General features: G+C 41.0%; 2 protein-coding genes across 3 annotated transcripts; one reads left to right on the top strand and one right to left on the bottom strand.

Annotated features, from left to right (window-relative positions):
* The first annotated feature begins 10,784 nt into the window (after positions 1-10,784).
* LOC307255574 (kinesin-associated protein 3-like) lies at positions 10,785-40,912 on the top strand. Its single transcript, XM_080034266.1, has 20 exons — positions 10,785-10,919; positions 12,741-12,872; positions 13,087-13,244; positions 14,495-14,556; positions 14,681-14,822; positions 15,895-15,994; positions 16,104-16,228; positions 16,555-16,653; positions 17,162-17,340; positions 17,758-17,920; positions 18,511-18,611; positions 18,698-18,806; positions 19,571-19,683; positions 19,835-20,000; positions 22,330-22,455; positions 24,969-25,067; positions 25,618-25,703; positions 37,298-37,454; positions 37,946-38,030; positions 38,482-40,912. The coding sequence occupies exons 1-20, from the start codon at positions 10,891-10,893 to the stop codon at positions 38,582-38,584; spliced, it is 2,334 nt and encodes a 777-aa protein (XP_079890392.1). The 5' UTR covers positions 10,785-10,890; the 3' UTR covers positions 38,585-40,912.
* A 7,272-nt stretch (positions 40,913-48,184) lies between these two features.
* Positions 48,185-57,120, bottom strand: LOC307255575 (hydroperoxide isomerase ALOXE3-like). Of its 2 annotated transcripts, XM_080034268.1 has the most exons (15): positions 56,976-57,120; positions 56,718-56,880; positions 54,972-55,176; positions 54,788-54,869; positions 54,566-54,688; positions 54,309-54,412; positions 51,536-51,708; positions 51,201-51,344; positions 50,844-51,047; positions 50,428-50,514; positions 50,123-50,289; positions 49,839-49,960; positions 49,635-49,735; positions 49,208-49,378; positions 48,185-49,049 (listed from the first exon to the last, which is right to left on the bottom strand). In XM_080034268.1, exons 2-15 carry the CDS (start codon positions 56,862-56,864, stop codon positions 48,870-48,872), a joined length of 2,010 nt encoding a protein of 669 aa, XP_079890394.1. In that variant the 5' UTR covers positions 56,865-56,880; positions 56,976-57,120; the 3' UTR covers positions 48,185-48,869. The 2 variants fall into 2 exon arrangements, with proteins under 2 accessions (XP_079890394.1, XP_079890393.1); XM_080034267.1 differs by having other exon boundaries at positions 56,718-57,095.
* Positions 57,121-71,048: the final 13,928 nt, after the last annotated feature.

Genomic DNA, 71,048 nt, shown 5'->3' with positions numbered 1-71,048 from the left:
GCTGTGAGCAGTATTGCCTTTGATGTTTGATCTTTCTACCTCCTAATTGATCAAAATGAAAGCTTTTTTTCAACTTCAAAAAAAGCTTACAGCACCTGGTATTCCCAGGCGGTCTCCCATCCAAGTACTAACCAGGCCCGACCCTGCTTAGCTTCCGAGATCGGACGAGATCGGGCGTGTTCAGGGTGGTATGGCCGTAAGCGAAGGAACAGGGGACAAGTGGGCCTTTTATAGCTGGCTGCTGTGAGCAGTATTGCCTTTGATGTTTGATCTTTCTACCTCCTAATTGATCAAAATGAAAGCTTTTTTTCAACTTCAAAAAAAGCTTACAGCACCTGGTATTCCCAGGCGGTCTCCCATCCAAGTACTAACCAGGCCCGACCCTGCTTAGCTTCCGAGATCGGACGAGATCGGGCGTGTTCAGGGTGGTATGGCCGTAAGCGAAGGAACAGGGGACAAGTGGGCCTTTTATAGCTGGCTGCTGTGAGCAGTATTGCCTTTGATGTTTGATCTTTCTACCTCCTAATTGATCAAAATGAAAGCTTTTTTTCAACTTCAAAAAAAGCTTACAGCACCTGGTATTCCCAGGCGGTCTCCCATCCAAGTACTAACCAGGCCCGACCCTGCTTAGCTTCCGAGATCGGACGAGATCGGGCGTGTTCAGGGTGGTATGGCCGTAAGCGAAGGAACAGGGGACAAGTGGGCCTTTTATAGCTGGCTGCTGTGAGCAGTATTGCCTTTGATGTTTGATCTTTCTACCTCCTAATTGATCAAAATGAAAGCTTTTTTTCAACTTCAAAAAAAGCTTACAGCACCTGGTATTCCCAGGCGGTCTCCCATCCAAGTACTAACCAGGCCCGACCCTGCTTAGCTTCCGAGATCGGACGAGATCGGGCGTGTTCAGGGTGGTATGGCCGTAAGCGAAGGAACAGGGGACAAGTGGGCCTTTTATAGCTGGCTGCTGTGAGCAGTATTGCCTTTGATGTTTGATCTTTCTACCTCCTAATTGATCAAAATGAAAGCTTTTTTTCAACTTCAAAAAAAGCTTACAGCACCTGGTATTCCCAGGCGGTCTCCCATCCAAGTACTAACCAGGCCCGACCCTGCTTAGCTTCCGAGATCGGACGAGATCGGGCGTGTTCAGGGTGGTATGGCCGTAAGCGAAGGAACAGGGGACAAGTGGGCCTTTTATAGCTGGCTGCTGTGAGCAGTATTGCCTTTGATGTTTGATCTTTCTACCTCCTAATTGATCAAAATGAAAGCTTTTTTTCAACTTCAAAAAAAGCTTACAGCACCTGGTATTCCCAGGCGGTCTCCCATCCAAGTACTAACCAGGCCCGACCCTGCTTAGCTTCCGAGATCGGACGAGATCGGGCGTGTTCAGGGTGGTATGGCCGTAAGCGAAGGAACAGGGGACAAGTGGGCCTTTTATAGCTGGCTGCTGTGAGCAGTATTGCCTTTGATGTTTGATCTTTCTACCTCCTAATTGATCAAAATGAAAGCTTTTTTTCAACTTCAAAAAAAGCTTACAGCACCTGGTATTCCCAGGCGGTCTCCCATCCAAGTACTAACCAGGCCCGACCCTGCTTAGCTTCCGAGATCGGACGAGATCGGGCGTGTTCAGGGTGGTATGGCCGTAAGCGAAGGAACAGGGGACAAGTGGGCCTTTTATAGCTGGCTGCTGTGAGCAGTATTGCCTTTGATGTTTGATCTTTCTACCTCCTAATTGATCAAAATGAAAGCTTTTTTTCAACTTCAAAAAAAGCTTACAGCACCTGGTATTCCCAGGCGGTCTCCCATCCAAGTACTAACCAGGCCCGACCCTGCTTAGCTTCCGAGATCGGACGAGATCGGGCGTGTTCAGGGTGGTATGGCCGTAAGCGAAGGAACAGGGGACAAGTGGGCCTTTTATAGCTGGCTGCTGTGAGCAGTATTGCCTTTGATGTTTGATCTTTCTACCTCCTAATTGATCAAAATGAAAGCTTTTTTTCAACTTCAAAAAAAGCTTACAGCACCTGGTATTCCCAGGCGGTCTCCCATCCAAGTACTAACCAGGCCCGACCCTGCTTAGCTTCCGAGATCGGACGAGATCGGGCGTGTTCAGGGTGGTATGGCCGTAAGCGAAGGAACAGGGGACAAGTGGGCCTTTTATAGCTGGCTGCTGTGAGCAGTATTGCCTTTGATGTTTGATCTTTCTACCTCCTAATTGATCAAAATGAAAGCTTTTTTTCAACTTCAAAAAAAGCTTACAGCACCTGGTATTCCCAGGCGGTCTCCCATCCAAGTACTAACCAGGCCCGACCCTGCTTAGCTTCCGAGATCGGACGAGATCGGGCGTGTTCAGGGTGGTATGGCCGTAAGCGAAGGAACAGGGGACAAGTGGGCCTTTTATAGCTGGCTGCTGTGAGCAGTATTGCCTTTGATGTTTGATCTTTCTACCTCCTAATTGATCAAAATGAAAGCTTTTTTTCAACTTCAAAAAAAGCTTACAGCACCTGGTATTCCCAGGCGGTCTCCCATCCAAGTACTAACCAGGCCCGACCCTGCTTAGCTTCCGAGATCGGACGAGATCGGGCGTGTTCAGGGTGGTATGGCCGTAAGCGAAGGAACAGGGGACAAGTGGGCCTTTTATAGCTGGCTGCTGTGAGCAGTATTGCCTTTGATGTTTGATCTTTCTACCTCCTAATTGATCAAAATGAAAGCTTTTTTTCAACTTCAAAAAAAGCTTACAGCACCTGGTATTCCCAGGCGGTCTCCCATCCAAGTACTAACCAGGCCCGACCCTGCTTAGCTTCCGAGATCGGACGAGATCGGGCGTGTTCAGGGTGGTATGGCCGTAAGCGAAGGAACAGGGGACAAGTGGGCCTTTTATAGCTGGCTGCTGTGAGCAGTATTGCCTTTGATGTTTGATCTTTCTACCTCCTAATTGATCAAAATGAAAGCTTTTTTTCAACTTCAAAAAAAGCTTACAGCACCTGGTATTCCCAGGCGGTCTCCCATCCAAGTACTAACCAGGCCCGACCCTGCTTAGCTTCCGAGATCGGACGAGATCGGGCGTGTTCAGGGTGGTATGGCCGTAAGCGAAGGAACAGGGGACAAGTGGGCCTTTTATAGCTGGCTGCTGTGAGCAGTATTGCCTTTGATGTTTGATCTTTCTACCTCCTAATTGATCAAAATGAAAGCTTTTTTTCAACTTCAAAAAAAGCTTACAGCACCTGGTATTCCCAGGCGGTCTCCCATCCAAGTACTAACCAGGCCCGACCCTGCTTAGCTTCCGAGATCGGACGAGATCGGGCGTGTTCAGGGTGGTATGGCCGTAAGCGAAGGAACAGGGGACAAGTGGGCCTTTTATAGCTGGCTGCTGTGAGCAGTATTGCCTTTGATGTTTGATCTTTCTACCTCCTAATTGATCAAAATGAAAGCTTTTTTTCAACTTCAAAAAAAGCTTACAGCACCTGGTATTCCCAGGCGGTCTCCCATCCAAGTACTAACCAGGCCCGACCCTGCTTAGCTTCCGAGATCGGACGAGATCGGGCGTGTTCAGGGTGGTATGGCCGTAAGCGAAGGAACAGGGGACAAGTGGGCCTTTTATAGCTGGCTGCTGTGAGCAGTATTGCCTTTGATGTTTGATCTTTCTACCTCCTAATTGATCAAAATGAAAGCTTTTTTTCAACTTCAAAAAAAGCTTACAGCACCTGGTATTCCCAGGCGGTCTCCCATCCAAGTACTAACCAGGCCCGACCCTGCTTAGCTTCCGAGATCGGACGAGATCGGGCGTGTTCAGGGTGGTATGGCCGTAAGCGAAGGAACAGGGGACAAGTGGGCCTTTTATAGCTGGCTGCTGTGAGCAGTATTGCCTTTGATGTTTGATCTTTCTACCTCCTAATTGATCAAAATGAAAGCTTTTTTTCAACTTCAAAAAAAGCTTACAGCACCTGGTATTCCCAGGCGGTCTCCCATCCAAGTACTAACCAGGCCCGACCCTGCTTAGCTTCCGAGATCGGACGAGATCGGGCGTGTTCAGGGTGGTATGGCCGTAAGCGAAGGAACAGGGGACAAGTGGGCCTTTTATAGCTGGCTGCTGTGAGCAGTATTGCCTTTGATGTTTGATCTTTCTACCTCCTAATTGATCAAAATGAAAGCTTTTTTTCAACTTCAAAAAAAGCTTACAGCACCTGGTATTCCCAGGCGGTCTCCCATCCAAGTACTAACCAGGCCCGACCCTGCTTAGCTTCCGAGATCGGACGAGATCGGGCGTGTTCAGGGTGGTATGGCCGTAAGCGAAGGAACAGGGGACAAGTGGGCCTTTTATAGCTGGCTGCTGTGAGCAGTATTGCCTTTGATGTTTGATCTTTCTACCTCCTAATTGATCAAAATGAAAGCTTTTTTTCAACTTCAAAAAAAGCTTACAGCACCTGGTATTCCCAGGCGGTCTCCCATCCAAGTACTAACCAGGCCCGACCCTGCTTAGCTTCCGAGATCGGACGAGATCGGGCGTGTTCAGGGTGGTATGGCCGTAAGCGAAGGAACAGGGGACAAGTGGGCCTTTTATAGCTGGCTGCTGTGAGCAGTATTGCCTTTGATGTTTGATCTTTCTACCTCCTAATTGATCAAAATGAAAGCTTTTTTTCAACTTCAAAAAAAGCTTACAGCACCTGGTATTCCCAGGCGGTCTCCCATCCAAGTACTAACCAGGCCCGACCCTGCTTAGCTTCCGAGATCGGACGAGATCGGGCGTGTTCAGGGTGGTATGGCCGTAAGCGAAGGAACAGGGGACAAGTGGGCCTTTTATAGCTGGCTGCTGTGAGCAGTATTGCCTTTGATGTTTGATCTTTCTACCTCCTAATTGATCAAAATGAAAGCTTTTTTTCAACTTCAAAAAAAGCTTACAGCACCTGGTATTCCCAGGCGGTCTCCCATCCAAGTACTAACCAGGCCCGACCCTGCTTAGCTTCCGAGATCGGACGAGATCGGGCGTGTTCAGGGTGGTATGGCCGTAAGCGAAGGAACAGGGGACAAGTGGGCCTTTTATAGCTGGCTGCTGTGAGCAGTATTGCCTTTGATGTTTGATCTTTCTACCTCCTAATTGATCAAAATGAAAGCTTTTTTTCAACTTCAAAAAAAGCTTACAGCACCTGGTATTCCCAGGCGGTCTCCCATCCAAGTACTAACCAGGCCCGACCCTGCTTAGCTTCCGAGATCGGACGAGATCGGGCGTGTTCAGGGTGGTATGGCCGTAAGCGAAGGAACAGGGGACAAGTGGGCCTTTTATAGCTGGCTGCTGTGAGCAGTATTGCCTTTGATGTTTGATCTTTCTACCTCCTAATTGATCAAAATGAAAGCTTTTTTTCAACTTCAAAAAAAGCTTACAGCACCTGGTATTCCCAGGCGGTCTCCCATCCAAGTACTAACCAGGCCCGACCCTGCTTAGCTTCCGAGATCGGACGAGATCGGGCGTGTTCAGGGTGGTATGGCCGTAAGCGAAGGAACAGGGGACAAGTGGGCCTTTTATAGCTGGCTGCTGTGAGCAGTATTGCCTTTGATGTTTGATCTTTCTACCTCCTAATTGATCAAAATGAAAGCTTTTTTTCAACTTCAAAAAAAGCTTACAGCACCTGGTATTCCCAGGCGGTCTCCCATCCAAGTACTAACCAGGCCCGACCCTGCTTAGCTTCCGAGATCGGACGAGATCGGGCGTGTTCAGGGTGGTATGGCCGTAAGCGAAGGAACAGGGGACAAGTGGGCCTTTTATAGCTGGCTGCTGTGAGCAGTATTGCCTTTGATGTTTGATCTTTCTACCTCCTAATTGATCAAAATGAAAGCTTTTTTTCAACTTCAAAAAAAGCTTACAGCACCTGGTATTCCCAGGCGGTCTCCCATCCAAGTACTAACCAGGCCCGACCCTGCTTAGCTTCCGAGATCGGACGAGATCGGGCGTGTTCAGGGTGGTATGGCCGTAAGCGAAGGAACAGGGGACAAGTGGGCCTTTTATAGCTGGCTGCTGTGAGCAGTATTGCCTTTGATGTTTGATCTTTCTACCTCCTAATTGATCAAAATGAAAGCTTTTTTTCAACTTCAAAAAAAGCTTACAGCACCTGGTATTCCCAGGCGGTCTCCCATCCAAGTACTAACCAGGCCCGACCCTGCTTAGCTTCCGAGATCGGACGAGATCGGGCGTGTTCAGGGTGGTATGGCCGTAAGCGAAGGAACAGGGGACAAGTGGGCCTTTTATAGCTGGCTGCTGTGAGCAGTATTGCCTTTGATGTTTGATCTTTCTACCTCCTAATTGATCAAAATGAAAGCTTTTTTTCAACTTCAAAAAAAGCTTACAGCACCTGGTATTCCCAGGCGGTCTCCCATCCAAGTACTAACCAGGCCCGACCCTGCTTAGCTTCCGAGATCGGACGAGATCGGGCGTGTTCAGGGTGGTATGGCCGTAAGCGAAGGAACAGGGGACAAGTGGGCCTTTTATAGCTGGCTGCTGTGAGCAGTATTGCCTTTGATGTTTGATCTTTCTACCTCCTAATTGATCAAAATGAAAGCTTTTTTTCAACTTCAAAAAAAGCTTACAGCACCTGGTATTCCCAGGCGGTCTCCCATCCAAGTACTAACCAGGCCCGACCCTGCTTAGCTTCCGAGATCGGACGAGATCGGGCGTGTTCAGGGTGGTATGGCCGTAAGCGAAGGAACAGGGGACAAGTGGGCCTTTTATAGCTGGCTGCTGTGAGCAGTATTGCCTTTGATGTTTGATCTTTCTACCTCCTAATTGATCAAAATGAAAGCTTTTTTTCAACTTCAAAAAAAGCTTACAGCACCTGGTATTCCCAGGCGGTCTCCCATCCAAGTACTAACCAGGCCCGACCCTGCTTAGCTTCCGAGATCGGACGAGATCGGGCGTGTTCAGGGTGGTATGGCCGTAAGCGAAGGAACAGGGGACAAGTGGGCCTTTTATAGCTGGCTGCTGTGAGCAGTATTGCCTTTGATGTTTGATCTTTCTACCTCCTAATTGATCAAAATGAAAGCTTTTTTTCAACTTCAAAAAAAGCTTACAGCACCTGGTATTCCCAGGCGGTCTCCCATCCAAGTACTAACCAGGCCCGACCCTGCTTAGCTTCCGAGATCGGACGAGATCGGGCGTGTTCAGGGTGGTATGGCCGTAAGCGAAGGAACAGGGGACAAGTGGGCCTTTTATAGCTGGCTGCTGTGAGCAGTATTGCCTTTGATGTTTGATCTTTCTACCTCCTAATTGATCAAAATGAAAGCTTTTTTTCAACTTCAAAAAAAGCTTACAGCACCTGGTATTCCCAGGCGGTCTCCCATCCAAGTACTAACCAGGCCCGACCCTGCTTAGCTTCCGAGATCGGACGAGATCGGGCGTGTTCAGGGTGGTATGGCCGTAAGCGAAGGAACAGGGGACAAGTGGGCCTTTTATAGCTGGCTGCTGTGAGCAGTATTGCCTTTGATGTTTGATCTTTCTACCTCCTAATTGATCAAAATGAAAGCTTTTTTTCAACTTCAAAAAAAGCTTACAGCACCTGGTATTCCCAGGCGGTCTCCCATCCAAGTACTAACCAGGCCCGACCCTGCTTAGCTTCCGAGATCGGACGAGATCGGGCGTGTTCAGGGTGGTATGGCCGTAAGCGAAGGAACAGGGGACAAGTGGGCCTTTTATAGCTGGCTGCTGTGAGCAGTATTGCCTTTGATGTTTGATCTTTCTACCTCCTAATTGATCAAAATGAAAGCTTTTTTTCAACTTCAAAAAAAGCTTACAGCACCTGGTATTCCCAGGCGGTCTCCCATCCAAGTACTAACCAGGCCCGACCCTGCTTAGCTTCCGAGATCGGACGAGATCGGGCGTGTTCAGGGTGGTATGGCCGTAAGCGAAGGAACAGGGGACAAGTGGGCCTTTTATAGCTGGCTGCTGTGAGCAGTATTGCCTTTGATGTTTGATCTTTCTACCTCCTAATTGATCAAAATGAAAGCTTTTTTTCAACTTCAAAAAAAGCTTACAGCACCTGGTATTCCCAGGCGGTCTCCCATCCAAGTACTAACCAGGCCCGACCCTGCTTAGCTTCCGAGATCGGACGAGATCGGGCGTGTTCAGGGTGGTATGGCCGTAAGCGAAGGAACAGGGGACAAGTGGGCCTTTTATAGCTGGCTGCTGTGAGCAGTATTGCCTTTGATGTTTGATCTTTCTACCTCCTAATTGATCAAAATGAAAGCTTTTTTTCAACTTCAAAAAAAGCTTACAGCACCTGGTATTCCCAGGCGGTCTCCCATCCAAGTACTAACCAGGCCCGACCCTGCTTAGCTTCCGAGATCGGACGAGATCGGGCGTGTTCAGGGTGGTATGGCCGTAAGCGAAGGAACAGGGGACAAGTGGGCCTTTTATAGCTGGCTGCTGTGAGCAGTATTGCCTTTGATGTTTGATCTTTCTACCTCCTAATTGATCAAAATGAAAGCTTTTTTTCAACTTCAAAAAAAGCTTACAGCACCTGGTATTCCCAGGCGGTCTCCCATCCAAGTACTAACCAGGCCCGACCCTGCTTAGCTTCCGAGATCGGACGAGATCGGGCGTGTTCAGGGTGGTATGGCCGTAAGCGAAGGAACAGGGGACAAGTGGGCCTTTTATAGCTGGCTGCTGTGAGCAGTATTGCCTTTGATGTTTGATCTTTCTACCTCCTAATTGATCAAAATGAAAGCTTTTTTTCAACTTCAAAAAAAGCTTACAGCACCTGGTATTCCCAGGCGGTCTCCCATCCAAGTACTAACCAGGCCCGACCCTGCTTAGCTTCCGAGATCGGACGAGATCGGGCGTGTTCAGGGTGGTATGGCCGTAAGCGAAGGAACAGGGGACAAGTGGGCCTTTTATAGCTGGCTGCTGTGAGCAGTATTGCCTTTGATGTTTGATCTTTCTACCTCCTAATTGATCAAAATGAAAGCTTTTTTTCAACTTCAAAAAAAGCTTACAGCACCTGGTATTCCCAGGCGGTCTCCCATCCAAGTACTAACCAGGCCCGACCCTGCTTAGCTTCCGAGATCGGACGAGATCGGGCGTGTTCAGGGTGGTATGGCCGTAAGCGAAGGAACAGGGGACAAGTGGGCCTTTTATAGCTGGCTGCTGTGAGCAGTATTGCCTTTGATGTTTGATCTTTCTACCTCCTAATTGATCAAAATGAAAGCTTTTTTTCAACTTCAAAAAAAGCTTACAGCACCTGGTATTCCCAGGCGGTCTCCCATCCAAGTACTAACCAGGCCCGACCCTGCTTAGCTTCCGAGATCGGACGAGATCGGGCGTGTTCAGGGTGGTATGGCCGTAAGCGAAGGAACAGGGGACAAGTGGGCCTTTTATAGCTGGCTGCTGTGAGCAGTATTGCCTTTGATGTTTGATCTTTCTACCTCCTAATTGATCAAAATGAAAGCTTTTTTTCAACTTCAAAAAAAGCTTACAGCACCTGGTATTCCCAGGCGGTCTCCCATCCAAGTACTAACCAGGCCCGACCCTGCTTAGCTTCCGAGATCGGACGAGATCGGGCGTGTTCAGGGTGGTATGGCCGTAAGCGAAGGAACAGGGGACAAGTGGGCCTTTTATAGCTGGCTGCTGTGAGCAGTATTGCCTTTGATGTTTGATCTTTCTACCTCCTAATTGATCAAAATGAAAGCTTTTTTTCAACTTCAAAAAAAGCTTACAGCACCTGGTATTCCCAGGCGGTCTCCCATCCAAGTACTAACCAGGCCCGACCCTGCTTAGCTTCCGAGATCGGACGAGATCGGGCGTGTTCAGGGTGGTATGGCCGTAAGCGAAGGAACAGGGGACAAGTGGGCCTTTTATAGCTGGCTGCTGTGAGCAGTATTGCCTTTGATGTTTGATCTTTCTACCTCCTAATTGATCAAAATGAAAGCTTTTTTTCAACTTCAAAAAAAGCTTACAGCACCTGGTATTCCCAGGCGGTCTCCCATCCAAGTACTAACCAGGCCCAGGTGCAGGGGTCACCTTGGTGACCCCTGCACCAATGCGACCCTTGCACCGGTCTCCAATCCCTCGTAACTTCTGTATGACATATAGACCTTGTGGTGTAGAGGTTAATGATTAGGGCTTAAAAAAATGAACATTTTAGGTTCAAGTCCCATATCTGCAAACACATTTTATCCCGCTTAAGTGTCCGAGTGTCTTTATTGCTTGAGTATACTTTAGGTTTCGAAGCACCTCTTATACACAATCGATCTTTGATTAGACAGTAGCCTATAGGCTAGTAGCCTATATAGATGGAGTAGCCTAGCCTATGTAGGCTAGGATGTAGGACGCTATTATGGCTTTACGAACACAGACTAACAATGTTGGCCGGATTAAGTAGGACATCCGGGTACTTCTAACCATCCTCAATCCTGCCACAAGAATCGGGACATCCTAAATCTTTTTTCTACATAGGCTACTATAGTAGACAGTTTGCGATTCGGAACGGAGGGATGGTAACTTGACAGTAACACTAGCTCAGTCGGGGTATTTAACAGAGTTTAGCCATTCAGGCAGCTGCTGCCACTCAACCGGATACGTAGTTCAAACGGTTTTTTATTGCAGATTGTCAAGAGTTACGATAAACCATGGTTTAGGATTTGTTTACCAGTTTGTGCCAATTATAGTTGCCAATCTGTTCAATTGAGGCGGGTATGTTTACGCTGCACCAGAGGAAATGCTGCCTGAGAGTCTTAACGTAGGGAAATAACGAAAGCAAATTATGGATCGGACTCCATGTTTGTAGTCCAAGTTTGCTACTATGAAAGTAGTGCTAGCGATTATTACACGGATGTATGGTCGTGATTTCGGGGATTCATTCAATGTGGTCAAGCTATTCAGATCATTTTTAATCTGAAACATTACATTTGTCGAAGATGCAGGATGACGCGCGCTACCTCAAGCGGTGAGACTTTTCAAAGATAACAATATTGTATCGTGATATTGCTGGGTTAGTTCATTGTATCTTGGTAAATAGTAGCTAACTGACGTTAGTTTATCTAGCTAACATTGCTACAAAGCCTTCTGCACGTTAATACAAATTAGAGTACTTCTGCTCCATCTTTAACTAACACTTTGGATGAGAGTGGGGTTATAACATTGCATCGTATGTAGTCAGCCCTGATGTGTGCACTTCTCTTGCATGGAGAGAAGCTCAGACCAGGTACCGTTTACACTTAGGGTAATTTAATGTATTTTGCTCGCCAGGAACAGCGAGCATCCGGTGTTATATAATGTATGAGTTTTTCTTAACCCCTATGACCCACCAATTAATTTGGCATACATTTAATCCCTACATGCAACACATACTTTTACCAAATGCACAACCAGTGAGCTTGCTTCCACAATCATCTCTCCAAAACCGCCCCGACGAGAGAGGGCTAACGAATGCAGAGTAGGGAGCATCTATATGCCTACAAACAAACAACCTGTGTTTCCTGGTGGATTTACTCAATGCCGAATCTACCACAAGGTCATACAAATCATTAGAAACGTGTTTACATTTCCAGACGATCAATTTTTCCAGTGACAACACACAATGCCATTTAACCGACAGATTGTCAAACTGGGTATGGCATTGCCTCCATATCTGCAATATCTGGGTTACAGCTAATATAGCTAGCAAGCTACTATGAGACGTCGACCGATCATCTGCTGAGCTAATTGTCTGCCTCCCGTTGAATAGGTTAAGTGTAGTTTAACGCTTATATGACTGTGTTGACTGCACATTTTTCGACCCTTTTTGGACAAATATGTCAGCCCGTTAACCAGCGAGCACAGCCATGTTCGTCTGGGCGTGTCTTCCTGTAACGTTATTGTTGTGGTTGGTGGCGTTGTTGACTTCACCATGAATGTAAAACGCAAGCCCAAGAGTTATTTAACATGTATTTTAAATCGAGTTCACTGTTGTTTTACAAGTTACTCATAAAAGGTTAAAGCTATAGTACTTTGTAACCTTGCTTTTTGTTGTTTATTTTGTGACACCTCTCTTGCAGAAAGTGGTCAATGCAGTCTTTTCTTCTGCAATCCCCCTTTAAAATGAAAATTGTCTGACATGCAAAGCAAATCCCCCAAAATCAAATCAGGGTTGCTTGAGCCTGGAGTATATTTTTGAAAGCAATAACAATGTCATCAGAAACGGTATTAATTCATCTGAGCATCAACAACATGTTATGATATAATGTGTCATTACATGGTACATGTGTGACTAATTGCATTCATTCATTGTCACGGATGACCACAAGCTGAAAATAAAACATTTCTCGATTATTTCAGCCATGATAATGTCAATGAAATTTCCCGATAGGGCTTACGTTACAGCTTTATTTATAGCTAGAGATTTACAAACAAAATGTATTCAAATAATACTCAAGTAATTGTTCTTGCGAAGGCGGAATCATTATAATTTCATTATGCAGATAAACCAATAATTAGCTAAGTTTTATCCAAAGCATGTTTTTGCTTTTCATTTTGTTGCTAGGGATACATTTCCAGTTCCACGTCACTGCCTGAGTGCCTGGGTCATTCTGACTGAATGTAGGGGGGAGACAGTAGCCTAGGGAATGAAAATAGTATTTAGAGAAGAAATCACAAAAAAAAAAATTTGAGTGGAAAATAATATGAATTACAACATTGTCATTTTTTAAACTGAAAGTCTTACATAGTACAGCTTTAAATGTTGGAACTATTGTTTACTTGACTGTCTGTTCATCATCATCGTCCAAAGCAAAGTGACTGCTGGCAGTTTGGACGTCCATCCTACAGAGAAGGCCCTGGTGGTCCACTATGAGGTGGAGGCCTCTATCCTGGGAGAGGGCGGAGGTCATATGCTGGGTGAGCGCAAGGAGGGACAAAAAATGTGAGTGTACTGTTTGGTTTTTCTCCACACAACTCTCATTCTGTCCCACCCACGTCCCTTTGGGGCTGTTGTTCCATCTCTTCTTCCTCATCCTCCACTTAAATTAAAATGGAGTTGATACAAGTGTGTCATTGAACTCTCTTTCACAGGGACCGTTCATATTGTACTCACCCTCTACCAATGTCCTCTCTTTCTCCCCATGCCCCTCCTCCAGTATCCGTGTGAAAAGTCTCTCTCCCAGCACAGATGTGGGAGCTTTGGCCAAGAAGGTTGTGGAGGAGTGTAAGCTCATCCCTGCTTCCCGCCTGCCCCAGGTGGAGCAGCTCCTCTACTACTTGCAGAACAGGAAATCATCCCCAGTGGAGGGCAAAAGTCAGTCATGTCACCAGGTTCACACTTTAGCCTAGGATTCCCTTTCCACTGGCGACAGTACCCATACTTGGTCGGCGGGGTTTTGCTGGACAGCGATAGTCATGGTCCCAATATACATTCTATGGGTCAGGGGCCGGTTTCCTATAACGTTCTCTCTTAGCAAGCTACAAAGACTCATATGTTATGACTTACCAAAGTTGTTTACCTCTGTAGTCGTGGTTCCCGAACGGTCTCTTAGGAGAAACCCTCCCCTTACGTCAATCGTACACAGCTGAAATCGATTGCTCAGAGTTTGATTTTACATTTCCTGCTCATTTCATGCGCAGCTACATGACAACACTAAGCTATATTATAAAACGTATTGCAGTCTTTGCGAATAAAAGATTGCTAGAAATCCTTCTAGGCCAAAACATTTATTTAACACTAGAAGCACCAGCGTTCTCTATATATGCTGCATAATCAAATCTACCCGTGCATTTCTATTGTAGTATAAAGTCATAAATTAGTTTGTTTAATCATCATCTGTGTTTTGGACCTCTTGTTTTATAATCTAAGTATCTTTAAGAACACTAATCACGTTTCGTGGTGGGTCCTGAAAGTAGATATAATATCGCCAATAGCCTATATCAATAAAAACAGACGGCCAAAACAGCGTCCAAATGAGCTAAAATCCTAAATACAATAAACAGTAACATGGCACACGATTTTGTCGACCAATCAACGGACTGCAGTGTGTAGCTCCACCCTTTCGGGGCGCTTTGGGGCCGCTTGGTAACCCAATGGATGGGTGACAAAAATAGGTGCGGCACGGTTCACTTATTTTGGTGTCCTTTCCCGCATTTGACAATGGATAATCAAATAAATGCATGCTGTACCGTACCAAACAGAACCGCATAGTGGAAACAAGGCTCTTATGGCTAACTTCAATTTATTTCATTCAACCTATCCTTATTATTGTATTCACTAGAGGGAATCCCTATCACCCGATGCCTCATTGAATGCTGTTGTTTGGCTCACATGAACACATGGAAGGCTGTAAAAAAAATGTAAATGATGAATGGCAGAGTGTTAACCAGTGTATTGATTAGCCATGTGTAATGTATATATTATTGAAGGCACAAAGATAAGATGTATGTGTGTATAGTATAATGAAATCGTACAGTATATTAGCCAAAGCTTGACGTTTTCAAGGCAGTGCAGTCCTCCTGTAATGTCCTCATCATGGTTTGTCTATGTTTCTATGTCACCAGTGGAGAAGAGAGAGAAAAGAACAGTGAAACCCAGAGAGCTGACACCGTTTGAGGGAATGGAGGTGAAAGACTACAACCCAAAACCTCTTCAAATGTCATCTTGTTGATTTTTTTTTACTGGATTAGCCCTTGTAATTTGACACTCACAGTGAACATTTGTGTCTTTGTTTATGTGCGTATGTGTAGTTGAATGAGGAAGCCAGTGTAACCAGAGTGGAGGAGTATGTTGAACTGCTCTATGAAGGCGTGCCAGAGAAGATCAGGGGCTCTGCTCTCATCCTGCAGCTCGCCCGCAACCCTGATAACCTGGAGGAGCTGCTGCACAACGGTATCATTTCATGTTACATACAGTCAAGCCCGAAATTATTAATTTATTATTGATAATTCATTTGTATTATTTCATACCCCTGGCACATTTTGACTAAAAGTTACTTTTATTTAGCCAGCAAGCTTTTTCTTGATTGGAAATGACACAGGCTTCTCCCAGAAGATAATAAGACGACTTGACACTTTTTGTTCAATTGCAAATAAAAGCTGAAAAATACTTTTTTTCCACAATGATGTACATCATTGTACTTGTACATCTTCTGGGAGAAGCCTGTGTCATTTCCAATCAAGAAAAAACTTGCTGGTTGAATCAAAGTAACTTTAAGTCAGGGGTATGAATAATTTCAGGCATGACTGTACATATAAAGCATCTTGTACCAAACATCTACTTTTACATGCACACTTAAATAACTCAATAGTTAAAATATGTGGCACATTTTTTTGCCATTTGCAGCAGTCCCTATGCACCAGAGTATTCAGAGATGTACCTGTTAATGGAAAACATTGATTCAAGTTTAAGGAAACCTCTTTGTAAAGTTCTTGGAATATTCTGAATATCTTCAGTTTTTTTTTCTAAAGTATGTTAACAAGAAGCAAGCTGTTTCATTTGACATTTGCTTTTCACATCAGGCTCAATTTTTCATGGACTGTGTAGTCATTAAAACAAATACACCTGTGTGGGAACCATAGGCTGTGTACAAGGCTACATTTCTTAAAGAGACCCAGCAGCAAGTTGCACCAGACGAAAGCAAGTTTGAGGTTTAAGAGAGAAAGTAATTATGCACAATGTTTTTACCAGTTGAAGTTACCTTATTAATAAATCAACAATCCTTTATCGTTTCTTACATACTTTTTGTGTGTGTGTGTGTGTGTGTGTGTGTGTGTGTGTGTGTGTGTGTGTGTGTGTGTGTGTGTGTGTGTGTGTGTGTGTGTGTGTGTGTGTGTGTGTGTGTGTGTGTGTGTGTGTGTGTGTGTGTGTGTGTGTGTGTGTGTGTGTGTGTGTGTGTGTGTGTGTGTGTGTGTGTGTGTGTGTGTGTGTGTGTGTGTGTGTGTGTGTGTGCGCGCGCGCGCAGAGGCGGCTCTGGGTGCTCTGGCCAGAGTGTTGAGGGAGGACTGGAAACAGAGTGTAGAGCTGGCTACCATCATCATTTACATCTTCTTTTGCTTCTCCAGGTAACACACAGAGACACACACACAGTGGCACACTTCTTTTCCCTTACTATGTTACGTTATTCTGCTTCCTCCTTTTCACGTAGTGCGCCTCTTCTCCTCTTCCCCCCAGTTTCTCCCAGTTTCATGGAGTGGTGAGTCATTATAAAATAGGTGCTCTGTGTATGGCAGTGGTGGAACATGAGCTGAAGAGACATGATGTGTGGCGCGAAGACCTGCGCAAGAAAAACAAGGCTTATATCCTTTTTCTTGTTATTGTAATTTGGTCTCTCTGTTTATTTTCCTCAATTTTATTTTTTTTAGCATTTCTGGACAGTTTAGAGAGACAGATGCAATGGGGCAGAGAGGGGGAATGACATGCGGACAATTACTATGGTAATTCGGATTCGAACCCGTGGTCCGCTGCTTCTGAGGGCTGAGCCTCTATGGGGGGTGCTCTAACCCACTACACCACGAGCGCCCCCCCCCTTTTCCTAAATGTTCAGTACTTTATGTGACTCAGTGTTTGTGTGTATGTGTGTGTGTACACAATTCTTTTCCTTGACTTCCTATCTTTTGTGTACGTGAGTCGGCGCCAGAGAATGGCTCTTTGAGAAGGGACCAGGACAAAGCTCAAAGAAAATTCCAAGGCCTTCTGGCTAAACAGGAACAGCTGCTCAGAGGTAGGCTGGCCTCTCAACTCTCAGAGAACAATCTTCTTCTCATACAGTACAAGAGCAGATTTGGTGTTCTTCTTCACTGTGATGTGAATGCAATGTTGATGTACCATTTAAAGGTACAGTGTGTATTTTTTGTGGACTTTTTTTCAGAACAGACCTGGTTAAAAAGGGAATATAATATTCATACGTATATTTTTTAATGCTTCTTGTACCCGATGACCCTAAATACACCTACAGTATATTACACACCATGCCTTTAAATAAAAAAAGATCAGAATGTGCATTGCTTGGCATTTCCCAACAACATTGAACAACAAATGAACTCCCAAAAGTGTGAGAAGCAGCTTTCGCTCACAGTAATGTTTCACCCCAAGCATTACTGCTATGCATTGCTACATTAAGCATTCACTAAAAGTGTGAATCAGCGTTTTCTAGTATTCATTTTAATTGTAAGAAAGACTGGAGGGATGCTGACAGAAAGTTCCATTGCCTCATCTCTTTGGTCTCCCAGTGTCTCTCTACCTCCTGTTGAACCTGGCTGAGGACACCAGGACGGAGCTGAAGATGAGGAACAAGAACATTGTTGGTCTGCTGGTCAAAGTTCTGGAGCGAGATGATGAGGAGCTGCTGGTGCTGGTGGTTTCATTCCTCAAAAAACTCTCCATCTTCCTGGAGAACAAGAATGACATGGTGAGTGGCAGATACATACATGAACCACATCTAAACACCTTTCAGTTTACATTATTTACAAATGGGAAGTATTTGTTTGATTTAACTGTATTCAGTCTGTATATTGACAGGGGCTCATACTAAGAATAGTAGAAGAAAAAAAATAGCTAATAAGCTTTTGAGAAGAAAAAAAGTAAAAATTTTGCTATGATGGTATTATCGTTCACAACTTTATGCATGGAGTCAAAATGACCCCTTACCAATCGGTAGTCCATGTATGTAAAATAGGTTGAACGTGGTTCTTGTTGTCGTTGTATTTGTTGCTTTACCCTCAGCATTTGTTGAACTATTCAGTTACTTAGTGGCTGCTGAAAAGACTGATTTGTATCGTTAGCCCGTTAGCCTGACCTAGCTTGTTTCTGTGTTTGTTATTGGCAGGCTGAGGTGGACACTGTGGAACGATTGGCTCGTCTGGTTCCCTGTGAGCACGAGGACCTGTTAAACCTCACGCTGCGTCTGATGCTCAACCTCTCCTTTGACTCTGGACTCAGAGCCAAGATGGTGGAAGTTGGACTGTTACCTAAACTGACCGCCTTGTTGGGTAAATGTACACACTAACATTGCTTCATACAGTTAGATAGGGTCTATAGTGCATTTACAGTACATTATGCGGCTCTATGCACAGTACATTAGCCATGCGATGAATACCTACCTCTATGGATACCCATAATGTTCACTTATAAGCCACTGAAATCTGGACGAGCATGATATGAGATGTTGATGCTATCCTGACTTTTCCAGTGTGTTCGCATGTGTTGCCTTCAGTGACACAGATAATTGATAAATAATGTGACATTTAAGCTCCCTGAGGGGACTATTTGATCTTTCATGTAATACCATCATCAAAGAGAAAGTTACATTTGTCCAGTACTGTTGTTTATTACCAAATAAAAATCTGCTTAACATCAGCCCACAGTACACATAGCATGAATATAGACTCTTAAACTGAAATTAAAAAATTAAATCTAAGCTTTTTTTAATCCCAATTCAATTGTGTCTGTGTGCTTTTGATTGACATAATTGTAAGATGATGATGGTGTTATATTATCCAACTGCAACTGTGGTCAATCATTGATGATGATGAGTATGGCACATTTGAACTGCTCCTTGTGTATGTTTGTGGTCATGCAGGGGATGAGAATAACCGGCAGGTGGCCATACGTATCCTCTACCACATCAGCATCGACGACCGTTTCAAGAGCATGTTTGTTTACACTGACTGCATACCTAAGGTACAACCAGATCCACTGAAAATCACTTTAAACCAACCAAAGCAATCTGACCAGATGACTGAGTTTGTTTTGTGTCTGTGTCTCAGCTAATGCACATGCTCTATGAGCACAGTGAAGAGGAAATGGAAGCTGAGCTCATCTCCATCTGCATCAACCTGGCTGCCAACAGGAGGAATGCACAACTCATGTGTGAAGGTATATTTACGTGAGCTGCACGTTAAACACCAGATAATGGCTCACTCAGTGCGTTTACATGCAGACTCATAATCGGGTAACTAAACGAATAAGACTTCAACAGGACTTTTAAACTGCATGTAAACACCTTTATCCGATCTACTTCGCACACAAATCGGCACAATAACGGACAAGAGATGTCGGATAAGAACACCTAGATAAGTCGTTCGTTGTCGGCATTCTCTCTGCATGTATACAGGGATCGGACATCGCTTATCGGACTTCTCGTTCTGTGCTTGTGTGCCTGCGCGTGATAGGCTACACCATGGGTTATTGACGGAAGAGAACCGGACGTGGCTCTTTCAACACTTGTTGAAAGCATGGTTGAAAGGGCTACAGCGCCACCTAGCATAGTGGAGACAGCCATGCATTGGACATTTATCCGATATCTGAAAGGCCATGTAAACTCAGACAAGTGACACGGTCCGTTCGAGTGTCTAGTTCGATATATGTGATAATCTAATCTAGTTGTGCCATGGAAACGCACTGACTGCATCCCCGGAAAATCCCCCCAGACCACTGACTTTTCCATTAGTATAAGTAGATCATCCATTCCCCGTGAGTGCTGTTTTGCTGTCGGGTTGAGTCTTGATTCGGTTTCATGCTTAGGAGGAGAGTTGTCTGTTGATACAACGCTATCATTTATCATGATCATTGGAAAAGGCTTACCTCTTCTTTTTTTATCTTTTTTTTTTACAAGAGTCTGTTTGTGTGGTTCTGTATAGGAAATGGCTTGAAGATGCTTATGAAGCGGGCTCTGAAGATGAAAGACTGCCTTCTGATGAAGATGATCAGAAACATCTCACAACATGATGGCACATCCAAACCACTGTTTATAGTGAGTTACAAATACACAATCATAAATATTCACTACTATTTTTAGGCACAGTATTGTTGTTATTAGTAGTGCTGTTAGCGGTATCAGTGCTAGCAGCAGAAGCAGTATTTTTTCTTTAGTGTCCCATGCTGTAAATGATCTCCTGGCTCAGGACTACGTTGGTGACCTGGCAGCAGAGATCCGTGCAGAGGAAGCAGAGGAGTGGGTGCTGGAGTGTCTGGGGACGCTGGCCAACCTCACCATCCCTGACCTGGACTGGGAACTGGTGCTGAAGGAGTACAACCTGGTACCCTACCTCAAAGACAGACTTAAACCAGGTTAGTGATTAGATAGAATTATGGCTCTACTCTACTCGCCTCTGTTACCTAGTCATTTGGTGAGGAATGCAGTGGCGGCTCCTGACAATAATCTCAGGGGGGGCAATTGTTGCCATGATGGGAAATATGAACCAAAATTAACCTAAATCAGATAGCATATGACAATGTCATATTGCATTTAACTGTTTGTTTTTCCTGTTCATCTGGCATAACCACTCTGGCAACATTAGACAAGCATTGCACTGTACAGTATTTTTGGAAATTAAGTTAGTTAATTTCTTGAATAAAATTATTTTAGCTCTAAAATGATTTAATTATCCGGCTGTGGCCATCACAGATAACTTGTCATCTACCAGTGTGCTCCTCAGATAGGCTTCCTTTAAAAGTTAGGAGACAAAAATGGATGCTGGCATAGCATGTGCAACATTAACAGTGCTAATCATCACATTGGTTTGGGTTACTACTGTCTACAGCACTTGGTAGGCGGGTTTATGTCGGACGGTGAAAGCAGCTGTCAGCTAAACGACGATCAACAGCTGATCGCCGTTCGGCGCTGGCTCGTATATGCAGATTGATGTTTAATGTTTGTTTTACCTTTTCTGAGAGATGATGCATAGGGGTGACACCCAAAGTTATCCATGCGGTCTCTGTGCTGCCATCAGGATGGATAAAAAGCCAGTATACAGTCCATATCATCATGCAGCGGCAGCAGGACAGAGCGTTAGCGCATTAGCATCCTGCTAGCCTCGTTAGCCGTTCAAACGAGCCCCGTGAAAATCCGCGTTTATAAGATCCCCCAATCCATCTTGGTAGATACTTGCTTGATGGTTACATTTTGTCTGGGAAAGACCTAGTCCGAGTCCGATCAAGTAAGTAGCTTGCCAGCCTAGCCTGAGTTGATATAAAGTTGTGTTGGTCTTGAATATGACCGCTCTGGGCTGCATACTGGACATGTGACTGTATTAGTCACTGTAATTGGTTTATTGTTTACTGTACGTATGACGACAACACGTTAGGGCGAGCACCCCCGGAACCCATAGAGATTGCATTGCGAGGCTTGCAGTTTGAAAAAAAAAAGTTTTACATTGATGTCTATGAGAGCGCTGGGGGCGATTTTCAACCAGCCCGACATCGCCCCAGAGTGACGGTACAGAGCACAGACGCTGATTGTACAATGATATTCAGACTTAGATGCAGGTAAAAACTGTATTGAAATCATAAATTATGATTATTAATACAGAACATCATTATTATTCATTATTATATTTTCGTTTTTTGCTGATATGGCTCAAGGAGGGCGGCGCCCTATCGCCCTCTATGGGCGAGCCGCCACTGGAGGAATGGCTGTACTTTGCTTAGCCACAACAGCGTGGTTGTCTACAAATCCAGTTTTAAAAGAAACTAAAACAAAAACAGCAAGCTCTATCACTGCAACCTCAACAATAGCCTGGCTGTTTGTTTTGCAGGATAGGGCGCCGCCCACTAATGCCCCTCTGACCAATCAGTGGTCTGCAGTGTTTCTTGTCAATGTTGGGTACCTGGACCCTTGGAGCCTCGACAGAGTATGGGCCAAAAAGTAGTTTCATAGTGGGAAACCAAAAAATGCGAGTGAAGTACCGGTACCAGTTAGTGGAAAGCACCATTATTTCAGCCAAAAAATTGTCTCTAAAGCTGCTTGATGTGGCTGAGTATGCTCGGCCTCTATTCATCACTTTTAAGACTTATTTTGCTGCAACAACCCTAACCCCGGAATTCCACTGGCTGCGTGTGTATTGTCCTACGGGTTTGCTCCGTGCGTCCACGTCCGTCAACACCCACCGGCTCTGTTTTCAAAGCAGTCACGGACAAGCTGTTAGTCGCGAGACCGAGGAGTTCCTGCGGTAATAAAAGCGACGGCCGATCGCGCTTGATAATATGATTCTGTTTGTGGTATTTACATCACAACAAACGCACCAAAGGTTATTGTTCCCATCCGAAAAGTGGACACGCTTGTATGTGTCTCTGTTGTGGGAGTGTCATATTTTGAAAATGAACCGGAGGTTTTATTGTTTTGTCAACATATGTCTCTCGATGTGTTGTATGCTAAATTGATGCGGTGAGCTCCGGCATCCAGCAAAAATAGATACAGTGCGTACTTCAGCGGACAGCTGGAGCAGCAGCGGAGCAGAGAGACGGTGCAGCGGAGCTAGTGGACGCTCACGCACTGAAAAAAGTAAAAACCTGACGGCTCAGATGCCGTGGCGGAGCGGAGAAGGACCGGACAGGCAGCCGGTGAAATTCGGCCTTTAAGCTTCATCCTGAGAGGTTTTTGTCTTTTTGTGTCTTTCAGGCTCAGCTGAGGATGACCTTATCCTGGAGGTGGTAATAATGATTGGAACAGTTTCCATGGATGATGCATGTGCCGCCATGTTGGCCAAATCCGGCATTATTCCTGCCCTTATCGAGCTGCTGAACGGTAACCAACACACCCGTGGTTTTTGTTCTGTTGTGATTTTGTGTTTTTTTCGACTAATAAATACAGAAAGTGGTAATTGTTTACACACCTAAAAGACAAAGGTATTGAGGTTCCTCCAACACTCGGACACTCTTTTGTCTGTTTGACTAAGACCTGATAAAATGAAAATCAATCATCTCTCGTTTAAATGCAATAACCCCATGAAGTCCAGGCCGCTCATTTCTAACCATATTTATAAAAACTAATAATGATTAACGGTGTAATGACTAATAATCGACTATTGAATTAGTTGCAGACAAATTTAATAGAAACCTCGTTTTTTCAGAGGTGATAATGAAAGAAGCTAAGGAGTGAGTCATCTCGCTTCCTTCCCATCTCTGAGAGTTGCGAATGTGTACTAGTGACCGGGAAACGACACGGTATAAACAAAACATTCAGGTGGCAAATTGAGCCTTTTAACCTTTTTTTTATCTGCATATCAGCACTTGGCCTGTTCTTGGTTTAAATGGACAAAAACTTGATATTGGAATTTTTTATATTTATTTTCTATGTGTCAGAAGTAACTACCTTTCAGCAGAAAGGTTTATTCAAATAAGATATTTTTTAAATTAGTATTCATCTTTATTGTCCTTATTGTTACTGAGCACATGCATAACACAAACCTCAGGTAAATTTAAAAGCTCATAGCTGAATTTTGCGCTTTTATAATTCGAGTAGTGAACTTAACGTTCCAATAAAAGATAGATTAATCGATTATCAAAATAGCTGTCAGTTGCATCCCGAATAATGATACAATAAACCATGTGCTAACAGGCAATATTAAATGTGAACCTGCTCAGATATCATACTTAAATGAATACTTCACCAATACGGAACCCGCATTCTATCATTATCAAATCGCTATTATAATATAATGAATGAGGTTTTTCTTCCCTCAGTCTTCCCTTGGCCAAGCTGTCCTATTAATCCTAACCCTACATTTTTACTAGTGTGATGTCACACAAGTAAAATGTAGGGTTAGACCAGTGCTTCTCAAATGGGGGGCGCCGTGAGTTGTCAGGAGGGGTGTGGGGGGGGGGGCGCGGGCTGCCTTGATTTCCAACTGACCAAAAAAAAAAAGCCCGCCAGCAAGCGCAATGTGTGCTTGTGTATGGTCATATCCGTGCGAAAGGCCGCGATTTGCAGTAAATACATGTCCACATGTGTCTCCAAGTGTCTCTTTAGGCTATTTAAAAAGAAATCAAGCAAGTAGACTAATAATAACATTAATTCATTATTGGTTATCGCATCACAGAAGGCCTATTGGCCTATAATAATAAAAAAACACCATCTTAACTATGTTTACAGTTTAAAATTTTTTGAATGAAATGCAAACCTCAGTGAATCATTTGCTCTTGTTTCTCTGTCCTGAGATTCACACAGACTGAGCAGTCTTGTTTAAATGTTCTGTGAACACTCTGTGATCAAAAACAGACTTCTGTCCGCCCCCCGCTCTAAACCTTTTTTTAAGGAACAGGATCTGACCAATTGTTTTAAAAAATGCAACCCCCGTAAAGGCCCTGGCCCCGATCACATCGGCGGCCGTTTATTAAACACCTGCGCAGATCAATTGTGTCCCATTTTTAATTTTAATTTTAACAGATCTCTCAGTCAGCAGATAGTACCCTCCCTCTGGAAACAGTCCACTATAGTACCCGTTGCCAAGTGCAATAATCCAAAATCAGTCGACGATTTCAGACCCGTAGCCCTTACTTCCCTGGTCATGAAGCAGTTTGAGAAGCTTGTCAAATCAGAGCTCGTAGCTAAAACCAAGAGCCTTCTAGACCCTTTTCAATTTGCTTACAGGGAGGGAAGAGGCGTCCAGGATGCAACTGCTACTTTCTCAATCTTGAAGGCAGTAAGAAGCATGCCAGACTACTTTTTGTCGATTTCTCCTCTGCTTTTAATACGATCCAGCCCCATGTTCTCGTTGAGAAGCTAATTAACATCTTTAGCCTAGATCCTTGCCAACTGAGCTAAAGGCGCCCCCATTTAATAAAAACCTTGAACCTTGAATGTTACAAATTGAGCTAATAAACTGAACTTTTAATTTCTTTGCTGCAGAAGTTATCTCAGCTAATTTTTGTTATCTCATTTGATAATAAGGTGATTGTATGCAGAATGGCCGTGCCAGAAACTCATACAGTGGTTTTGTACAGATAAATAAATAAATATTAGCAGGTTCTCAATAGTATTTCAATTTGGGGGGGGGGGCGCGAAAACATTTCTGTCCCCTAGGGGGGGCATGACAGAAAATAATTGAGAACCACTGGGTTAGACAGTGAGACGATAAAACACTCTTTCTGCCTTTTCTCAGGCTAGGGTGAACCGATTTCTAAGATGTTTGCACATTTATACTCCATAGGATCTCAGAGTTCAATACACCTTAATATTTCCACCGGTGAACTAGGTCTTTAATGAAATGGCTGTATTTTTGACCCGTTTTTTTCTGTTTGTCTATTGGTTAAATGTAGCCCAACAGGAGGATGACGAGTTTGTGTGTCAGATTGTCTACGTCTTCTATCAGATGGTGTTTCACCAGGCAACACGAGATGTCATCATCAAAGACACCCGTATCCTTCCAACAGTGCAGTTAGATTAAAGGTTAAATGAGAATTTCCCTGCGTTCCAATCCCCATACTTTCTGCCATTTAGTATGATAGAATAAAGTTTTAGACTGTCGCAATTCTTGTGGTAAGATTTAATAAGCTTAAAAATACCTGGATGTCTACTACATCTGGCCGAGATTTTTTAGTATTGAAATCAGCATGCTATTTGGGCGATTCGGACCCACAATCCAGTGCGCACAACGGAGCCTCCTTATAAAAAAAATACAGGGATGCAACGTATAAATTTAGAAGCAAGAGGCAGGATCAAGGCGCAATGTTAATAAATAAATAAGTAAGTTATTTTCCAATTGTATGCCTACTGCATGTTAACTAGATTATTTCTATGGTCAGATGTAGTATTTAGAATAGGGAAAAAAAGAGTATGTGATTTGGAACGCAGGGTAGGTTTTCCTGTGTTCACACCTCTTGTGAGTTGAGGAGACACAGCTTGCCCACACTGTAACACTTTACACCACCACCCCCAAGCAGTTCCTTTCCTAAACCTTCTCTCTAGAGGCTCCAGCCTACCTGATAGATCTGATGCATGACAAGAACGCTGAGATCAGAAAAGTGTGTGACAACACCCTCGATATTATTGCTGTAAGTGAAACACACACACACACACACACACACACACACACACACACACACACTGCTGATGCACACATAGGGCCTGATCTATTAAATGTTTCAGTGTGTAAATACGCTGGCAAACTTTATTTGCCCCTCAAAGAAATATGCGTGTTGCTCTACTGACGGTGCACACTGAGGATGGTGTGTAAAATAACACGCGCTGTCCATTTATTTGTTTTTCTTAATATACACCGTGTTCCAAATTATTATGCACATTGGATTGAAGTGTAATATCATACACTTGGGATAATTAGTTTGCCAGGTGATCCCAATCAAAGGAAATCTACTTTAGAAGGACGTTCCACATTATTAAGCAGGCCACATGTTTCAAGCACTATGGGAAAGAAAAAGGATCTCTCTGCTGCCGAAAAGCGTCAAATTGGATAAGGTATGACAACATTAGATATTTTAAAGAAACTGAAGCGTGATCATCGTACTGTGAAGAGATTTGTGGCTGATTCAGAGCACAGATGGGTTCGTGCAGATAAAGGCACAATGAGGAAGATTTCTGCCAGACAAATTCATCGGATAAAGAGAGCAGCTGCTAAAATGCCGTTAAAGAGCAGCAGACAGGTATTTGAAGCTGCTTGTGCCTCTGGAGCAGTGTTGGGAATAACGCCGTTTAAAATAACACCGTTAGGTAACGCCGTTCTTTTTTCAGTAACGGAGTAATCTAACTAATTACTTTTTCCGTCGTTACAATGCCGTTATCGTTACTGAACGTTAAATGCGGTGCGTTACTATGAATTGATTGAATAAACTGTGTAATCCGAACGCACCCCTGGCTCCATACTAGGGTCATTCTACGAAAACGTGCCATTTTGTGTCCCTGACACAATCTACCCCAATAAACTGTATTAACAACACAATTTAAAAAAAATTCATTGGTATGATATGGTAAACAAACAATCTTCATTTAAAATCTTCATTAAATACTCATACATTGATATTTTTTTGCATTTTAAAGATTTTACAATTGTATTTTTGTTAAATATGGTAAAAATGGCTTGTCCCTCGGTTAAATTTTTCTATTACAAGCAGCTTTTAGAGAGGATAAAATCAAATTATCTGAAAACAACTTTAATTTGTGAAAAGCCTTAATTGTTAGTTAACAGATAATGCTTTTATTTTATTCTTGACCTTTTTGGAATATTGAAAAAAATTACATTTAAGTAATGTCCCTATGTGTTATGTCAAATGCGTTACTTTGGATAAACACGCCCCCAGGGACAATGCACTATCCCATAAGTGACATCATTTTCAGGAAGTGTCCTAACCCTTTTATCAGGATGCTGCCAAAGAGACAAGAAAGTGCTCCTCTACTTTAATGAATTTTCATTGAGTTGTTTTTAATTTGACTGAAGGGGATGGTCATAGTGTGTCAAACTGCGTTACCATTATATCATGTATTACAAAGTAAAAAAATTTAAATTAAAATGTACATATAAAAACACATTTTAGCATCTTTAGAATGCACACCATGTGGTGTCATGGTGTCAACCACATGGCTAGTAATGGCTGCCAAAAGGATATTTTATCAAACCTGTTACTATTAACCCTTTCCCCGCCATGACCCCATGTTTATTGTGTGTCCAAACCAGAATAATTTATACAATACATGATTATAAATGAGTTTCTGATTGACCACTTTCTTCCGTGGTACACAAAGAAGAACCGTGCCTTCCGTAGTAAAATCATCTTCATGAATGACAATGCACCATCTCATGCAGCAAAGAATACCTCATGTGTCATTGGCTGCTATGGGCATAAAAGGAGAGAACCTCATGGTGTGGCCCCCATCTTCCCCTGACCTCAACCCTATTGAGAACCTTTGGAGCATCCTCAAGCAAAAGATATGAGGTTTTGATTTCAATAAATATGACCTCCACATTCTGCAAATTCAACAAATGACCATTTTTAGTTCTTCACAACCTATAAAATGTTTTGAAACTCTGTTGTGCATAATAACTTGGAACAGTGCATTTTGAGTTTATTTTTGAAAAAAAATAATGTTATCATTGGGAGGTTTGTTCAATAAAATGTGAATCATACTTAAACGGTTGATGACTTAAATTATATTGACTGTCATTTGTATCGACTATTTAGGAAAATCTGAGAAAAATATAATTTGCATAATAATTTGGAATGCACTGTATACAGCCGTGGAAAAAATTAAGAGACCTCTCCAAATGTTCAGTGTCTCTTGTTTTACCATTTCTAGGCATATGTTTGAGTAGAATGAACATTTTGGTTTTATTATATAAACTACTGACAACATTTCTTCCAAATTCACAACAAAAATATTGTCATTAAGAGCATTTCCATGAAGTAATGTAGAGATGAAGATTGAAGAAAAATCCAGACTGGTCTCTTAATTTTTTCCGCGGCTGTATATGCAATATCGGGTGGCAAAATATTGTAGGCGTAGATGCAGGTTCATTTAGCACATGCATTGTGATTAACAAACCCTGAAAATAATTGTGGTGATTGTTACTGCGTCTTCATTTAATAGGATTTGAAAGGTAGGTGCCAAATAGCTACAGCATTGTGTTGAAAAGGGGACACTGGTCATGAAAGACGACAGAGAGAATGGGTTCATGTCAACATGTTTGTCACACAATATCTGCCGTGCCAAATCGTATAACAACTCTGCATTTCCTTGCGTCTGGTTAATTCCAGCACACATTACCTACAGGCCCGGTTGTAGACAGTGAGTCAGATTAGGGTAGGCCTGTAGAAATTTTATGTGGGCACACTGGGCAGAGAAACCAAAGATGCGAGTGCGGAGCGCGCGAGCCAACATTTTTTTCCCTTGTAAGATCTCTGCGTCTGATTTTTGGCACATTTACTGTGAATTGTGTAGAACACAATATGCAAATAAGCTTTGAGTGTTGCTGTGTGGGAGATTTGATTCTTGCATGTTTTTTTTCTCCAAAATGTTTATGAATAACATATAATATACATTATATACAACATAATGTATCTTTTTTTTTAATCGCAGTATTGTTTGTTTGTTTGTAACCTTTATTTAACCTCGAAAGATCAATTGAGGGGTGACCCTCTTTTACAATGACGTCGAGTACAGATACACAATATACAATGAGAATACATAACAAGTTTACACACACACACACACACACACACACACAGACAACAACAATTTAAAACATTCAGATCAATTGAATGAAATAAATAATAGCCTAATTAAAACAGTTACAAGTGTGGAGGGGTTGATTCAAAATAATACTTTTAAATTGGTTAACAGATATGAGTGTATTTATTTTAATTGTATGTTGTAGGCTGTTCCAGGAGTCAGGGGCACTATAGCTAAAAGCGGTTTTACCAAGCTCAGACCGGGCATAGGGGACATATAACATGATCATGTCAGTTGAGCGGGTTTGATAAAGCCCATCTGAAATAAGCAGCATTTCTGTCAGATAGAGTGGTAGCTTTCCAGTCAGAGCTTTATATATAAAAATATGCCAATGTGCATCACGTCTCTCCTTAAGGGAGGACCACCCAACCTTTTCATATAAAACACAATGGTGTGTATCATAAGCATCTCCTGTAATGAATCTCAAAGCAGAGTGAAATACAGAGTCAAGGAGTTTAAGGCATGAACGAGATGCATGCCGATAAACCACATCACCGTAATCAAGGACAGACATAAAAACTGCCTCAATAATCCTTTTCCTACTAAACAACGGGAAGGTAGCTTTATTCCTATAAAAATATCCAATCTTTTGTCGCAGACGACAGACAAGATTTTTTATGTGAAATGTAAAAGAGAGTTTTTCATCTAGCCAGATACCAAGGTACTTATATTCAGAGACTCTCTCGATCAAAGAACCGTTCAAAGCATAGATGCATGCACTATTGTCTAAATCTCTAGCCCTAGAGAACAACATGAATTTAGTTTTAGTCTGGTTAACGACAAGTTTAAGTGAAATAAGAGCATTTTGAAGAGCATTAAAGGACAGTTGCAGGTTCTCAATAGCTGACTTTGCAGAGTCAGCAACACAATACAAGATGGTGTCATCAGCATATAAATGGATTTGACAACCACTGACAAGAGACACAATATCATTGATGTAGATGGTGAATAGTACCGGACCTAAAATTGAACCTTGTGGAACACCTTTGGTTATGGGTAAGAAACCAGATTGGATATTACCTAGCTTCACACATTGAGATCGGTCAGAAAGGTAATTACTGAACCAGCTACACGCATTTTCACTAATACCAATGTTAGCCAATTTATCTAATAGTAAAGAATGGTCTACTGTATCAAAGGCTTTACTGAGATCAATAAAGAGGGCAGCACAGTGATTACTATTATCTAAGGCAGAGACAATATTGTTAGTAACCAGAGTGATGGCAGAGATAGTGCTATGGTTAGTTCTAAAACCAGATTGGTGAACAGATAAAATAGTGTGACTTGAGAGAAATGTTTTCAATTGGTAATTAATAAGGGATTCCAGCGTTTTTGACAGACATGACAGTCTGGATATTGGCCTATAGTTATTAGGGTCAGTTTTTTCTCCCGCTTTATACAAAGGAAGGACACAAGCTGATTTCCAGATCCTTGGAATAACGCAGGAAGATATAGAAAGGTTAAAAATGTGGGTAATACACTCTGCAATTACAGGGGCTGAGAGTTGGAGAAAGAATGGGTCTAGGTTGTCTTCTCCAGTGGATTTCTTGGGGTCAATGCTTAAGAGAGCATCAAGAACCATACTGGAGGACACAGGAATAATAGAAAACTGAGGAACATCATTGGTGGTAGGCATATGAACCTGTTCAAGGGGTAGCTGGTTGTCTGCTAGAGAAGATCTAGAGTTGTCCTCTTTGAAGATATGGCCAGCAACATTAAAATGTCTATTAAAACCAGCGCAGATCTCGGTTTGATCGGTAATAAAACTATCATCAAATTTAACCTGAATTGGAATAGAAGCTGATGTAGCAGAGCTATTTTTGTTGGTTTTAACCACCTTCCAGAATTTTGCTGGGTTAGAATAGGTGTCTGTGATCAATTTTAAATAGTAGTCAGATACATTCTTCCTCACTAAGGATGTACATTTATTTCTTAAGGCTCTGAATGCAGTCCAATGTGAGGCGTTATTAGTACGTCTAGCAAGAGACCAGGCTTTGTTTCTAGTTCGGAGAAGAGATGTAAGTTCTGGACTAACCCAAGGACTGGATCTATCCTTAACTCTATACTTCTTAAAGGGGGCATGTGTATTTAAAATAGATAGAAAGGTGGAAATGAAAAAGTCTAAAGCTAGTTCGACATCAGGAATAGCCAGGGTGTTGTGAATATCACTATTATAAAGGTCATGAAGAAAGGCTTGCTTATTAAAAATATTTAGGTTTCTCTTATTTAAAACCCTGGCTGAGGATTTTTTTATATGTGTATCACGGACACATACAATGGGACAATGGTCACTTATACCTAATTCAAGTACTCCAGATAAAGATATTTTATCACTCTTATTAGAGAAGATTAGGTCTATAAGTGTTGATCTTGAGGGTTCTTTCATGTTTGGCCTGGTTGGATTTATGATACTGTAGGCAGCCTGAGCTGATTGAAGAGAAAGCTTTGGGACTGGGCAACCTGGATGGTGGTAGTCCAGAGCTATATACTATATACATACACTCAACAAAAATATAAACGCAACACTTTTGTTTTTGCTCCCATTTTTCATGAGATGGACTTAAAGATCTAAAATGCATTCCAGATACACAATTACAGTACCATTTCTCTCAAACATTGTTCACAAATCTGTCTAAATGTGTGATAGTGAGCACTTCTGCTTTGCTGAGATAATCCATCCCACCTCACAGGTGTGCCACATCAAGATGCTGATCTGACATCATGATTAGTGCACAGGTGTGCCTTAGACTGTCCACAATAAAAGGCCACTCTGAAATGTGCATTTTTTTGCTTTATTGGGGGTCTGGGGACTCCACCAGTCAGTATCTGGTGTGACCACCATTTGCCTCATGCAGTGCAACACATCTTCTTCGCATAGAGTGTATCAGATTGTCAATTGTGGCCTGTGGAATGTTGGTCCACTCCTCTTCAATGGCTGTGCGAAGTTGCTGGAGACGGCTTATGGTGGAGAAATGAACATTCAATGCACGAGCAACAGATCTGGTTGACGTTCCTGCTGTCAGCATGCCAATTGCACGCTCCCTCAATGCTTGTGGCATATATGGCATTTTGCTGTGAGACAAAACTGCACATTTCAGGGTGGCCTTTTATTGTGGACAGTCTAAGGCACACCTGTGCACTAATCATGATGTCAGCATCTTGATGTGGCACACCTGTGAGGTGGGATGGATTATCTCCGCAAAGCAGAAGTGCTCACTATCACACATTTAGACAGATTTGTGAACAATGTTTGAGAGAAATGGTACAATTGTGTATCTGGAATGAATTTTAGATCTTTAAGTCCATCTCATGAAAATTGGGAGCAAAAACAAAAGTGTTGCGTTTATATTTTTGTTGAGTGTAGATATATAGTATTTCCACTATTGGCTCCAATGTCTAGCTGGGTGAAAATAGTAGCCAGCCGAGGTCACAACTCTGCTAGGGGGGACCGGGGGTATGCCCCCCCGGGAGATATTTTTTTACCTTTTTAAAGTGAAATGCATGAATCTGGTTTGAGAGGAAAATTAAGAGGCTAAATCTGAGGAATTTTGTGTGAACAAATAATTTGGAGACACTGGGTCGGATGAATTAGAAGCTATTGAAGAAAGACACATGGATTTTCCATAGAAATATAAATTTGAAATAATATAAAATATTATGCAGGGTCCTCTGGGATGGGCTTGGTGCTCTTTTTCTTTTACGGGACCTATTTCTCTGTAATATAATGAATGCATTTAAATGCAGTGAGAGGAACGAAGCAGAAGAACTCTGTTGTCCAGTTATCTTTTTTTCCACAGACGAGGCTGAAATTGGCAATAGACTATACACAGTGCATGGGCAACTGAGGGCAGCCCCATTTTCAAATATTTTTAAATAAACTCAATTCTAACTGTGCATGCCATGGACTTGAACGTGACGTGATCAGTTAACCTCGGATTACCTCCCAGATGAACTGATTCAATTATTAAGCTATTAACTATCTACCAAAACATTGTATTCCTTTTATTGTATGATAATTTACATTTACATAATCTGATGTTGATATCAAACACACAAACTAAAAAAAAAAACGAAATAAAAAAATAAATTGGGGGGGCCCCCCTGGCAGTCGGGACCCTAAGCAACCGCTCATTTCGCTTATGCCTCGGGCCGGCTCTGCTGACCAGTTTACCCACCCACTTTAAGCGGGTGGGTAACTTGGAGGCAGGCTGTCCTGCCCACCCAATAATACAATTAGAAGCAATGCATGGTAATGGTATATTCTTTAGTATTAATTAATTGTCTGAATTTTATTTGACATTTTCTTGGACAGCGAATGAACATGTCCGGCCGATAGTGGGTCTGGACTTCCACCTAAAAAAAAAAAAAATGTTTTTGATTGGGTGGGCACGGCCCACCCTGGTCCCTGGCTACCGCCGGCCCTGATTACCTATTTCTGCTGGCATCTCCCAGAGTAGATTGCAAGGTGTGCTGCTATGTTATGCAGTATGGGCAGGTACAAAAGATTTCCACTCACTCGGTACGCACTGAATGGCATTGAGTTTCTCTTTGCGCTCATGGTCTCTGTACTCTCAGTCCAAACGCTTGCATGGCGGAAACCAGTAACAAATGCAAACCCCTCATTTAAATACTACAGTCTCTTAGTGCAAATATTCTTGTTATTTTAGTTGATCACTTGCACCGACCAAACATGCACGTTTGTTTAAAGGAGAAGTAAGCCAAATGTTTCTTTTAGCAAACTTCCCGTCAGTGACTACAGTTAGCAGTCCCCTGCCTCGTCCCTACATCATCACATTAATGTACAGCGTTCTTCGAGGAACGAGTTATCTATCGTCACCTCAGATCCATAAGTACGATAAAACATGATTAATAACCATAAAAACAAACATTGGGAATTATTTTGACTTGCTCCGCCATTGTAGCATGGTAAACATTCAGCTCTGTCTCTCTCTCTTGGTAGCATTACTCTTCTGATTGGATAAGGGTTTTTTGGATACAAGGAAGGTTTGTCGGCCGATTACTGCAGAGCAGAGTGACTGAGAGACCTGTGTTATGAACCACTCACACTGTATAAGTGATCACTGTTTGAATATAGAGCGACATAACACATGTATTAACAAAAATGTATGGCTTAACTGCTTTAATAAAGCTGCTTCCTAGGACAACTAGATTGGATTAAGACATATACCTAACTTGCCATTCGAACGGACCGCGTCACTTATCTGAGTATACATGGCCTTTCAAATATTCGATAAATGGCCGAAGCATAGCTGACTCCACTATGGTAGGTGGCGCTGTAGCCCTTTCAACAAGTGGTTATAGAGCTACGTCCGGTTCCTTTATGGCAACAACTACTATTTATTACGTTGTCTCCTACTTCCTTGTGAAATCCTCCGCAGGGATTCTCGAGCAAGCGCAGAACGAGAACTCCGATATGAGATATGCGATCCTGTACACGTGCAGGTAGAATGCCGACTATGAACGAGTTATCTAGGTGTTCTTATCCGACTTTGCTTGTCCGTTAATGTGCCGATTTGTGTGCGAAGTAGATTGGATAAAGGTGTTTACTATGGGCAGAGATTTGTGTCAGTAGAACTTGAATTTGAATTGATCGACTTGAATATGAATTGATCAATCTGCATTTGAATTATTGATACTTGAATTCGAATTTATACACTTGAATATGAATTATCCATTTGAATTTGAATTAATTGTACTTGAATCTGGATTTTATTTACTTGAATCTGAATCAGTTAATATTCCAAATGACTTTCAAATAAAAATTCAAAATTCAAGTTTTCAAATTCAAGTAGAAAAAATTCAAATTCAAGTAGAAAAAATTCAGATTCGAGTAGAGATGTGCACATCCGGGTTCTTTGAGGAAGAGCAATCGAGTGCAGATCTCTGATCCTAGGCTACAGCGTCCGGCGGGTGTTATTATCTATAATAGGCTAATATCGCCAGGCTATAGGCTATCAATGAAAACAGACGGTCAAACAGCGTCCAAATGAGCTAACATCCTAAATAGCCTACAATAAACAGTAACATGGCAAACTTATTTTTAGGCAAGCTCTAATTCATTATTTATTCATTTTTTCACACGTTTACATGTTTAGAGGCGGAGGATTCCTCCGGCGCTCTCTGTCCGGCTTATCAGACAGCACTCAGCTGTCTGTCAGTTGAGCTGGACAAGCAAACGTAAAATCATCAGGAAATGATAAAAACATCCCGATGGAGATTTCTATGCAGTGATTTTGCTTTAACTGTCCTACAGGGTCACGTTTGTGCCCCGCTTTCCCATGCGCACTTCGGTAGACTCAGAGTGCTGGGGCGCGCACTAATGCATTAGGTTATCATTAAAAATCCAGGTTAATGGCACAAAGCAGTAGATAACTTCAACATAGTCACTATAGCCTACGTTCCCTCCGTCTGCTAAGAGCCCTACCACAGGGGGAGAGAGAGAGAGAGAGAGAGAGAGAGAGAGAGAGAGAGAGAGAGAGAGAGAGAGAGAGAGAGAGAGAGAGAGACGCGCTGACAGGATGCAATGTTCACCTGCGCACCTGCTCCTCCAAGGTGTGTGCCGGTTACCGCTGATAAGAATTGTGTCCCCGCCGGCCGGTGAGCGCGCATGCATCAAGTAGGCTAAAGGCGAACATAGCCTATTAACACTTCGGTCGTAAAGTCGGGTCGTCTTATATTCGGGGTCTAGTATTAGGCGTCCAGTAATGGACTGCCCGTTACTAGAGCGGTCATTCAGCTTCAGGGCCTATGTCCAAGTTGTATTTATTTTATTTTTTCGGGTGGAACCAACACTGGCTGTGCTCTCAGAAGCGGCCGGGGCATGCGTGTGTGCAATGGGAGAGATAACGCTTTGTGTGGAGAGAAAATAGAGGCAATGTAATGTCTTCATTTTATAGCATCATTATGTTGCGAGTCAACGTGTCAGAGGCAGGAATCGGCTGTGCGATCGACTTTTACTGTGGCTTTTTAGCTGCGGTAGTGTGCTGAGGAGAGATTGCCAACTGCGCTGTCCTTTTACGCACCACTAGGGCCGCCGTAATGTTTAGATTTCATCATTTGCATCAACGCCCTTATGATAATAAGAATGAGAGGCTTCATTAAAACGCTGTCCATGCGCTGTCTATGCGGTCGTTGTGATTGTAACTTTGTCGGCTGTAAACTGAAACTAACGGAGATCGCGGAAGCCTTCCCCTCGACAACGTTAAGGTGCACTGCCCCGGTTATAATTTCAGCCTTAAACCACGGCCTTGATAGCTTTCGTTTCAGCACTAGGCTATGTGATTAACTATGAGCATTAAATAAATGCTGCGTCTCAAATGCCGAGGACAGCAGCGAGGATGCCACGACCAAACCAGAGTAGGCTATGACAGCGAGAGCGATCACAGCGGGGCACAAGAATAAATAGTCACACATCAGAGTTCGGTCTATTTGCACTACTGTTCATTTGCACTGAAGAAAGGTGTTTGGTGAATACAAATTCACCAGAATGCAGGAAATTAAGCATTTAATGCTCCAAAAAACAGCTGAGTGCTGTCTGATAAGCCGGACAGAGAGCGTCGGAGGAATCCTCCGCCTCTAAACATGTAAACGTGTGAAAAAATGAATAAATAATGAATTAGAGCTTGCCTAAAAATAAGTTTGCCATGTTACTGTTTATTGTAGGCTATTTAGGATTTTAGCTCATTTGGACGCTGTTTGACCGTCTGTTTTCATTGATAGCCTATAGCCTGGCGATATTATAACTACTTTCAGTTTCATTACTCAAACGTGATTAGTGTTCTAAAAGATACTTCAATTATAAAACAAGAGGTCAAAAACACAGATGATGATTAAACAAACTAATTTATGACTTTATATTTCCTGAACGTTAAACAACGGTCACCCGCCGGACGCTGTAGCCTAGGATCAGAGATCTGCACTCGATTGCTCTTCCTCAAAGAACCCGGATGTGCACATCTCTACTCGAATCTGAATTTTTTCTACTTGAATTTGAATTTTTTCTACTTGAATTTGAATTTTTTCTACTTGAATTTGAAAACTTGAATTTTGAATTTTTATTTGAAAGTCATTTGGAATATTAACTGATTCAGATTCAAGTAAATAAAATCCAGATTCAAGTACAATTAATTCAAATTCAAATGGATAATTCATATTCAAGTGTATAAATTCGAATTCAAGTATCAATAATTCAAATGCAGGTTGATCAATTCATATTCAAGTCGATCAATTCAAATTCAAGTTCTACTGACACAAATCTCTGCCCATAGTTTACATGCATTTTACAAGTCCTGTTGAAGTCTTATTAGTTTACCCGATTATGAGTCTGCATGTAAATGCACTGATTGTCTGTAGCTTATTCTTATTACTTTCCCCTTTACTCTTCCAGGAGTATGATGAGGAGTGGGGGAGGAAGATTCAGTCAGAGAAGTTCCGTTTCCATAACAACCAATGGTTGGAGATGGTGGAGAGTCGCCAAGCCGACGAGTCTGAACCTTATCTCTATGACAACGACAACGACAGGACCGATCTATTCTATAGCGCAGGTACAGCAACACACGCACACCTACCTCTTCAATTTCCTCAGTTTAATGTTTATTGCACATATTCAATGTATAACTTTCTATACTGTTTGATTTTGCCTCACTTTTGCATCTAGATCTTATTTATTGTATATATTAATTATCTTATTTTATTCTTTTGTAATGTGCAGAGAGAAACGTTTTTTAGATTCCTCTGTATGTCTGCCACATATTTCAGAAATTGACAATAAAGTTGACTTCACGCACTCCACTTAATGGCACAAACACTACCCAGCAATAATAGTTTGAGTCATGAGACTTTCAGACCAAAATAGAATGGTTTATCTGCTCCAACCATGAAAACACACCTAATTCACTTTTTTTTTTCAAACATTCGAAAAATTTGCTTCAGATTTGGATGGAAACCTGTAGTGCAGTGCAATGCTGGCTGAGTGCTGAGGGAACCACTGTATGCTTTTACACAGTCTGTTATCCGCATGTCAATGTGTCTTCAGATGGAATAACTCCAGGAGACGGATCAGCTAGTCCGGATTTCTTCAGCGACTTACACACTCAAAATGGAGACCTGCTTCATACAGGGTGAGTCAATAATGTGACTTCATGACAGCCATTTGACCACAATATGGAATCACAATTATTTTTCCTGTCCGAATTGTCTCAGTTTGGGTTTACACAACAGTCCTTGTTAATTTTACCGTATTACATTGCACCTAGAACGTATTAGGTTTATCTTGAGTGATCAACTGAAGCCATTTTCAAAAATATGGTCACCTTTTATTTTGTTTCTTGATCAACACACATTTGAACATAAACACAAAAATCACATGTACAGTAGTCCTGGATGGGCAGGTTATCTATACTTTTTATTCTGTCTTTTCTTTTTTTTCCTCTTCTTTACCTTAAACTATGCTTGGGAAAAAATTACAAAATGTAAACAGTTCCCTGGTGCGTATACATGTCAAGACATATGCACAAATGCTTTCAATAGAAAAAATTTGAGACACAAATTTGACCGCATTTGTTTTTCCAGAGATGGCAACGACGTCTTCGACCAGACCAGCTCATCGCCCGGGCGGCCTGCTACTGCCTACGGCTTCCGCCCTGATGAACAACCCTTCTATCAGTACTCATAGGCACACACACATAGACACACACACATGCCTGTTTAACTTACACACTTCAGGACGTTGCGTCATCTTAAAATCATTCGGCATTGGCCACTATTACGTCTTTTAGATTCAGCTTTCACTGCGAGTATGGAAAATATGTAACTCTGTTTCAGAGGGGTGAAATGATTGGCCTGCAACAACTATAAATATAATAACCAAGGAAATTGCTAAAACTACTAAAATCAGGATGAGAACTGTCCAACACATTATTAAAACCTGGATAGGAAGTGGTGAACCATCATCTTTGAAGAAGAAATGTGGTCAGAAAAATATGTATAAAATATATGCTATGTTTAATAGTGAAAGTAAGAGCATTTCCACAGGCACAATACAAAGAGAACATAAGGGATATGGACTATACAGCTGTGTAGCCTTCAGAAAACCACTTATGAGTGGGGCCTATCATGAAAAAATGCTTCAATTTGCCTGGGAATATAAAGATTGGACTCAGGAGCAATAGGAAAACGGTTGTGTGGTCTGATGAGACTGATGGTCTGTTCCAGAGTGATGGGTGCATCAGGGTAAGAATAGAGGTGGAAGAAGTGATGCTCCCATCATGCCTAGTGCCTACTGTACAAGCCTGTGTGGCAGTGTACAGTAGGATCTGGGGTTGTTCAAGTTTTATTTTATCAAAATGTGCCGTAATCAAAGCTGAAGATGGTCTAACGAAATATTTGAGTGTGTGACTTTTTCTTGGGCCGGGCAGTGTATAAGTACATAGTGAAAAGGGCTGAAACGCCACCACTTCATAAAGTGAACTAGTTAGTGACTGAACTGCAGTCCTTTTCAGTACCCATTTCATTCATTTACCATTATGTGAAACAGATAGGTAGATGGTCCTTACTTGCTTACTACCTTGTTATGGTGAGTCCTCAGTGAAAATGGGTTTAAAGAATGTGAACATAAGACTTAAGTTGTATGTACATTTTTGCCTGTATTAACATTATAATTACTATGTTGCCATCTCAAATTCACTTTAAAAACACTTAGTATGTATACGTACGTACATTCCATTGTTTTATGGTTTGAGATCCACCCCGTTGAACTCATGTGACACTATGTCAACACACTAACCAAGGAGTTAAGTTACACAGTTAAGCCATTAACATCCACTACAATGTACATAGCTTTCTTTGTCTATGGCACTGCAAAATGGCCACAGTGTTTTGTTGGTGATCCTTAAGACTAGGGTGCTTGTACACTGGTAAGCTAGTCTGAACTTGGGTGCAACACCAAGAAACTGTACCAGGGTCTGCCCATGTGAAGTGGTCTAAGTTTGGTTACAGTTAAAGGAGTACTCCACCAATTTAGCAAAGCATGATTAACAGTCATAGATAGTCACTGCAGAAGAACTAGAGACATTCTCTTTTCATTCAATATGGTCCCTACGTTACCCACAATGCACCGATTTTGACATTTTGACATTGTTAGCAAGAAAGCAGAGATGGGTGAGCCTCGTTGATGTATTTGCAGGCAGTAATATTTACAATATTTATATATTAGAAAACACTAGAAGGCAGAATAGAAGGCTTAGGGGGAAAAGTCAAATTCAAGTTCAAATTCAAATAACAAACCCAGTGTGGAAGTTGCCTAATAAGTGCTTACTCTCGAGGTTTAAAATGCTGCCATCTTTGTGGCCACTAATTGATGCTCATGTTGCTAATGTCTAACCATAGCAGTATTACATTTATCCAATGACAAAAGTCTAAACTGGAAGCATCTTAAGTTCCTCTGATCAGGAAGTGAATATTTTTGTTGTGTCAACATTATTGGTATGATTTCACGTTTGCGTCTTCAGAGTGGCCAGTTTCTTGTAGAAATCACTATTAGATTTTTTTTTACAGTTAGAGCTATGGAGGGTTACACAATATATACTTACAGTGACAAATCAGCTTTAAAACTGTGTGTGTGACACTTCCTGCTGCTCCGATGCTCTGTGTGTGATTGTACGTTTGTGAATCAAAGTAGAAATACTGTATATGGTGCCATGAAACGAACTACATAAGAAAAGGAGGGTCATACTAACATACTGTATTTGCATGAAACTAACAGTTAGATTCATACTGCACTATTTATAGGAATATTCGCACATATAGCTAAATGTTGATTGATGGTTGTGTTTTTTTTATCCTAAGTTATTGTTAATATATATATATATTATTGTGTTTTTATATGATTACTGTTATAACAATTATATTGCTAACACGACACTGCAAACAAGCAAGTACTGGACTATAGGAACACTCCATCTCTCTTAATGTATTTCATCCATAGGTTCTTTAATAAAAATAGAATCAAACAAAAACCCATGACATTTTTTATATTTTGAAACCTGCATTGTTCTTCTTCCAGCCTTTGTTAGCAACATTCCAACAACTTCATAAGGGTTAGAAATGCAATAATTACAATTTGAATGTAAAATATCGAAATACTTCTCTTCTTCAAAAAGTAGTTGTAAAAATTGTGACGCAGTAAAAATGGCACAGGGTTTTCTTTCCCTACCGTTCATTAGGAAACTGTAGAACATGTGTCAATAATACAGAACTGACTGATGGACCCAACAGTTTGTTAGTTCTGGTGTGTCATGACGCATTATGTTATACATTTGCACTACATTTTGTAATAACACATTCTCCCACATTTTCTAATAAACAGCCTGAACGGAAATGCAATAATATGGCACATTATGTACAGTATGAACCAACCAAAATTGATTTTTTCCATAAAATTGTAGCGTTTATTTTATGCATTATGGCATAATTTGTAACTCAAAATATTTGTTCAGTGGATGAGTAGTACTTTTCAGTGGTCAATAAGCTTCACTGTATTCACAAACAAACACACACAACTCTGCAATTAATCAGGGTTTTACATAATTTTTTTCTAAAAAGAAAACATTGTGTGGTAATACAGTTGTGTTCAAAATAATAGCAGTGTGTTTAAAAAATTGAGTAAAGATCAAAATCCTAATAATAGCTTTTATTTCCATACACGCAAATGCATTGGGGACATTGCACATTCAATTCCAAATCCAAATATGAAGAAACATTTGTCAAATGTTTCTATATCTTTACAGAAAGTGAAGAAAAAGGAATATTAGACTGCTCAAAAGTTCTTTACAACTCAAACATTTACTGTATCAACTGAAAAATGCATGAAGATTTAGCTTTCCTATGAATCACTGAACTAATATTTAGTTGTATAACCTCTGTTTCTGAGCATCTGTGTTGCATGGAGCCGATTAACTTATGGCACCTGTGAACAGGTGTTTCAGCCCAGGACGATTGGACTACATTCCACAATTCCTCTGCATTTCTTGGTTTTGCCTCAAAAACAGCATTTTTGATGTCACCACATGGGTTTTCTATTGGATTAAGGTCCAGGGATTGGGCTGGCCACTCCATAATGTTAATCTTGTTGGTCTGGAACCAAGATCTTGTTCGCTTACTGGTGTGTTTGGGGTTGTTGACTTGTTGGAACACCCATTTCAAGGGCATTTCCTCTACAGCATAAGGCAACATGACCTTTTCAAGTATTCTAATGTATCCAAACTGATCCATGATCCATGGTATGCGATAAATAGACCCGACACCATAGTATGAGAAACATCCCCATAACATGATGTCTGTACCACCATGCTTTACTGTCTTCAAAGTGTACTCTGGCTTGAATAGGGGCCGCAGACAGTTTGTCAGACGACCCCCAAACACTGAATTCAAGCCACGGTACACTTTGAAGACAGTGAAGCATTCCCTCTTGGGCTAAGCCCTGGATGTTTCAGAAACCAAGAAACGCCCCTGATACGAACTCCTCTGCGGTATGGTCCCTCTGTAGTAGTATGAGTTTGGTCATGTTCGATGATCTGTCAATACTAATGTTTTAGCTTTGGCTCCCACAAACAACTAATGCTGGCCTTACACTAGAGGACTTTTAAAAGACTTTGAAAAGACTGAAGACTGAAACCCTCTTACATCTAAAGACAATCAACTCACACCTGAAAACAACTAGTCATTAGTTTTCAGTCACAGAGTGAGATTTTGAAAAGACAGGGGGTCTCATATTGCAGGACTACAACTAGATTCCTTTTGAGATTAATATTATTTCCGCAAACGCGATAGTGATTATTTAATTAAAAAAAGGTTAATTCAATATTTCGAGCGGGGGACTTCCTTTAGTTATTTGACCATTTTTATTTGCTGATCTTGTCCCACAATAACTTTAACTCCTAACCCTGTATTTGACGGTAAAGTGTTAAGGTTGCGCGGCTGTCAGCCTGGTTCTCCTACCGAGGCTTCAAGGAAAAAGTGTCCGAAATAAGTGCCTACACAGGTGGACACAGGTCGCGACTAATGCCGCTCCTCCTGCGTCTTGCTTGGTGCATGCGAGAGTGTGACAGTGTTTACGTAATTTCGCTTGAGCCCACCCCCTAAAACTAGCGATAATATCAAACATATTTGATAATGTCGGAACGTCAAGAAGACTGGCTGAAATCGGGTCAGAAGACCACCATACACCAAACGACTGAGATTACGTTCACGCGCCACAACTCCAGCACGACTTCTGTGATTTCAGTCCGACATTGGAAGATTGTCTGCGACTGTCAAATCGTGTGAAAAGTCGTGTAGTGTAAGCCCAGCATAACTTGCTTGTTGGTAGCGTTACTGCTGTAATAACCATACTGAAGTAGATTCATGAACTAAATCCTTCTTTACTCTTGCTTAAATTATATTGACATCTCTAAAAATTATGCAACACATGCTGAATGACATAATTGATTCACATGCCATTTTAATACTGAACTGCAAACAAAGGAACTTAAGTCTTTAAAAAATGGGAGTTCATACTGGTGGTTCTTGCTCCTGCATAAGTACAAAATCATACATCATCATAAACAGTCACTGTCCTGAAAATAAATGTAATTACAGAGCAGACTCTACTTCTTCTGAAAGCTTAGGTCCTTTGATTTGTGCAACAAGATGTTGTATATTTATCTCTCTCTACTACCTCATTTCCTTGTAGCTTGTTCTCTGTCTCTTTATTTCTATGTCTTTGCTCCTAACCTGAAACCCTCCCCACAGTGTGTTAAAAGGATATATGTTTCAAACCATTTTTGGGATTTATGGCTGTTCTCCGACAAGGGTATTGCAGCTTCTCTTAGTAAACACCATTAATTTTGTTTCCACGTAAAACCACACCCTGAAATCTGGAAAAAACACCATTGTGAATTTTTATTTATGTACGATGAATCAGTCACTTGGTACGTGACAACTCTGAAATTACAAGCTCCAATTTGTTGAGCAGGAGGAATGTTGTTCTTAATATTCTTTGCACACTTAAGTATCACACTCGTATGCTCAATGTTATAATGGCACTTCTTGCCTGTGAAAAAAACTGTGTATATCTCCCAGCCAAGATAGCTATTATTAAAGAAACAGGCACAGCGAAAATTAGGTCACCATCCCCCAAAAATAAAAGTTTCCTTTGTTACCATCTGGCTCAAGGATGGCAACAAAAAGGGAGGTCAATGCTTTAACACCAGACAGGAATGGAGCCACATTTGACACTTTGCCTTTGCTAAATCAGAAAAATTACTGACACTGAGCTCAAACTGAAACTCAAACTGACAGAGTGGGAGAAGTAGTCACTTGTCATCTGATCTGACACGCCTAAGGATCATCTGGGTTTCATTTATTTACTTATTTTTTGAATAACTATACATCAGTGTTTTATAATCAGGTATAGGACACATCCTCAAAGCTTTTTTTGTGTTATCTCTGATCATTTATCCACATACGTTATGTTCTTCAATATTATCGGCCTGAGTTTTGGAGGGTTTCCTCAAAGCCTTGTACCTGTGCAGGTATGTGACTGTAAACCATGATAACTTTAGGTCCCACAAAATATGTCCATGAACACCATTTTCCCCTAACATCAGTTGTGTTGTCCCAATTGCTACTCCTGTTTTGTACCTTTTTAAGTTTGTATTACAAACGTATTTCTTATTTTATGAGCATTGACATGACACATGACCACGTTCACTCCAAAAAAACATACTCTGCAACGCTTATCATTTGAATTTTGAAAAAGAATTATTAGTATTGCACAGGATCCTTACTTTTACTTCAGTCCTAGGCCTAGTAGCCTAGCATTTTATTGAGTGAAGCATAGATCCCTTACTGTGTTTTACTGCACCTTTTGCCCTCACAAATTACAAAAATGCATTTGAACCTATATGTACAGAGGCTTCTGCGGATGCAACTGACACAATGGGGAGTTACAGAACAGGGGACACTCATTTGTGGTAGGGACGACTTGTTTAACACTGTAACACTGAATCACTCCAAACTCCAGCTTACTACTAGTGGTATTTGTAATGATACTATTTGCTGATTGCTGATGTTGCATCATATATTTTGGCATTATGCACCTGGGGTTGTCATACCAAATAGCTTGGGGATCAAGAAGACAATTCTAGTGTGGATGAATGCCTCAGCGGCCTACTGCGTTCACTTCTCTCATCATAGATTTTAAAAAAGAATGATGAAGCATTTCATTTAGGAAAGTTTTCCAGAAAACTTTTCTTGAAAAATTCCCTGGAAGGTATTTCAGATCTTGAATGCATTGTTGTTGATGATGTTAAACAGCTTGATCATGTCAATCTGCCAACTTCTGATTGGACTATAAGACTTGTCAAAACAAACAAGATTAAATATTTTGAAAAGTTTTTAATGGGATATGATAGTACAATGGCTGACTTTTTGATTAATTTTTAGAGTTGAAAAAAGTTCCTTCTCCATTGACTTTAAATATGTATATATATATGGAATATTTAATAAATATTATGAAAGGATTAATAATAATAATAATAATGGAGCTCATGAAGCAATTACAAAAATGAATGCTTTGTGGTTTGAAATAAATTCTATGATTAACATTTGGACTATGTAGTTAGTTGCCAAAAAAAAGTTGGAATAAAATAGAATTTAATTTGATCTGTCGTGTGCTGTTAATTGTTGGGTAAAACGATTGTTATTTCTAGAAATGTAAGGCCATTTTGGCAAAAAAATAAAATATATATAGGGGAGGACGGGGGAATGTGAGGCATCGGGTAATGTGAGACACCCCCTGTATCTAGGACACGAACACATTTTTGGTCATGTGAGATATATGTTTTCAAGCCCCTCTCATTTCCCTTTGGTCATGAAAGAAAGGACCTCATGGTGATGTTGTAAGCATGTTTTTTTTTCACAAAATTTTTTTTTTATGTAAAAGTATATTTTCTTGCTGTCAACTTAATCAATTGTTGTGCCTAATCAAATTGATTGACGTAGAAAAACTTCTATCACACATGTTGATGAACTAACAACATATGAAACCATGTGATGATGATAACTGAAGATTAGCCTGAATTGCTGAAAGAGGTATTTTTTTCTCAAATTGTGGTAGTGGGGTAATGTGAGACAAATGCTGTGGGGTAAAGTGAGACAGTGTCTGTGCCCTCTTTTAATGAATCCATTATATTTGAGGTAGCAAGGAAACTAGTTTGAAAAGACAATGTGGGCTGGATGTGGGGGTTGATGGGTTTGAAGGGCATGGTTTGGCACGTATGTCGGGGACAGGAGAGTGACCTTTAACATCAATAGACTCAAAGAAATATGTCTTTATTCAATGAATGGTCCCAATAAAACAAATGCAGAAGAAAATACTCAAAAGATGGAAAAATGACAACTGGGTTTAGTCCTGTTCTGAGTCCCAGACTGTTCTGGTTCTGATTGCATTTGCTCTGACCCACAGACACTAGCTGGCTCTAAGGGTCTTGTGTTCTGATCTGAATTGTTCTATCTGTCATTTGAATTTTAATTATGGAATATATGAATTATATGTAGTATTTGATCCGAGTTACTTTCAAGTGTTTAGAAAAATGCTTTGCTTAACTGTCCAAACCCCATGATTCTGTTACTAGTCCGATATTAGTTTTGTAAAATTTGGTTTTCAAGCTAGCTGTCAGGATTCTAACTGTTACAATTTGTGTTTTTATGGTAATTTCAGAATGGAAAAGTGGTTCAGTTTACGCCCTTGATTTTTCTGGTCTGTCACAGCTGGGGTAACGTGATACACATTACAACTTTTTTTAAAAACTATCATATTTTCACTGCCCTTTGTCTTGGATACATTCTGCTAATGCCCATTTCTAGGAAACATCCTGAATTAATGGGAAATGTGTAAATTTTAGTGATAAATAATTTTAGCTCGCTTAGAGGGGAGCACATGTAAAAAGTGTCTCAGATTACCCCGTTGTCCCCTACATATAATCAAAAACATTTACATTGTCCTAGACCTAATTTGAGAATCACCATATGACCAAATATTATCATAGCACTAAATGAGCAGTATCCAAATTGATTAATACTTACTGTCCCCTTCATTAAGTCGATACCATAGTTGTCCAACTCTGTTCACTCACTCTGCCCTTCAGATCCAAATAAGGTTACATATACGTGGTCCAATGTTCCTGCATATTGCATCTCACCTGTTTTCACTTCAACCTTGTACTCGATGTTTACTCTGTGAAAACGGTTGAGTAAACGGAAAAGAACAGTATCTCTTAATTGCGAAGTTAATGCTCTTATACTCTGCAAAAGAAAACAATAATGTTGCTCTGTTGTTTATTTTTTCTCTTTTACCTCCTTGCATTGTAGCCCTAACCCTCCCCAGTTTGTTAACAGGAGAAATGTTTAAACACTTTTTTAGTCTTCATGGCTGTCAGCAATATGAGGGTTGCAGCTGCTCTTGTAGTCAACATCTATTTTGTTCACAAGCCAAAAACACACTCTTTGATGTTTATCATTTGCTTTGTCACAATGCACCAGAGCCTAACTTGTTTGACAAACCTTTACTCCACACCTGACGAAGGCCTGGCATTAAGTTATGTGCAGAGTGAATTTACAGCATGATAAGACGACATCAAGAGGCAAAACATGGTACCTTTAAAGTAGACTTTCCGCTTCAGACAAATAGAAGTTTTAGTTACTTTGAAAGAAGTCAGATGGATGTGATCATTGACATTGACTGAGCCAGTCTTCACCTGTGTGTCATGGCCACTGTCCAAAGGGCTGATCCTAAAGACAACAGGGATGCAGGGGTTGTGCCACTGATTTGAATATCAAACTGTATGTCTAATTCCCCAGAGTTGCACCTACAGCCAATGGAGTTGTTAGCCACATCCCACTGTTTCAGGTAGTTCATCACTGCAGTAATTCCCAACTCACGCTTCATGTTTATACTCAAATGTTCCAATTGTCAAGGGCAAACTTGTTTAACACTGTAACACTGATCCATTCGGAACTCTGGCTTACTACTAGTATTCATAATGATAACATTTGGTGATGTTGCCTCATAGATTATGGGCATGGTGCACATGGGGATCTCTTATGAAATAGCTTTGTGATCAAGAAGACAAAATCACTGAAATTACTTTAGAAAATAAAAATGAATCATATTGTTATGACCACTACAGAGTTTGCCCAGGATTAGGTGATAGTATAAAAGGACTGTGCACATACGTGGATTAAGATAGGTTTAATAGAAATTTGAAGTAGAAGACAGTTGACACCAAGGTAACTATACACATAATTCCACATTTATTTTTAGATTTCAGGCTATAAATTCATGCATTTCCCTTTAATATAATAAAAGAGAACCCCTCTGACACACATTAATGAAGTCTCAACAGCTGTATCTAAATCATCTCTGTCCTTATGCATTCAATGATATACAGGAAAATAAAAATTACATACCTAAAAGAAAAGAAAAAGTGAAATCATCTTGCCTGGCATTAAACGTAGTAGTTCAACAACTAAGTCTCAAAATGTATATTTGAAAATGATTGTACTGTGAGAAGACTGAAACAAAACTGAACTAAATAAATCCATTGCAGAAAAATACAGTAATGCAGAAAACCTTCAAATTAAGATTATTTCTGATACTATTTTAGCCTCATTGATAAGTATGGCTGAAGTAAAGTTCAAGAAATTACTTGTTTCACTTACTAATCAGTTAAAATATTGGCCAAAATATATACAATACAGTCCTCTTGCCCCAGCATGCAACACCTGACTTTCTCTAACACCTCTTTAACACCACCTTGAATATTTACTAATTTCAAAGCATAACACCTGCCATATAGCAGACATGTGTTGAAAATGCTTGAATGTAATAGTCTAATGCATACAGGCTCTCTCAGACTTTCTTAGATAGTTACACTGTTCTCTATCTGAGTAGGATTCAGATATGGGTAGGGTACTTCAAGCGAGGAGTTTCTTGTTGTAATTGCTTCACTGAGGCAGGACAACTTTGCTTGAAATTCCTCCATCATCTGCTTAATGGCAGGCTCATTGAATCGTTCTTCAGGGTATGAACCCAAGTACCTCTGCCAAAGTGACACAATGAAATCGTATATCAGACACTGTATTTTGCTTAAATCAGACTGACACAGTAATGGTCTTAGTTGATATTTTTTAAAGAAATATTTTAAAAAATGTATTTGTTATAACCAGCTTCCTTTCTGTGTGTTCACACCAAACCTACCATGTCATGGTAGTCGTCTGAGAACAGCCAAACTAATGCTGCCAGTTTGACTGTCTCTCCAACATTTGGAAGGGTCTTCAAAACTGTCTTCATGCTTGACTGCCCCTTAGTGTTTGGAGGAGGTTTGCATAGCATGAGTGTGCCGTTGGGCACCCAGGAGTAGTAGTCGAACTAAATAAGGAAAGAAGCTTTAATATATATTTCTTATATATGTTTTATTAAATATTGTGGGCCTAACTTTGATGAAAAATCTGGATCCAATGTTCAACATTACAGATAACAAAATGTAAACCTTTGTGAAGAAGACAAGTAACCTTTGCACTTTGCATTGTAATGCATTGTTGCTCCATGTTCTTTACATTTGTTATGTTAAAACAAAGTTAATACTTGAAGAAACATCAATATGTATTCCATTGTCTTGCCTCACCTGTCCATTATTGCCTGCAGCATGTTGAACACTCACTGTGAAGATCACCATGGTGATGAACTTGATCACTTCCTCCACAGTATTAAAAGCTTCTGGAAACCCTGGTCATAGTAGAATTATCTCATTGTCAGTAATCAGCATTTCCCTCATTTATACATGCAGGATATTTTAATATAATTATAAAGAATGTGGGTTAATAGTAACCTGATGCCTTTTTTCCCAAGAAGCCATGTGTGAATATCTCACTGATCCATTCCTGCAGCTCAGTGTCTTTACGGACCTCACTGTCTGAGGGATAAAAGTACTTCACCATTGCTTTCACAAAGCTGGTGTACAAAAAACATGTATTTAATAAATTAATAATAATTTTTGATTTTGAATAATTACATAATGTGTCTGAAATAAGACAGAGCTGAAACAAAAATATGATAAGTCTTGAATCAAGGACAAAGTATCTGAATACTTCCTCCATCACTGTTAACAGAAACCTGTTGATGATGTTCCACAGTCTCAGGCCATCATCTCTGTAGTAGAAGTTGGGAATAGTATCCAGTCCTCGTGCAGTGATGTTCTCTGGCAGACAGAGGGAGCTGTAGGTTGTTTCAGAGTGAGACCTTTTCATGAGCTCCACAATCCCATCATGACCGAGTGAACTCTAATGATTGAAAATACACAAATTTATAAAATCAATCTACTTTATAAAATAATCTTAGTTTAAGAATTACTTTTGTAATGTTGCAATGTAATTGGAATAATTTGAATATTCAGAAATATGAATGTTAAACAGCCATACTATACTGAAAGCCCCGCCAGGTCCAAGAAGATCTTTGCGGCCCACATTGTTTATGTAAAGAGTATAGCGGAAGTGTGGGATCAGTAACTGTTAAGATAGTGGAGAGAAGATTAAAAGTCAGAGGAAGATCCTCATGTCAGACACAGCTTGTTTATGTTGGTAAGCAAAGGATGCCCAAACCAAACAAAACTCAAATTTGTTTAATTATTTTGTAAGAGTAAACCCTGTTTGATACAATATTCCTAATCTCTAAGATGTTTAATATATATTAATGCATAATTAGACACAGTGGTCGGTTCTCTGCATGTCCTCCTCTCTTTGCCCCATTACAACTCTGTTTCTCCAAATCTGTCTAAGTGAATTGAAAAAAGGTTCACCAGTACTAAGTGTAATTTGTTCCTGCTCAGTAATTGTACCTTGTAGAGAGGGTGAATCGTAGGCAAACAGCGGAGGGTGGCCACAGTACAGACTTCTCCGAGGAAGTGAGTGTTCATGAGGTGATGGACTGCTTCGTGATCAAGGACATCTGCAAGCTTAATAAACATCTTGGCAAGCAGCCAGTCAGTGTCCAGGTCATTGGGCAGAAAGATGGGGTTCTGCTCAGAAGGTTTTTGATGCAACTGAAAAGTAATAAATGGTAATTTAATTTGATGTAAAATAGAATAACAGGAATTCTTAAAACTATGGTATGTAATATAATGATATGACCTTCGATTTTACTTTAATTAATATGGTATCAATGATGTCACTGATTAGCTTTATTAGTAAAATACCTGTATTGCAATTGGCATCAGTTTGTTTTCTGGGTTCATGTAAAACAAACAGAGACCAGCAGTGACTTGCATAGGCACACCATTACGGTTTCTAGTTGGTAGATCAGCCATTTTCTTCTGGTCATAAAGGAATATATTGCCTTTCTGTATGGTGAGGTAATACAGAAAAAATAATGATTGAAAACATCAACAGATATCACATTTGTAATAAATCAAGGTAAAGGGATTCAGGGACTTTCCATGCTGATAGTACAATCCTTTAAGTCATAAGTGTATGACAAATCATGACCCAAATTAAAATCTATTGACAATTTAAAGCCCCTCATCTTGCATACCTCCATTTCCTTCTTCAGAGTGCTGCCCTCTTCCAGGAACGGCTTCACCATCTCCTCAGTCACTGGAAAGTTTGGGGGAAGCTCTGAGCAGCGCTTGATCACATTGGGGTTGACTGAGTTCAAATACTGGGACCCGTAAAAGTCATCTTCCTTCCAGTGCTCTGCAACATACTCTGCAGGAGTAGAAACGAAAGGATGTAATGGTCAATTATTTGTTTTTTCTTCAGGTTTGAATTACAACATCATGGTTAGTTTGTAGGTTTGTACCAGTAAGCTTTTTCCTTAGCAAGTGGAGTGAACAGGGATATCTGCTTCCGGGCTTGTATGAATTCCATTTTGTTTTACTGACCTGTCCACAGCCAGCCAAAACTATTTAAATACCAGGCTTGGCCACTGAGCACTGCTGGATAAGGAAGAAGGCAATACTCCATGGGGCCTGGTCGTGTGTCAGTTTCAGTTAAAGTCAGAAGCCGGCGCATGTCATACGACCAAACGTTATGCGATTGGTTGGCAGATCCAGAGTGGCACTGGGCACATCCAATAGTTTTACACTTCAACAGACACCAGCCTTCAAGTTTACGTTTGTCAATTGAGCGGTGCCAGACCTTCTGTACAAATTAAATTAAGTACGATGGTCTGGTAGGACCAGGCTAGGCCTCATCGGCCTACTGTGTTCAATTATCTACACAACGATAATTTAAATTTTAAAAAAGAACGTTGAAGCATTTTACTCAGCCAAGTTTTCCAGAAAACTGTTTCTTTAAAAATTCCATGGAACGTACGGTTTTGTGCAAACGTTTTAGGCAGGTGCTGTAAACTAAGAAAGCTATGAAAAATATAAATAATGTTTTTTTCTTTTATAATTTGAAAAAAAATGTGAAGAGGTTGTTATACCGGTTAAGCAAGGCCTCTGGGACGTGGACCAGGCAACGGCGTTCACATCGCTGAAGAGAGCACTGTCATCTCCTCCTGTCCTTACTATGTATGACCCGAACAGAGACAGCAAAGTGTCTGCCGATGTGTCGTCATATGGGCTGGGTGGCGTGCTTCTTTAAAAGTGGGAGGAGGAATGGAGGTCTGTGGCTTATGCATCGCGGTCGCTAACTCCAACCGAGCAACGGTATGCAGTGGTGTAGTCTAGTTTTTTGTAGTGGGTATACTGTGATAATTCCCTCCTAGCCTCTTCTTGAATATGCAGCATAGCATTTACACATTTAACATATGGCTTATACCGTGGTTAGTTTACAATTTTTAGGTGCAGCAAAGGCAAACACATTTCACACCTGCCTTTAGAAACACAGAATTTAGGATTTCTATTACCAAATTAAATTGGGGGGTATGCGGGTCTCCCCAAGATTTTTTTTTATATTAAAATTAGAGGTGGGCATAGATACCAGACCATCGTACTTCATTTCATTTGTACAGAAGGTCTGGCAGTGCTGTAATTGGCAAACGTTCACTCATGGAGGCGGGTGTCTGTTAAAGTTTAAAACTATTGGATCTGCCCAGTGCCACTCTGGATTAGCCAACCAATCGCATAACGTTTGGTCGTCACGTGTGTCATGAGCCGGCTTCTGGCAACTGAAACTGGAGCGCGACTTCGACGTCATCGTTCTCAGCCACTCGCTCTGTTCGCTGATTGGACCGGCTGTCGAATCTTCGGCAAAACTGGGAAATGGGCTGTACACCCAGACTGACTACTGAAGGGAAAATAAAATTTGGCCGGAAGTAGGCGGGCGGGCGGAGCCAAGCTATGAATCTGGTGCACTTTGAGAGGAAAATTAAGAGGCTAAATCTGAGGAATTGTGTGAACAAATAATTTGAAGACACTGTGTTGGATGAATTAAAAGCTATTGAAGAAAGACACATGGATTTTCCATAAAAATATTACTTTAAAATAAAATATTATGCAGGGTCCTCTGGGATGGGCTTGGTGCTCTTTTTCTTTTAAGGGACATATTTATCTGTAATATAATGAATGCATTTAAATGCAGTGAGAGGAACGAAGCAGAAGAACTCTGTTTTCCAGCTATCTTTACTGTATTTCCGCACAGACGAGGCTGAAATATGCTGTATACTATACACAGTGCATGGGCAACTGAGGGCAGCCCCATTTCCATTTTTTTTTTAAATAAATAAACTCAATACACACTGTGCATGGACGTGAACGTGACGTGATCAGTTAACCTCGGATTACCTCCCAGATGAACTGATTCAATTATTAGGCTATTAATTATCTAGACCAACACATTGTATTCAATTTTTTTTTGTATGATAAATTACATTTGCATAATATGATGTTAATATCAAACACACAAACTTAAAAAATAAATAAATAAATAATTAAAATAAAAAAATTGGGGGGGAGCCCTGGCGGTCGGTGGCCCAAAGCAACCGCTTAGTTCGCTTATGCCTCGGGCCGGCTCTGGTTTTCTTTCATGTTACTCAGTGCGTGAGTTGACGTGGTGAATCAATCAAGCTACCTAAGCCTATGATAATTGACCGTTGTGTTTGTTTTTATCGTATCTCTTTCATGACATAAACTGCACTTATGATCCGATCTTTAAGTGCTCGCAAAAGTTAATATGAATTTCACACCTGCCTAAAACTTTTGCACAGTACTATATGTTGCATCTTTAATGCATTGTTGTTGAAGATGTTAAACAGCATGGTCACACCAGTGGTTGCAATGAATTGATAATTGTGTGTCTAATAGTGTGTCTGCTAAATGCTTAAATGCAGTAACTTGTTAAAAACTGTAGAAAAAATATACCTGACATCGTTGTTTTTTTGAACCAGAAGATTCTCTTCATGTCCTCAAAGCTTTCCCATTCTTCAGAAGATCCAAGCATTCCCTTAAGCTTGAGTTCGATTCCACTGAAGGAAGACAGGGTTAAGAAGAAAAAAAATGCAGGATTAAACAACATTCTGATATAATTCTTAACATGTACCCTTTGCTTCAACACATAGATAATATGACTATTTTGGAACCCTGTTGAGTCTTTTCTATAGATATTGATGAAAACACACATTGCCCTTTTATCATTTAATATTTCAGTTGTCCTGGACTTCGAGAAGCGTTCTTCAGCTGGGAGCTCAGATGCATCATTGAAATTGCTGATGTGGGGTAGTCCTTCAGCCAGAATCTTCCATCTAAAAAAAAGCAAACAATGTTACCATGAACCCATTTCTCAAGATAAGCCTACAGAGCCATAGCTTGACACATACTGTACTGCACACATGCAAACTTACTGGTATAAGCTCTTCTTAAGCATCAGCTCTTTTTTTCGCTGATCAATCAACAGGGGTTGGTCCTCCTCAAAAACTTTCATGGCTGAAATGTAAACAGAAGTCAAATCTTCAATTCCAAAACTAACTCCAATTGTCAAATAATACAATTTTCTATAAGTAATTTTTTTAGTAATTTCAAGCAGACCTCTCCCTCCTCTCAGCTCCACCAGTTCTCCCCTGGAGATCCATCTGTAACAGGGGAAAAGAAGGACTTCTCCCTCTGGAGTGGTCACCTCTATTTTGGAGCAGTACCACTCATCTTCTTGGAAAAGAAGTAACGGATCCTTCTCGACTTTGAGCAGCAGAAGTTTTCCAAGATGCAAACTGGTTTTTATGGTGTAGGTCCCTGTCTTGGAATAAGGGTTGATATAAATATTGCCCAACATGAGTATATACGTATAATCACTTCTCTATGTTGGAACCAAGCTCATAACAATTGTGCAATCTATGAAAATTAATTTATAAGTATTTTGATCGTTTTGAATTTGTATTCATATTTCTACGTCTAATTTTGCGGAAGCAGTGAAGCCCCTTAACATGATACATTTGGGGCATTTATAACACTGATTCCCCATTAATTTCTTGGAAACCATTTTTCATTTTTTTTGTGACAATTGTGAAGACCTCCAGGTAAAAAATCCACCAAAAAAGAACATAATTGCCGATCAATACATTTTAGAATTTTTAGAAAAGAATGATAAAGATCTCAATGGCGAATAACAAGTAGGGTTACCTTAGTGCTTTGCAATGCAGGCACACCCATTACTTTGCGTATGTTGGAACCACACAAGAGACTGCTTGAATAATATAATAATCAAAAAGGGGCTGTATAATTGCTTCAAATAAACTAAAACAAACTTAAAGTAAAATAAATAATACAAATACATCATTTGGGGGGATATAAGGTTTTTATATAGTTTATTTCATTCCTTAAATTATTTTGGAGTGGAGTAAATTTGTTGAAAGACTGTCCAAAAAGTTATCTTCAGTTGAAAATGGTCTAGTCTCATACTGGAAAATGTGTTTTTCTGCTATCACCTAGCAAACTCACTGCCTTGATCACATTTATTGTTGGTAGATTGACTAGTCCTGATGTGTTCATGCTACAGATATCTGTACTTAACAGATTTGGAATATGAAACCTACCTGCTGCTTCGACTGTTTGCATTTTGGTCAAATTCCTGGTAATAACCTGTGATTAACTGTGACAAATCAAATTAATGGGATTGAAAGTTTGAATGATACTTTGAAAATGTTTTAATATTTAGTGCAAGTTTCTTGGTGAAATCTTTCAAACTCCTGCTTAAAGATCCTAGACAAACAAGCATGTTAGATAGGTGGTGCTGTCTATTTTTCTCCAGAAATCTCCGCTCTCAGTTAATATAGGAGTCTACAAGACACTTTGAAATCCGAACCCTTCCATTTTACCAAGTAAAAAAAAAAATATTTGATTGTAAAATGGGAGTTTTAGCTGCAATTTTGAATTAGTTTAATATTTGAAAATTTGGAACATTCTCGAAGAGTTCAAATGCAAATAAAAGTGTGGAATGATGGAATATTTTGTTAGTATTATAAAAGCATCAATAATACAAATAATGGAACTCATGTCACAATAACAAGATGAATGTTTTGGGGTTCCTAGGATGAAAATTGAACTAGTTAGATGCCAAAAAATGTGTTGGAGTAAAATGGTTTAAGACTTTTTCACTTTGTTTTCTCTGTTGTGTATTGTTGGGTAAAACAATCGTTTTTTACTACAAAACTACATAGGCCTACTTTATGTTTATACTGTATAACCAATAATAATTATATTGTCCTAGACCTAATTTGAGAATCACTTTATGACCAAATATCACAACAATATATGACCAATGACTCAATTTATACTTACTGTCCCCTTCATCAAGTCGATACCCCAGTTATCCAACTCGGTTCGCTCACTCTGCCCTTCAGATCCAAATAAGGTGACATATACGTGGTCCAATGTTCCTGCATGTTGCATGTCACCTGTTTTCACCTCTAGATTGTACTCAGCCATGTTCACTCAGTGAAAACTGTTTTGTAAATAGAAAAATAATATTGGGAAGTAAATGCTCTTATCCTCTTTGAAAGAAAACAATAATGATACTCTGTAGATTATCTCGACTACCTCATTGCGTTGTTGCTACAGCTCTGGGTTACTCTGTCTTTGTGATCAGAGGTGTTGTTCTATGTCTCTTCGCTTCAAACCCTAACCCTCCCCACAGTGTGTTAACAGGAAGTGTTTCAAACAGGTCTTCATGGCTGTAGGGGGTAAGAGGATTGGAGCTGCTGTTGTAGTCAACGATACATCTTGTTCCCGAGCAAAAACCATACCCTGAAATCTGAGAATAACACCTTGATGAATATGCTTGTCAAGACAAGTCAACTTCTGCAATTTGTGCCAGAGATACAGAGGAATCAAAAATATGTTACTATATATATGTACTAATGTACAATAAATACATCTTAAATAGTGCAAAAAGTAAGGCAAAACCAAACATTCAGAGTCCATAAACATATCCTATTTGTCCATATCGAAGCCACTTGTTATGTGATAACTCTGCAATAATGAACGTCAACTGGTCCCTTTTGAAACACTTTATGGAGTAGGATGACTGTTGTTCTTAAGATTCTCTGTGAACTTATATGGCAATCATATGCTCACTGTTACTGTCACAGCCCAGCTCAAGGGAATGACAATGAGGAAACCACACAAGAGACTAAGTTTAACCAAATAATAATTTATTTAAACAAAGTTTAACGTAAGTTACTAAGTGGTGCGTGAATGTCAGTAATAATCAGTAATAGGTGCTGTGTCTGTGTGAGTGAAGAGTGTAATGTATGTGCAAAGGTTAAGGTAACTTTATTTGTACCCAAGGGTAGATTTGGTTGCAGTTAAAAAGAATTGGCTGCTTACACACACACGCAGACAACATTAACAACATCGACAGACAGTGACATAAAAGCGACAACAGTGCTCCAGACATAGGAACATAGATTAAAAGCATACAAAAAGGTATTACTATCAAAAGATAAATAAACACTGAATACAAGCCATCATGGCAGATACAAAAAACAAGGTCAGAATAAATAAATAAATAAATAGATGAAGAAGGCCGTACAGTCCATAGGTTAATAAGTTAGTGTGTAGCTTAATTAATTACTTACTATTTAATGTTTTGACAGCTGAGGGAACAAAACTGCCTCTGTATCTCTTTGTTTTGCAGGCAGGCATTTTGTACCTACGGCCTGATGGGAGAAGTTGAAATTCACCATATAGTGGGTGGGATCCATCTTCTAAGATAGACCCAGCTAGTCTCTGTAGCTGCCTTGTATGCAGGGAGTCTGGGTTCAGCTGTGGCTCTCCAATCAGGCTACTAGCCCACCTTACAATTTGGTTCAGGGAATTCTTATTTTTTAGGGATAGGTTACTGAACCAAGACCCCAGGCTAAAGGATATGACAGATTCAATGAAGCAGCGGTAGAATATGGTTAACATTTTACTGTCAATGTGAAACGAGGAGAGTTTCCTCAGACAATATAAACGCTGATTCCCCTTTTTGTACACAGCTTCACAGTTTGTCTCAAAGTTTAGCTTATTGTCGATGATGGTCCCAAGGTATTTATAGTTGTCTACACACTCAACAGTCTGACCCTTTATGCTGGTGAGTTCCTTAGCACTGGGGAGTTTCCGGAAATCTATGTGCATGTCTTTTGTTTTTGAAATGTTCATATGTAGAAAGGACCTATCACACCAGTCTACAAAATCCTGAGAGACTGGGCCAATGCCTGTTTCATCCCCTTGTAGCAGGCTTACAATGACAGAATCATCGGCATACTTTAAAATAAATCTGTCTTCTCTGTTGCTGCGGCACATGTTTGTGTAAAGGATGAACAGAAGAGGGGGCAGAACACACCCCTGAGGGGAGCCAGTGGAGGAGCAGATCTGGTCAGACAGTACTCCATTGAAGCGAAGCAAAGCAAAGCGAAGCAAAGCGTACATCAAGGAAGGGGAGACCCAAAGTGGCTGAGTCCTACAGCTTATATAGCTGAGGAGATCAGCCAGCATGGGTGTTTGTGATTAGTAATCATCTCCTGGAAGCCTGCCAATCAGGAGGTGCCAGGAGCTGTCACATTACCATTCATTCATTAATTTTCCTTTATTTAACCTCGAAAGATCAATTGAGGGTTGACCCTCTTTTACAATGACGTCGAGTTTGTACAGATACACAATGAGAATACATAACAAGTTTACACACACACACACAACAACAATTTAAAACATTCAGATCAATTGAATGAAAGAGACAATAGCCTAATTAAAACAGTTACAAGTGTAGAGGGGCTGATTCAAAATAATAATTTTAAATTGGTTAACAGTTATGAGTGTATTTATTTTAATTGTATGTTGTAGGCTGTTCCAGGAGTCAGGGGCACTGTGGCTAAAAGCGGTTTTACCAAGCTCAGACCGGGCATAGGGAACATATAACATGAGCATGTCAGTTGAGCGGGTTTGATAAAGCCCATCTGAAATAAGCAGCATTTCTGTCAAATAGAGTGGTAGCTTTCCAGTCAGAGCTTTATATATAAAAATATGCCAATGTGCATCACGTCTCTCCTTAAGGGCGGACCACCCAACCTTTTCATATAAAACACAATGGTGTGTATCATAAGCATCTCCTGTAATGAATCTCAAAGCAGAGTGAAATACAGAGTCTAGGAGTTTAAGGCATGAACGAGATGCATGCCGATAAGTGGTACATTACCATGTACCACACCTTATCCGTGAAGTCATATAACCGTCCATATCTTTGCCAAGAGTCCTCTAACATGTCACCATCTAAAAAACATGAGAGATTCCTTACCTGCTCGGACTTGCCTTGCGATCAGGACAATGTCAGAAGGTTTTAAAGACTTGGGGTGTAATCAGTATGACAACCATCTGCCATCTGATTTATTGAAAGATGCTCTCCCATTTGATTAAGCATCTCTTTATTAAAGCTAAGGAACCAAACAAGCAAAACACCTGATAAATAGCACCATCACATTCACTTTTATTATATTAATATTTCCTTAGCCATGTTCTATCTCCTCACCTTGGAAGACTCTCCAATACTCTCAGTGCTGCTACCTGCTCCCTGAATTATCCTCTTAGAGCTGTTTATCCCCTGCTCCTGCAATAGTACATACGAAAATAATATGTGTATAAAAATTGCCAATTTCAGGGCACAAAAAGGGAAAATTAACATTATTTAGCCTACCCTAAGCACTGCTCATTGTGCTCATTTTGTTACCATGTCCCACACCTTATATGTCAAGTCATGTAACCGTCCATATCTTGAGTGAGTGCTATAATTTATGCACAGGTCACCATCACCAAAACATGATAGATTCCTACCTTCTCTGACTGGCCTAACAATCTAGTTTTTATTTATTTTTAATTCAATTGATACTTTTTACTACTACTGTGTACCCCTTGTCAACATTTATATATTTTATATGTTCATTATCCTTATTTCCTTTTGGGTGGATTTTCCAAAAGCCCTTTACCCCTTCTTGTTTGGTAGCATATAGTGAATAAACCATGATCACTTTATAGGTCCCACATACTATTAGTGATAACACCAATATTCCCAAAACATCAGTTTTGTTTCTCTCTTCTGTGAGCCCAATTGTTACTCCCTTTCTCCACATAGTCTTTTTTTCTTTCACTGTACCTACATTTTTGTAGCCTACCAGTAGAAGTTGTTTTGAGTATTACTGCTTTAAATTTGTATAATAATCTAAGTTATTATTTTATGATATGATATAAGTTTAGCCAACTGACAAATGATACATTTTAGATGTACTGTCAACTTACAATCTACATAATTCTGCTTTTTGTAAGAAACATTTTGTTGCACAGGCATGCCCAGTGGAGGGAAAACTCCAAACCGAATTGTTTATATTGGGACAAACTTCAAGCACTGAAATGGTCTCAAGGTTGTTTTTCTGCATTCCAATTTTAGGCAGGCAATCTCAATCCGAACTCCTCTGCGGTATTTTATTTTTATATATTTTCGCTTGTTGGAAGTTTTATTTTGAAGGGGACACACCAGGAAATGGTGAAACTACAGCGAAAGCTGCCAGTATGAAGTCAATATGACTCTCAGCAGAGTATTTCAAAAATCACTTTACTGATTTATACGGGAGAGAGAGAGGGGGGTGTGGTCGGGGAAGAAGAAGGCCGTAGACACAGATAGAGCAACGGAAAACTGTTGCGCTCATCATGATCTTTTTTATTTCTTCACTATATTGGATCTCTATATGTGTCATTTATCCAAAAATGAAATGCCAGAACTAATTGAAAATTAGGTTTTAAATCCCTCGGATTTTGATTGCACAATTAAATCGTGAAATAAAGGGATTATTCGCGTATACGACTGAGGGATGTTTTATTTTGAAATAAACACACCGGGTAAACGTGTAACTAGAGTGAATGCTGCTGGTATGACTGTCAGTAGAGTATTTCTCTATCAGTTAAAGCACAGAGACGCGAGAGAGACGCGCTGCTCTCAGAAAAAAATAGGCGAGCCTCCTGAGGTGAAGGGGAGCGTCGCTGCAGACGTGCCTCCGACGCGCCTCAGCAGTGCGTCTGAGGTTGGATGTGTGCTCGCTCTACGTTGATTTCACAGTCTGTGACAAAAAGTCAGACGCAGACGCGAGGTAGACGCGCAGTAGAGGTAGGATGTGTGTGGGGGCCGTTAAAATTTCCAGTGAAATTTCTAGTTTTCTTTGGAGCCCTCTTTTAGGTCAGCAGCATCAGAGCCAGCGACTGTAAGAAACTGAACAATTGCATGTCACCTGTTTTCTACATTAGTTTGATATAATAATAATATAATCAATAATTATATCTCGTAATGCAAATGCTCTAATCCTCTGCAAAAGAAAAACATTTTTGATATTCAGTACAGTTTTAATTTCTCTCTACCTCCTTTCTTTGTAAATACAGCTCTAGGTTTACCTGTCTTTGTGTTCAGACGTGTTGTTTTTTATTTGTATGTCTTTGCTCCTTACCCGAAACCCTCCCCACAGTGTGTTAACAGGATAAATGTTTCAAACCGGTTTTTGGTTTCATGGCTGTTCTGCGATAAGGGACAACCATCAATTAAGTTCCCAAGCAAAACCACACCCTGAAATCTGAGAGAAACGACTATGTGAACTTTATTTGTCTACCATAAATCAGTCACTTGGTACGTGACAACTCTGAAATTAAAATGTTACCATGGCACTGTGAAAACAAATAACTGTGTGTATCTCTGCCAAGATTTCTATCATTAATGAATAGGCACAGCGAAATGAGGTCACCATCCCCCAAACATAAAAGATTCCATTCTTCCCAAGACCTGAAAGGAATGGAGCCACATTTGACACTTTGCCTCGCCCACTTACTGTTGGGGAAGCTAAATCAGAAAAATGACTAATCTCTACAGGTGTGCTTTCACGCATCACAAGGACATACAAGATTTTCCCACCAACTTTAATGTGACCAATTCATTTTTGTTCATCTTTTAGTTTAAGTATGTTCTACATTGTAAGTCTGCACTTTCAAGTGCTGTTCTTCTTGTATGAATCTAGAAACTCTTGCCTTGGAGATTGAACAAAAGAGTTAAGAGTTATGTTTGCATGGCAGCTCAAAATCTGGACCCCGATCACTCTGGTTATGTGCCTAACCAATGCTTGCTGACTCGCTTGACCCTATTCATTGTAAAGAGCTGTGGGGTGATTTAAACCCAAATTAAGTAATTTATTTCCCTCAAATTAAGATATCAATTAACTTGTGAACTGTGTAGGTAGCAGAGAACAGTCATGTTTGCAGTGTATTTGGAAGAGTGAACATATTGTGTAAGCATTTTGGATGGTCCATCAAACCAAACAAAGGAAGAAGGCGGATGGTAGTGTAGTAGGCCTGGATAGGAGCATGAACTGCAAGCTGGGCAGACAAAGCCCCGCCTAAACACGGTGGGGTTAAACAATCAACCCTCCCAATACCTGCCGAAAAAAGCCACAGAGCCAGGAAACTCAAAGAGTAGGAGAAGTAGGGTGAATCTCAATACAGGGGTTGTGGTCTACAAAGGCTGCATTTGAAGACCGATTGCGTCATAGCGGCGCGCAAAGGTTGTTCCATTTGCAAGGCTCCTTGCACAGTGTTGGCCAAGTTACTTGAAAAGCGTAATGCGGTATTTATTACTTGTTACTGTCATTTCAAAGTAGTTAGTTACATTACAATATTACTGTCTTTGAATTGTAAGGCATTACACTACTTTTACATTACTTTATTACTTTCACCAAAATAACAGGAAATATGGATTTGGTGTTCTTAATAGATCTTCTTGTTTTCAATGCAGCTCATTACACAGCAGGAGGTGAAATGGTATGGCATAATGACTGAGCTAGGCTTAAGGCTAACAAAAGTAGGTTATATAATATAATGGTCACAGTTATGGCTCATGGTGCAATACATTTTATAATAGAAATACTGTATCTTTAGGTATTTATTTAGCCTATATTAATATCAATAGAGCTAGAGCCTACTACTGTAGATTGAAAAAGTAAATTGAGCCTCAAAGTCTTACGTTCCGGCGACTTAAAAGCACAAACAAGATGTTCACATCATCAACTTTTGCCTTTTTTAGTTGCTCCAAAGAATCTGCCTTATCATCTTGCCATCTAATCTAAATGATAACTGCCCATTATGTTTGTTTATCTTCTCTCTTGCGTGACATTTTATAATAACAATAGTAGCCTAAATATATATCTCCTTTGCTGTGCGCTGGGGAGAAACAGACACGCTGGCAACTTTTCTGGTATCAAATTGGTGATTGCGGGATGATTTGGATGCAGCAGCCTATTTGAATGACATGCTGTCGGGCGGACTCCGCCCTGCGGAGCTGCTTGACTCTCGGCCGGGTGCGAGGCAAATAAATAAATAAAAGGACTCGGCGCATCATCAGGCTACATAGTAGGTTGGCCTGATGTGAAACTTCTCTAAAATATAGGCTACATACTCAGGCTCGCCAACATAAAAAAGACGCGCACATAGCCACGGGAACATATTCTCAACAGGGGGTGCTGAAAAAAAAGCTCAGTCTGCACTTGTCTCGCAACTTGCTACATTGATAAATACAAACTTCACCAATGTAAAAGTGTTACATGCAGCGGTGATGTTTTTAATATAAGACTGGGGGTTTCCCCTACATATAGGTCGTAAAAAGTTGGGTCGTCTTATATGTGGGGTCTAATATTCGGCGTCCAGTAAGGGAATGCCCGTTACCAGAGCGATCATTCAGCTTAAGGGTCTGTGTCCACCTTGTTTCTTTTCTTTTTTTCGGGTGGAACAGGTTGTGCGCTCTAAAGCAGCTGGGACGTGCGTTTTTGCGCTGGGAGAGAGAACGCGGTGAGACTATAGTAGGCTATAAAAAGGCATGGGAAATCGCCAAAGAGCTCAACACCCCCAGCATTGAATTCAAAGCCTCGACTTATTATGTTGGGAGTCGTGTGTCAGAGGCATGAATCGACAAAGCGATCAACTCTTACTGTGGCTTTTTTGCTGCAGCACAGTGCTGACTTGCCAACTGCGCTGTCCTTTACGCACCATCACTACCGCCGTTATGTTAAGATTTCATCATTTGCATCAAAGCAAACCCTTTAGGCGCCCGGTTTTATTTAAAACAATACTAGATTTTGACACTTAAATTTCAGAAGGCTCTGGATTGAAAGTGGTTTGAGATAGAGACAAAGTGTAAATGAGACAAATATTGAGAATGACCTAGAGTTTATCTGGGGAGTACATTTTCCCATCTAATTAGCATATTATGACGTCATATGGTGGCGGCCATGTTGTAATATGTAATTTCCATGAAATACCTGATATTTTGAAAGAGAGTTGAACTTATTTAATCAGATTCACCCCTCCATCCATTTGTAATGATGTCCACTTTGTTGTAAGCCAACAGTTGTAAACTAGAACTAGAACTACACCACAAAACTCATGTAAACAGTAGGCGTTTGTTTCTTTTTACCCACCACCATTTTAATTTCCTTTTTTCTTCTATTCTTCATTATTATTAATATTATCATCATTATTATCATTATAATATGATAATATTAATATATATATATATGGCTGCACCAAGCTGCCCATGGACGCACTGTGACCGGGGCCGTAGAAAGAGTGAACACTAACTCCCTACTCGTCAACTTTTTGCTTGCCATAGCTCTAAATAACTCCTAAATCCAGCAATACCGCTTCAGCATAAATAGCTTCGTGGCACACTATCTCCAATTTCGCACCTAACAACAGCGCGATTCATTTGCAGCCTGGACGCGGAGGTGTGTCTCCTCTCTGCCCTGACAGCAGACTGGGACTCGCTCCGAGGGGCTGCTCCGAGACTGACCGCCTCTTAGTGCTTTGAGACGGGGAGGGGGCGAGGGGCTCGCGGCAGCACCCGCTGCTCGTTGAGCACAGTAACTGCAGAGTGATACGTGCTTTCACGTCAGAGTCTCCAAACACCACAAACGTTTGGGCAGTGAGACGGAAGCCAGTAGGCTAGCAAATCTTTGGAATCAATTCACTGTGCACGACGAAAATGCTAACTTCTGGTTTGAGGACGGAAGTGGAGCCTCTAGCTTCCTCTTGGCGGTTTGTTGACATTAGCCGGCTGGCGGTGTTATGTTATTGTTCGCAATGGATCGGAAAAAAACGATTCACTTTTCAAATGGCAGTCGGTGGTAATAACCACCATTGTTGTGTGCCACTTTGTACCGCCGGGGGGAGTTTCAACAAAGTTTTCAGCTTTCATAGTTTCCCAAAGTAACCTAATTTACGCGCGCAGTGGCTTGTGAAAGTCAGAAGAGAAGGTTTCACCCCAACCACCAGCTCTAGAGTGTGTAGTCGACATTTTGAGCAAGCAGACATAGTGATCTCTTCTTCTGGAAAGCGGTGTCTTCGACCAAAGATTATACCATCCTTGTTCGGTTGGAATAATTATACAAAAAAACCTCAACGGCCCGGAGTTTGGGATCGCCAGCCTCGAGCAACCAAGGCTTTGGACCACGCCCCCAAGGATGACACCACCGTGGAAATGGCAGTGGATGAAGACACTGGCTGTGTCTTGATTCAGGGGTTGCGGTCTTGGAACCGGCCTCGTAGGCTGCATTTGAAGACCGATTGCGTCATAGCGGCGCGCAAAGGCTGTCCCATTTGCAAGGCTCCTTGCAAGGCTCCTCATATGCGGTCGTGAAATGCAGCCTTCGTTTCACGGTTTTGAAGCAGTTTTGAAGGCTGCATCAGATGTATCCTTCGTGGCCCAACATATCCCAAGATTCATTGCGTTTTTTTCAGAGATTGCATAAAATAAAATAAAAAATAACAAAACAGCAACGTGTTGCTCCATCTTCTTAACTTTTATCTTCCTTTCTTTTTTTCTTGTACTTTTTTTTCTTTTCGTCTGGTAGACAACTTATTTTTCTTTTTTTCTCCGCTGACAGGGCTGTCTCCGTTGGCAGCAATCAGGGTTGCTAGGCAGCACAGGAGCGGCGAGTCGTCACGCAAGGTAACGGCTTGTTACGTAAACCGGAAATGCTCGTAAACGGAGACCTGCGGAGACCGTCTCGTTTAACAAGGCTCGTTGGCCTTAAAACCGGCCTTAAAATCGGCCTTCATAGGCTATAGCCTTCATAGACCGCGAGACTGCGTCCTACCAAGTGCGTGGTCTCTGAATCAAGACACAGCCACTGTCTCTGGTTGTACTGAGTTGGCTTCGACACCTCTGATGGAAGACCACGATTACACAGCCAGCTCTTTCATCGTGGTCGACCGTGAGAAATTTGAGAGCATATCGAGGCAGATCGAGGAGCTCACACGGCAGATCGAAACACTGCACATGGAGAAATTTGGATTGCAACGGTTTTCTACATCACCTAGTGACATTCGCTACTATTCCAGGTAAGAAATGTTGAACCTGAACTTTTCTAATTATCACACAAGCATTTCACTTGCCTCCCATCTGTATGATTGATTTGAATGATGATTAAATTGGAATGTTTTAATGTAATATGAATGCCATCAACATAAAAGCTATGTCCTGTTGGCGTGCAGATTTCCATCATATGAACATTTGATGGCCTTTTGGGATCTAATTCAAGAGGCAACGAGCAGAATGGTGAGAGTCACCAGTGGTCAGAAGAACCTCTCCACCAGTACATCCACTGAGAACCCTATGAACAGACCAACAGTAAGTTTTACAATAAACATATACCACCAGCTCGGTACATGTGGATCACACATTTTGCTGGTGACTGCCACAGAAGAGGCAGTTAACTGTGTGTTGTTTCTGCTCAGCTCCGTGCATGCACCACATATTTTAAACACCCTAGTTTGTGTATGTTATCGTTGTTGTGTAGTGCTTCTATCTACAGTATCTAATACAGTGACTATTTTCCCTAGAAACTGCTGCCAATTGACGAGCTCTTCCTCTTCCTCAACTTCATGTTGGTTGTTGTGCTTTGTTTACTAAACCAAGTGATGATGTAACTTGTGTTAGGGTCCGGGATATACATAAGTATTGCAAAGGGTAAATGGTGTAAATATTCAATAATGCTTAGCTTTTCTTCCACCTCATTGATGTGTAAAAAATTTGCTCATTCTTTATAATTTTCATATTACTGCACCCAATTTTCCCAAAATAGGAAATAACAGAAATGTTCACAAATAAACATGAATGCTTTTGATCCTTATCAAATCTGCAAACTAATGTAATATAATTTCCTGTGGACGGAAGTGTCACAAATAGAGAGGAATGACCCTTATACCAAAGTAGGCCTACTGTATAAGATAATTTATTTCTACTGGGGAGAAAAGGTTGAGTACAAATACTTATGCTAAGCTACTGTAATTATCAAATGTTTTTATGCTGTGCAGTAAGTCATCTCTTATGGATACATTCATGCTGAACCTATTTTGCACCTTTGTGATTTATACCACATAAATAGTTGTTTTAAAAAACATATGGGGAAAAAGATAATCTTACAGAAAATGTAATAATTATTGAAGTGTCCCACCACAAATCTGTTATAGTGAACATTAGGGGTGTAACGGTACACTAAAGTCACGGTTCGGTACGTACCTCGGTTTTGAAGTCACGGTACGGTACAGTACGGTACGGTTCATAGTTAACGGAGAATGAACAGCTTTAGCTGTCAGTAACTAGCTGACAGTAACATATATTTATTTTGAATTGTTTTAGTTTAACAGTCTCTAGTGTTTTCTCTCTAATGATGGCGTTTCCTCAGCGCACTTCCTGTTTTTAATGAATTTCTTATTTTGGGGTATGGATGGATGGGTGGGAGGGGGAATGTTTTTGCATGTATGCATATCTCTGGGTGGGGGGTGTGGGGGGGGGGGAGTTGTATTAAGCACTTTGTGTTACATTTGATTCTATGAAAAGTGCTATATAAATAAAGTTTGATTGATTGATATAAATAAAATGCATAACAAATATAAAAATACTGCTGCAATTCTCCAATAAATAAAATACTTATTTACTTACTATTAAATACTAGTGTAGGTGCAGCATAAACTAAAATTGCAATGAAAAAAATATAGTGTTAATGCTCAGCAGGCTCTGTAAGCTGGTGTAAACAAAGGGTATGTCATATTTAAGGGTCTTTTTGACTTTAAAAAAATAAAATATTGCTGCAGCTCTCTTAAACTCTAAAGTGCTCTTATATATAAAAATTATCAAATAAAAGTGTTTATATTCAGTATAAAAAAGAAAATAATGTCTGGGTTTTGCCCAGCTCGTTTTTCTTCACAGTAATGGTGAGAGTAGCCAAACACCTGATGGTGCCTTTTCAAATGCGCATGCATGTTCGACGTGTTGCCTCCTACATAAGCGATCGCGGTGAAACAATAACCTGTGTGCCGACATTGTTCCACACGTCTGTCACTGTTTTCATAATTCACCTGGAATCCGAAGTTATCCCTCAAACGGGATTTGAATGACAGGGGGGCGCCTGCGCGCTCCGGTTTCCTGTTGTCTTTCGCCATGCCCATGCAGTTCGCTCTGTTTGATAGCACTGTATAACATTTTGATTTGCACTACTCATAGACTAACCTGGTATCACGCCGAGGCGTCTAATAGACACGCATGGACCGGCGTCTAACTCACACGCCTTGCCTGACCAGGGCGTGTGAGTTACACGCGCACCTCCCGCCGTCTAAATGAATGGAGGAATAGTCTAAATGAACGGAGGAATAGCACCAACAGGGGCCGACATGTTCTCCCAGGAATAGCACGACATGTTCTCCCAGCATTTCAATACTATCTAGCTGCAGCCCCCTCGGTGGTTAGGGTTAGGGCAAGGGGACAGGGAGAGGTTATAATATAGATAAAACATTGACGGAAAACCGCGGCCGCCATTTTGACTACGGGAGGTGCGCGTGTAACTCACACGCCCTGGTCAGGCAAGGCGTGTGAGTTAGACGCCGGTCCATGCGTGTGTATCTCACGCCTCGGCGTGAGATCGGGTTGCATAGACAGTAAAAGAGGGGGGAACGCTGCTACTACAACTGCTAATAGTGATGCAAACGGAACACTAGAGCGGAGAGGTGTGTATCTCTTGCTCTGACTGCAGTTGGGAGGGACTGCTGCGTGAGGACTCGGCCGCCTGTCAGTGCTCTGGGAACGGGGGAGTGGCCGTTGAGCACCCGCTGCTCGTTTAGAAGTGTTAAGAGCGATACATGCTTTAGCGACAGCACAGGGTCTCCAAAAGTCACCAATAACACCAGAAAAAGTAGCTAGATTGGTCGCTGGTCGCTTTAAAAAAAAAAGAGTCGCCAGAGGGATCTGAAAAGTCGCTGAATATTGCGGCTAAGTTGCTAACACTGCCTGACCCTCATGCTCACCATGGAGCTAATAGACTCAATCGCTGGCTGCTACTGCGCACGTGCGAGCCGAGCCGGAGGCTAAATGGTCCGGGGGGAACTCCGACGACAAGTTTTAAGTTCCACACCGCAAAACAAGCCTGTACATTCGCCATATAATAACGTTATGTACGCCACGAACGGACCGCGGTCCACCTCTGTAACACCAAATACGTGCCTGTACCGTCACGGTACGGTACAAATACGTGTACCGTTACACCCCTACTACTTATATTTAAAATAATTTGTTTAGAATTAAGCTATTAAAACAAACTATAAAAGCAAATTACATTTAAGAATTTTCCAAATTATCCTTAAGGCCAGGACACACCATTCCGACTACCCGAAAATGGAGACTGCCGATTCAGGGAGCTCCAGTCTTCCCGTCGCGGCCGAAAAAGTGCAAAGAACACACCAAACCGACTGCTGACTTTCCGTACGCTCTGCGCTTGCGCGGGACGTAATGTCTCCATAACAGCAGGCGGCGCTAATCTGTATTGTGGCCCGAAAAAATACGGAAGCCGGAAATGATGGGACGGCTCTCTAGACCATAAACATAGATAGAAATACGTATTTATATTTATGGACCATAAAGAGCACCATTTTTAGCAGAGTGTCGAGCATGGTGTCGAGCAGTCAACAAGGGTTGATGCATGTGAGTACTCGCTGAACGAAACAAACAAACACATTAAAACGATGGCTAACTGTTGTTAGCTGTTTGTGCTACCCGCCTCACTTCCGGGCTTCACTGATTCGCTAGCCCTCCACAAATCAAATTGCTCCAACTGAAAGACTGCCCGTCAAAAGAAGCCCAACGACATCTACGACGACCGATTTCACAGCACACACCAAACAGATTCGTGTCCCCGCCCCCTTCCGACTCTACGACGGCGATTATCGGGCCGGTGTGTCCTGGCCTTTAGAGGCAGCGGGGGGAGAGAAGTCTGGTCTGAAGTGCTACAGTGGCCAGGACATCCACACTCTGAACCAGCTGACAGAGGAGGCGTACGGGATGTCGCTGGTTCAGAGCTACGTCAAGCCACTGGAGTATACAGGTAACAATTAAATAGTCTAATGCTGTAAATAAGTAATGTATAATGTAGTTATAAAATATGAATTTCTTTTATATTTTTCTTTGAAAGGTGAGCTCATTGGGGTGGGCTACCTGTATGACCAGACGGGGAAGGTACTGCATAAACTTCCTGATGATCCAGACGAACCAGACAGCTCCCTGGA

This window comes from Ammodytes marinus, assembly GCF_949987685.1.
Source record: "Ammodytes marinus genome assembly, chromosome: 9".
NCBI classification, from domain to species: domain Eukaryota; kingdom Metazoa; phylum Chordata; class Actinopteri; order Uranoscopiformes; family Ammodytidae; genus Ammodytes; species Ammodytes marinus.
This window is presented reverse-complemented; position numbering and strand designations above follow the sequence as displayed.

Bases quoted from the DNA above. Each gene is read 5' to 3' on its own strand.
- LOC307255574 (XM_080034266.1), top strand. From the start codon at position 10,891: ATGCAGGATGACGCGCGCTACCTCAAGCG. The intron at 13,245-14,494 runs GTCAGTCATGTC...CTATGTCACCAG, and splicing joins ATCCCCAGTGGAGGGCAAAA to TGGAGAAGAGAGAGAAAAGA. The intron at 37,455-37,945 runs GTACAGCAACAC...ATGTGTCTTCAG, and splicing joins CGATCTATTCTATAGCGCAG to ATGGAATAACTCCAGGAGAC.
- LOC307255575 (XM_080034268.1), bottom strand. From the start codon at position 56,864: ATGGCTGAGTACAATCTAGAGGTGAAAACAGGTGACATGCAACATGCA. The intron at 54,689-54,787 runs GTAAGTTTGCAT...GCTTTTTTTTAG, and splicing joins CTTAAGAAGAGCTTATACCA to ATGGAAGATTCTGGCTGAAG. The intron at 51,345-51,535 runs GTATGCAAGATG...CTCACCATACAG, and splicing joins CTCTGAAGAAGGAAATGGAG to AAAGGCAATATATTCCTTTA.